At 36.3% G+C, this 63,950-nt stretch overlaps 3 protein-coding genes across 7 annotated transcripts in view; 2 read left to right on the forward strand and 1 right to left on the reverse strand.

Moving 5' to 3' along the window:
* Nucleotides 1-4,371, forward strand: part of LOC110108663 — a 68,316-nt gene extending 63,945 nt beyond the window's left edge. For both annotated transcript variants that reach the window (XM_020839402.2, XM_020839401.2), the window contains exon 15: nt 4,018-4,371. In XM_020839402.2, the coding sequence (XP_020695061.1) occupies nt 4,018-4,089 (72 nt within the window). In that variant the 3' untranslated portion in view covers nt 4,090-4,371. The remainder of the gene's footprint in view (nt 1-4,017) is intronic.
* Nucleotides 4,372-22,949: 18,578 nt separating this feature from the next.
* Nucleotides 22,950-47,879, forward strand: LOC110108681 (probable galacturonosyltransferase 7). 3 transcript variants are annotated; one of them, XM_020839435.2, is made up of 9 exons: nt 22,950-23,377; nt 23,658-23,686; nt 23,786-23,845; nt 25,444-25,660; nt 25,764-25,819; nt 26,215-26,510; nt 45,427-45,781; nt 45,869-46,414; nt 47,157-47,879. In XM_020839435.2, exons 1-9 carry the CDS (start codon nt 23,239-23,241, stop codon nt 47,439-47,441), a joined length of 1,983 nt encoding a protein of 660 aa, XP_020695094.1. In that variant the 5' UTR covers nt 22,950-23,238; the 3' UTR covers nt 47,442-47,879. The 3 variants fall into 3 exon arrangements, with proteins under 3 accessions (XP_020695094.1, XP_020695095.1, XP_020695096.1); XM_020839436.2 differs by having other exon boundaries at nt 47,160-47,879; XM_020839437.2 differs by having other exon boundaries at nt 23,792-23,845.
* A 6,406-nt stretch (nt 47,880-54,285) lies between these two features.
* Nucleotides 54,286-60,240, reverse strand: LOC110108666 (probable leucine-rich repeat receptor-like protein kinase At5g49770). 2 transcript variants are annotated; one of them, XM_020839412.2, is made up of 19 exons: nt 59,718-60,240; nt 59,505-59,628; nt 59,156-59,227; nt 58,793-58,867; nt 58,615-58,686; nt 58,366-58,527; nt 58,182-58,256; nt 58,024-58,095; nt 57,857-57,928; nt 57,722-57,790; nt 57,552-57,626; nt 57,363-57,434; nt 57,152-57,286; nt 56,575-57,056; nt 56,359-56,511; nt 56,114-56,253; nt 55,821-56,040; nt 55,499-55,734; nt 54,286-54,923 (listed from the first exon to the last, which is right to left on the reverse strand). In XM_020839412.2, exons 1-19 carry the CDS (start codon nt 59,812-59,814, stop codon nt 54,417-54,419), a joined length of 2,910 nt encoding a protein of 969 aa, XP_020695071.1. In that variant the 5' UTR covers nt 59,815-60,240; the 3' UTR covers nt 54,286-54,416. The 2 variants fall into 2 exon arrangements, with proteins under 2 accessions (XP_020695071.1, XP_020695072.1); XM_020839413.2 differs by having other exon boundaries at nt 59,749-60,239.
* Between the last annotated feature and the right edge of the window lie 3,710 nt (nt 60,241-63,950).

Consider the following 63,950-nt stretch of genomic DNA (forward strand, 5'->3'; position numbering starts at 1 on the left):
CCATCTAGACATCTTTGTTTGATACAATCAAGAAACTTTTGATTCCTCGCTTGAGAGCCTTTTACATACTTAAGACTCCCTCGGATTTTAATTATTGAAGCATCAACCTCCTTCAAACCATCTTGAACTATGAGATTAACAATATGTGCGGTACAACGAATATGAAAGAACTCACCATCACAAAGCAAAGCACCACGTAAACATAAATGATTTCTTAGATATTCAACTGAGGTATTGTTTGCTGACGCGTTATCTAAAGTAATGTTAAAAAGTTTGGTATCAATATTCCACTCTATAACAAGAGACTGTAACTTTTCAAATAATGCAATGCCATCATGAGGGGGCGGCATGAAACCAAAGATGGTGTTTTTTTTTTTTTGCAAATGTCAATCATTATCTATAAAATGCATTGTCAAACAAATAAACCCATTTGTATTAATAGAAGTCCAAATGTCTGATGTTAAGCACACCCTACTTGTCAATTTTGCTGACTGTGAATGTATATTACACTTCTCTTTACTAAATAATTTCTTACAATCACTTCATACGGTGTTTCTTGAAAACAACTGCAAGTCCCGACGAAGATACGTTAGAAGAGCTCGAACTCCAACCCACTCAACACACTAGAAGGGCAAGTCATGCATAATGATGCATGCAATAAACAGGTCACAAAATTCTGACTGATCAAACTTACTATTAGTCATAGAAATGGATGATTCAGAGTTTGTTTGTAAAATGAGTTATCCAATATCACGCATATTTTTTTTTATATAATTTTCCAAGTATCGTCTTATATTCGCAGTGTCATTTTTGCTATCACAGAAATATATCACGCCACAGTTCTTGCATTTACACATTTGCTTACCATCTTTTGGCTTAGGCAACATCTCAAAGTAACTCCAAACAACCGAAGTCATTCTTCTCCACTTCCTAGCAACTTCACCTCTCTCATTACATTCAATGTTACATGGCTCTACCACATTTTCAGATGGTGCAACTTCTTCATTTTCATCAAAACAAACATTATCAGGAATGGTATTAGAGTCCTCCATCTATCAAAAATATTAGAAGACATCACAATGCGAATATTTAAATATTTCTTGCATGTCAAATTAGGAAATTTCTGATATGAAGTTAACTAAAACTGTAAAACATATTTTCACATAACACTTGAACGTCTTAAAGGGCCAGCTGCAGTATAATGCCAAAATAAAAAAATTATGGCATTTTTTTGGTTAAACAACCTAGCCAACAAACCAATCACTAACCAATAAATCGGTCAATGACTAAAACAAAAATGGAAAATCAAAAATACATGATGCCCTAACTACCTCAATGCTTTTGGTATCTGTAAAAGTTCAAACTGGGCTAGCTAGAGAGTAGAGACAAATCAATATGTTGGTTAAACACCGTAGCCAACAATTTTTTTCACAAAAATAACCATTAATCATACAAATTATTAAAACCCTAGCCGAGATAAACACTAGCAGAGAAATAGAGATCACAGAACAACTTCAACTTCAAAAAATCTCAACACCCTAGCAGAGAAATAGAGAATAAATGAAGAACACAAAATCTCAACACCTTCATCTTCTAAAATGTCAAAAAATGGTAATAGAAACGAGATAGAAACAGTGAAACAGATCAGGGAACGTGTGAACTGAAAGTTTGAAAAACTGAAACGTAAGCGCAGACGCCGTCGTGCCGACGACTATGGACTCGATGAGAGCTCCAGCGCTGGAGAGGCGAAGAGAAAGAGAGAAAAGAAAGTAGAAACCCTAGACAGAAGCCAGTCAAGCCACGGAATAAATATCTTCAGCTCGCTCGACGCACGCATCACGGACCCGCAGCTAATTACTTATAAAAAAGTGCGGGTCATTTCAGGTAATTGTCGGGTTAACCCAGACCCGACCCGAAAAACTAAACTGGTAGAAATTCCAAACCCTAACCTGACCCGTTCTTTAAACAGGTTGACCCGAACCCAAAAATTTTGGGTCGATTTCGGATCTGGTTTTCGGGTCGGATCAAATGTTGACAGGTCTAATAGTTATGATATACCCACTATTGTTATCCACAATTATCATATCAATTATCACTGTTTACAGGGAATGTTCACTACAATCTCTTTGACGTACTTGTAGGAGAGTCGTTGTACTTGCATCATATCCACCTTCATCATTCACAGGTGGATGTTAATTGTGTACTTGTTTGCAGTGACGGGTCGTCTTTCGTCAATTATCAGTGTCGTCATTTCAATCTACAAACACTATTGCTTATGTTGGGGTTCTTAATAATCCGTGTAGGAGACATCTATGCATTATGTAGTAGGCTGATATTTCTTGAAACTACATTGCATTTTATCTCGTAGGGACTGCTGTAGTTTGTTGCATTCATTAGCATCAGTTGTTGTGTACCATACATTCAGGTGTCGATGATTGATATTCGTTTGTGATTGTTTAGATGCTCTGAATTGAGTATTGCTCCTTGTTTGTATGCATCAAGGTCTTGCTCATCATGAGTCCCCTGCTTATTTACTTGTATTTATTTGAATGCATTAAATTGTTATTTGCATTTTGATATTAATTGCACATTTTAAGATTTAGGGTTCAGTTTCCTGCTGTTCAATTCAAGTCCCCTGTTTCAGTTCAGGTTTAGTTCCCTGCACAGCTGATCAAGTTATGTGCATTTCTGTTCAAGTACAGGTCCTCTGCACATTTGTTTAGATTCGAGTCCTCTGTATTGTTGCTCAAGCGAAGTTTTCTTATTTTTCAAGTTTTATACATTTATGTTCAGGTACAGGCCCTTTGTGTTGCTGCTCAAGTAAAGTATTCTTGTTCTTCAAGTTCATTATACTTTAGTCTAAATTTCAACAATACCCCAGCATATCCCATGTTGGGTGAAGTGTATGGAGTAGGTCCTTCTCACCACGCTAAGAAAAACGTGTATGGTAGGTGTCCGTAGAAATTACGGTCGTAGTCTTCAATCCCAAGATGCTAAGAAAAGTGTGTATGGGTACCTGTTGTATGTTGTAGTCTTCAAATTTGATTTACATGAAGTTCTATTGCCTTGTGATCGAGTTGAACTCCTTGATGTGGTTTCTAACATTCTGAGATTGAAAATCTTCATCATCATACTTGGTGAATGCTATGTTCGTGCTAAGGGATGGACATATAATTCTTCCCATCTCTCCATTAGCTTTTGCGACTACTCATCAATGGTTTTATTCCTTTCAAAAGTTGATGTTACTTTATTAGCTAGAGGTAGTCTTCGATCTTCAACTTTCATAACCCGATGTTTTGATCATTTAACTTGTCGATCTTAATGCTCCTATCTTTGAACTTCATTGCTCCCACTTTCCCACAAGACCTCAAAAAGTTCGTATGTGATACCTTTCTTTGGGAAAAGTTTATGCTCAATAATTGCAATCAAATCAATGAAATAATAAGCCTACAAGAAAACACTCTAGAAAAAGTGACATGAGAATTATGTGGTTCAGTGTGATCCATTCATTACGCTCATGGTCGTATGAAGAGATGCCTGTCGGTCTCTGTTGCAGATCCAAGCGGCAGCTCAATTATAGCGATACCACATGCCATCTCAATCCCTACGTTTCACAAACCATCAACATTAAGGCTTAGTTTGAGATAGTTTTCTTCGTGCTTCTTAAAACAGTTTTTTAATACAAAATTTTTATACTAAAAAACTGCTTTAAGAATCAGTAAAAAAGCCGTCCCTAACAAAGCCTAACACGCCGGCCTCAAAGTCTCAAAAATGAAACGATTTGCCGCACCTAACACTTGTAGGTGAGCCTCACTTGAAAACTATGAGGCGGTGGAGGGTTGGATAACTTAGGAAAGAAATAATAAATCACGTGATTAAGTATATAGCGTTCCAATTTTGATCCCACATTATAAGAGGAAACAAATTATAGATAATCTGCTGGGAAATTATGATAACAATTGCTAGAAATAATCAAATTATCAAATATTAATTTACTTAACGTTGTTCTTTTTACAGTACTTGAAGTACAAAGTGGATGCTGTGCCCCCGGTTGATCCACCACCGGAGCCTGTTACTGAATCAATATGAAGATATTCTTCTACAACAGTGTAGATTTGAAAGTTGTTTCATATAATTATTGATGGCTTATTGTACACTAATTCATTCATATGTTTGTCACTCTCGATCGGGCTCATGTGTGCACCGGTCCTGTAGCTGCTCTGGTAATGTTATAATCTATACTGATTTACTTACCTTCGCGCAGTCATGTATATGAAAGAAATAATGATTTATTGTTGGGGGAAGGGGGGACTAATGTTCTTCCTTACCTTGGATTTTGTTTTGTTTCATGGAATCCCGCATTTTTAGTTATACTGTAGAACTTTTCTTTATTAGATTTAGATGAGAATCTGACTCTTAACATGAAGAAATTATTCTGTGCAGAGACCGGACGACGAGAACTGTCCGGATTTGCTGCGCTTTAGCTGTTCTTTAATTTTGCTTTTGCAAATACTCAACAAAATAGCAGCTAATATGCAATTATGAATACATATTTGTTGTCCTATTGTTGAGTATTTGCAAAAGCACAGTAAAAGGGTAGCTAAATCGCAATAAATATTTACTAATTAAATATTTGTTGCCTTTTGCTGAGCTTTTGCAAATACTTAGCAAAAGAGCAACAAATATACATTAATAATTGCATATTAGCTGACCTTTTGCCGAGTATTTGTAAAAGCGCATTGAAATGACAATAAATCCGGACGGTTTTCATCATTTGGTCTTCGCACAGAATAATTTCTCTATAACATGACATAATGGAGAAAAAGAAATTCATGTAGCGGACCCACCCCACAGTGGGATAAAGGCTTGTTGTTGTTATTGTTGTCGGTGTAGAACTTTGATATCGATTACATTTTCATTATGATTCAAATTTCAGTAGATTATTGGATATTTGTATGAGAATGAGAGCTTACTTAATTAAGCTCGTATAATAATTATTTCATTTTTTTTTAAGGATATCAATGTTGGTTCTACACATGAAATCCCAACTATAATATGATATGAAAAAGAATGTGTTCAGATCAACCTGTGTAAGATTTGGGTTAGATTTGAGCAATTAGCGACTCAAAAAAAAAAAAAAAAAGGGTGGTTTTGGTTAATTAAAAATAATAAATTAAATATTTATTTTTCTAAACTGAAAGATCATTAAATAAGGATATCCATATTGTGCTTGATATGAAAATGCAACTCTAAAATACCACGAAAAATTTGTTGTGATCGACTTTTGTAAGATTTGAGTCCGTGACTATTATTCTGTGCGGTTGTGGATACGAATGTAATTGGGAGGCGAATTAAAATGCGTCATATTATTTTTTTGTTACGTATTGAGTGATGTGACACATTCTGATTTGTGATAATCCGGCGTTTGCACAGAATAATTTCTTCAGGCCAAGACAGCCAAAAAAAATACAATAATGAAAATAGCAGTTGTTATTTAAAAAAATAAATTAAAAAAAAAATAAACACCCGTTATTGTGTTCTTCGTAATAATTTTGGTTCGTATATACCAAATTTCTTTAACGAATGTTATTAAATCATTTTAGCAAATTAAACAAATTAATTTTTGAGTTTAAACTTGCATTAAAATTAATTTATAAATTAAAGGAATAAAAATTATATTAAGTGATTGTCGAAATGATCTTTAAAATTTGAAAAATGTATGTTATATTTAAAATTGTTGCGGGCTAGAATATACACAGCGATAAAGTTAGAAAGTTTTCATCTCAATGTTATATGAATATCCAGCACATAAACAAAAGATGAAAGAATATCATAATTTTTACGTAGAAAACTTTGAAAATAGAAATAATTTCACTAGTGTTTGCTTGAGGTACAAGAAGCTGACTCATCCTTAAAATTTAGGACGATCAGATTACAATAATCTGCTATCGGATTGAAATTCAGTTACAAACAAGAATTTGAAATTCGACAATGTTGGATATTCAGGTTGAATCCCAAAGTCACTTGAAGATCAAACAGAATTCTGGCGTCACTTGAAAGTCAGGCGGAACTCCAATGGTGGTCGAGGAGGAGTTTCTTCCCTCTTTCCCTTCTTATCTTCTCTTCTCCTTCTTCTTCTTCTTCTTGTCTTCTTGCTTGAGTCCACTCTTAAGATAAATGAGGGGTTATTTATAATTTTTTGAGGACGACATTACCCGTAAATAGGAGGATCAAGGTTAAATTGGGAGTGATTTAAATGGACGACCGATATTGAATCCCTTGATCGTGGACTGTTCGTCAGATATTTGAAGGTCTTAATGATATTGGAATTCGACGATCTTGGGCTCGTTGGATTCGTCTTGTCGAGCCACTCATGTCATGTTTGAAAACCGTTTGGTAATTCAAATTTTGGTTTGAATCTTCCAACAACGCTTTGGGTCTTCGATTTAGATACATTTGGGCTCGGATTGAGTTGAATTTGGTGTCGTTGCGTTCGTATTTCTGAGACGCTCAATTCGATTGTAAGTTTGCTAAAATTAGAGCTTAGATTATCCTATATTTAATTTCTGAATTGATTTTGCCTCAAGATTCGTGCCCGATCAAGATGATTTTTTAATGATATATCAAAAATAATTTCATAACTTAAAGATTAGAACTATCATTTTAATTTTCAAATTAATTAGGAGTTATTAGATAGAAAATTTAAATGATACTTTGTTTTAAATTAGAAATTATATAAATTTAAAAATTAATAAACTAATGAATTTTGCAACCTCTAAATTTAAAATTATTTTGGGGTTCTCCCAAAAGGGTTTTCCAAAAGGGATAACCTTTATTTATTTATTTATTTTATGACCGGTGCTTGCACGCAACATCATTTTAAAAATTAAGGGAATTATGAATTAATTATGGATTAATCAAATATAACCTTATTTTTAAACCAATACAAATTATTAAGTATTTGCATAAATTACCTTGGCCACCGACTGGCTTCATGCCACGCCAGGTTTTTAATTTTTTTTAAACATGTTAATGCTTATAAAATTAAGTACTGCATCGATTTTTTAAATTTGTCATATATTCACATCTAAATTTGCGTGCATGAATCTCATGCTTTTAGAGATCTTTGAACTTTGTATTAAATTCAGAAACCTTTTTAAAATTAAATAGAAAGTACATTGATGAGGTTGGTGGAGCATTTTTTCGTGACTGATGAATTGAGAAGGGAAAAAGTACAGAGTTTTCTTAGGATGTAGAGGAAGAATTTTTATTGTGTCCGGTCTCCGGACTTTCGAAATGTTCGGACATCAATTTAGACATGTCACATCACCCAGATATATCCGGGACTCAGTATATCCGGATGATGTGGCGCATCTGGATTCATGTCCGGACGGTCCGATCACCAGACGTAATAATTACTCGTAAAGGAGAGGGCTTGCACAATTAAGGCTTCCTTTAGGATAATTTTGTTATTCCTTTTTAAAATATTTTTTTTAAAAAAAATATTAAATAGTAAAAAAATAATGATCAAAAGCTATTCGTAAAATCTAAGATGAGCGGACTACAAAATTTATATTGGGGATTATAATTATTAGCTCCGCTTTCTGAATGATTGTTTAAAATCACTAATTATGTATCCATACATCATTGGATTACTGGGGATTATTAAAATATTTTAAAACAAAATATGATTTTTATTTTGTCCCCCATTTCTTCTTTGTAAGGGCATCTCCAATGAAAAAACTTATTTTTCACTTCAAGATGCAATAATAGTCATATCAAATATATCAAACAGTAATTCATCTCTAACTGAATTTTATTTCTAACAAAAAAAAAAAAATATATTTCGTGTATATTATTTCTCATCTCTCTGTAGCGACAATAGTGAGAATGACATTCGGTTGTTGTTCGGGTGAATAATGTGACACCAATAATGACATCGAAATATTCACAGCCAATATAAAACGTAAAACTCCATTTTTCGCTTAAGTGGATTATCGCTGGAGCTGCAAATAGACAAATGACATTCAGTTGAAGATGCCCCAAGGTGCAAATACTCGGCCTTAACTATAATTTTAATGTTTTCCTACAATTGATATTATTTTGACAATTTGTATATGAAATTAATAATTTTTTTTGTCACATCTAAATTTTTAATATTAGAATTGTCTTATCAAAGAATTGTAATCATACTTTTTTGCCTTGTACATTGTCTTGCTTTAATCATTATTTATTAAATCAGCAATATTCTTTTTAAATATTATGCATATAATGAAAGAGCTCTTAGAGTCGTACTGTAAAAAAATATTTATTGATTGAAAGATGTTAAATATCAAAATTATGTGCCATTAAACATGTTTAGAAGCATTATTTATTGGGAACATATAGTATCATTAACTTAAAAAAATTATCCCAAATAAAGTCTAATTTAAAGACTAATAATGATGGCAATTATGTAAATGATCACACACTTCACTTACAAAAGAATGGGTGCTTTTTTGTTTATTGGGACTTTTTTTTGTGATGAGGAAGAACTATCCTTAGGTCAGTGAAAATCTCGGTCGACCTAGCATGCAACCCACACGAATTTACACGGGCCAACACTTAAGGCTTTCACTGCTTGCCAAGGGATTCGAATCAGGGACCTAGGTTTTGCCCAGCCAGCTCTTCACCACCCGAACAGGCAGCGGTTGGTTTTATTGGGACTTTAAGAATGAATGGCTTTATAAAGAGGAATTCTTCTTAAAAAAAGGATAAAAATAAAAGTTCAATATGCTTCTGCTTTGGCAAAGGAGTTTCCTTTGCGGAGCGGGGCCTGCTCTTTATGAAATGGTGCACTGAAAGAATGTAGAATATAAGCATATTTTTTTTTAGTCATTTTATTGCAATGACATGGAATTTACATCAAATGAAAAAAAAAAATCAAATACAGCTTGAGGCACGTACAAAAACCTAAGTTGAAATTAAAAAATAGTGAAAAATATGGAGCCATTCATCGATCATTGTCCAACAAAAACTCCCATAAAGATTGATCTTGGGAAAGATAGCAAAAGGCTAAAACTCCTAAGATGCAGTTTTGAGTTGGATGGCACTTGATATATCTCAAGCAAGAGAATTTTGGCATTTGAATATTTTTCCAAGTTATCTTTCATTTTTCTCTCTCCAAAGAAAGTAAATTGTGGAGCAAATAGAGAGGTAAGCAAAATTTTTCCTACTGGCATTCAACATTAGAATTGTTAATAAGCTCAAAAAGCTGCAATAAATTTGGCGTGAATGAAATATATGTAAGATGAAGGATTGTTCTTTGTAAAACACCAAAAGAGTAATCACATTCAAAAATAGGTGAAAACTATTCTCTAAATCATCAGGGCAAAGGGAGCAGTGAGGTTCAACAGAAATGTAATGAGAGATAAGAGCTGTCGGCATTTTAAGGCCCCCCACTAAAGCAAGCCATAAGTATGAGGAGTATCTGATAGCATATTTCTTATGCCAAACAAAATTCCACCACTTTACCCAGCTCTCAAAACCATCGTAAAATTCACCCATGAAATTTCTAAACTTGGGCTTACATTTACCCTTCCAAATAATAATGTCGGAAGCACAATCCTAAAGGAGATATCCTTAATCAGCTTATATACATCATTAGACAGCTGTAAAGAATTTGACCATCTAATGTTGCATATGAGGGCCGACAGAGCAACATCACCACCTCTACTAAAATTAAGATTCATTGTGTGATCAGATAATAAATTATTTAGACTTTTTGAAGCACATCAAGTACCCTAGAACAAAGAAACATTAATTCCATCAAAAATTTTGAACGAGATGAAAAGTTTGCCAATGTTGGCAAACCTTTTAACATTTTTCCATATAGTAGAATCCTGGGAAACCTCAGGTTGCCAATGGTTCCCATATTTATTTGCCCACCAACTTGCCAGCAAACCATCATTATGCCAAAAGCACCACATGAGAGAATAGTTAAAGGCAAATGATAGAGATTGCATAGAAGGTAAACCAAGACCCCCAAGATACTTCGGTTTGGAAGTATTAGCCCAAGAGACTAAGTGGAGTCTTATAGTATTTATGTCACCATAATAAAGAAAGTTGGAGTAATTTTAGAAAGAATTTGCAGCAGCTTTTGGGAATAATAACTTTATAGATCCAGTAAGCAATAGTGTTTGAGATGGTAAATTGAAGATATTGCAATCTGCCAGCAAAAGAAAGTGATTTAGCCTTCTAGCCCTCTGACAATTTGGGAGTTTTATTCATAAGAGGATTAAAATAAAAAATGAGGAGCTTTTTTATGGATGTTGAAATTCTCAAATAATAGGACTATTTAACATAGGAATATTAAGCAGATTTGTAAATCTCTAATGGGATGGGGTTTTGAAAATAAAATAGTGCTATTGAGGGGATTAAATTGAAGTCCATAGCAGTTTTTAAAGTCCATCGGGATGTTATGCAAAGATTGTAAGTTATGGGGATCATATAGCAGCAGGTCATCTACATATAAAAAATAAGATATGTGAATCTTTCCAATTTGAATGCTGGTGAAAGCATTGGAGCATGCAACAACTTCAAAAATATTTGATAATCCATCTATGACAATGCAAAATAAAAGAGGAGATCAGGGACAATGTTATCTAAGACCCGATGAGGAACTACAATAACTTTTTAGGTTTCCCCTAATGTAAATAGAGAAGATCGAATTTTCAATGCAAGCTTTAACCCAACCAATAAATATATTAGGGAAACCCTTTTTCCTTATTCTCATAAAGAGAAAATCTATATAAATAGTATCGAAGGCTTTGAAAATGTCCAACTTAGCACACAAAAATGTCTCTTTTTTATTGCTCTTGAATTCAGCCAAGATCTCTTTGGCTAAGAGAATATTATCCGTGGAGACCCTGCTATTAAGGAAACCAGAATCGCTAGGGTGGATGATGAAGGGAATTATATGTTTGATTCTATCAACTAAAATTTTGGAAAAGATTTTTTAGAAGGTGTTACATAAGGTTATAGGCCTAAAGTCATTGATGGATCAAGCATGGTTGGTTTTAGGGATAAGAGCAATAGTTATAGCGTTAACTTGTTTGGGAAGGTAAGATTTAAGGGAAAAAATGTTTGGAAGCTTTACAAACATGCTCTCCAATCTTATTTCCAACAAATTGCATAAAATCCAAAAGCTAACCCATCCGACCCAGGTGTGGAGTTTTTGGAAAAAGAGCAAACCACCTCTTTGATCTCTGAGTCAAAAATAAGAGAGGTCAGGTTAGAGATAAGGAAATAGGGAATGGTATTTTCCTTGGAGAGGAGAGAAGGTTGATATATTGGGGAGGGGGTTTGGGTGAATTAAAGAGATTTTTCTAATGGGATATGACGGCCTTAGCAATCTCCTGATGATCATGGAGAGGTAGGGATTTATCTAATGCACTTATAGTTTCTCTGACCTCTAATCTTCGCATAAAGAAATTTCAAGTCATCATCACCATTTTCTAACCATCAGACTTTTCCCCTTTGAGAAATCCAGGAAGCCATAGCCTTGAAAGAAGAGAAAAGTTTGTTATTTATAGGCTTGAATTTAGTGTTAAGAGAAAGATCAAGATGATTTATATTCAAATCATTGAAGCAATTAGTTTGCTATTTTTCTGGCAGTGTGATGGCAACATAAAGTGAGTAGAACAAGGCTAAACAAAGGCTTTTATGTCAGTTTTTAGTTTAGAGAGTTTGGCATACAATGAAGTTTTATAGTCCCTAGCATTTCTCATAGAGAAGGATTGACAAAGAAGAGACCAAAATTAAGGAATTTCCAGCCAAATAATTCTTCAACAAGAATATGTGCTTATTTTTTGTATAGTGAAAGGTGATAAAAATCAAGGGAAAGTGGTCCGAGCATTTAGGGATTTCAACTTGTAGAAGGATATATGATAAAGGTTCATCCATTCATCAATAATAAGGATCCTATCAAGTTTGATGTGAACAGGGTTGTCTATCTAGCTAGTTGTTGAACCAAGTGTGCTTAAGACTAGTGGAAGCAAGGTCCCTCAAGCTAGCATTAAATGTCACATGATTTAGTTCCTAGAGTTACTAACAAGAATATGGTTGCCACCTATTTTCTCATCAGAGCTACATCAGTAATTGAAATCACCTAAGACCACCCATGGAAGGGAGGTATTCGCTCCAACGAACTTAAGAAAGTCCTTGAGAGAGGTTCTATTGATAGGAGCATTAGCATCATATACAATAGATAGCAAGAATTTTCTCCTAGCATGGTTGGAGATCTCACTCTGAATTATTTGGTTTGTGGTATGGATCAGAGAGGAGGAAACCTTATTCATGTCCCATTTTAACCAGATCTTGCTAGGTTTGGAGTGAGAGAAGTTATGGTGATTGCCTTCATTATCAAAATGCATGTGAGATATATTAAACCAATGATTAGATGTTTTGTTACAGGACATTTTTGCTTCTAAAATATTAAAAAAGTCAAAATTGTTGGTGTAAAGGCCATTTTTCTCCCAGGATCGTCCGGGACGATCGGTACAGGTTGTGCGGGAAATGTTTATGGCTGCATGGTTCGTCTGGACGAAATTTGGATCGTCTGTACGAAAATCTTACAGAGCCTGATCGTTCAGGGACGATATTTAATTTCGTCTGGACGAAAATCGTCCCGAGGACAAGTCGTTAGGGACGTTAATTAATTTCGTATGGACGAAATTCTTCCAGAGCCAAATCGTCCCGGGACGAAGTTGCGATCGTCCGGGACGATCCGTCTGGATATATATATAGAAATGAGATATTTTGAAGAGAGAGAAAAGCCCAGGAGAGAGAAAATCAAAGGAAAAAGAAAGGAAAAGTGATTTTTGGGCGACTCCGGTCCTTTTTCGTCCGTTGCTGTTGTTAAAGAAGTTGACCGACTCGAGGTAAGGCACATTCCGCCTTTCTCAATTTTCAGAAACGAGGATTTTGACGAGTTTTCTGTTTTGAATTTTGTTTTCGTTAGCGAATTTTGGGTATTATTTTTTTTTTATAAAGGTTTTACCGCGTAACTTTTGGTATGTCTTTGAGATGATTATTATGCACGTTTTTAGTATTTTCTGGAAGATTTTTACAGGATATTTTGGATTCTGCGGTGTTTTAAGCGAACTGCAAATTATCATGATGTTGAAAAATGTTTTGTCAGTACAATGAAAGTCTTACAATGTTATTGTGAATGTTCTGTGGTAATTTGGTAACTTTCTGAATATGTGAGTTTTGTGTAAATTCCGTATACTGCCGTTATGCCGCTGAATTTTCATACGATTTTTGAAATTTCTGAAATAAGATGATTTGAATATTTAAAGTGTTTGTGTGCTATCAAAAGGGGCTATAAGGGGCCAGAATTCGTTGAGATTCTATAAGTGTCAGGGAAATGGGCTATAAGGGGCCAGAATCTGTTGAGATTCTGTAAGTGTCAGGGAATGGAGACATAAGGGGCCAGAATCCGTCGAGATTCTGTAAGGATCTGGGAATCCAAAATCTGATATGTGATATGTTATTCAAAATATGATGTTTGAAATCTGTTATGTGACTTATCTGATATGTTTTATGAATCATCCGATATATGTATGATTCTGGTTATTCCGTATGATTATGTCTGCTCTGTGACTTGAAAACTTTATGATATCTGTTCTATGATTTTCATACGGCTATTTCTGATGGGTGTTTCTGACGATTTTGATTGGTGATTGATGCCTTGCTGAGCTGTTAGCTCATCCTTGTTTTCTACGTTGTTTTCAGGTTCTGGGAAAGGGAAGAAAGTTGTTGATTAGCGGTCCAGAGTCTGATCTGTGATTAGGTATTTTGTACTTTTGATTTTTGTACATTCATGGCTTATATGTTCTGTTCTGTTCTGTTCTTTCTATCTGGAAGTCATGCACTGTATCTGTATATGATTATTTTGAGAAAAGAAAAGATAGATGAACTGCGTTGTATTTGGATGTTTATAGTAGCTCTGTGTTTTTATGTCTGTGTTATATTTGGAAGAAAGTTCTGAAGTAAATTCCAAAACCAGATCCTGGATTTTCAAAGGCTGTGTCGCGACCCGATGCGAGCGGGATCCGTCCCGGTCGGGTTGGGTCGTGACAGTTGGATTGAATGATGTTCCTACAATATTAAACATAATCCAATATGTTAAAGGATCTTACAATCCTAGAGGCAAAAGCAGGGTTTGACATTTATTTTTGGAGGAAGAGAATGCCCCAAACTTGGCCTTAGGTTAATTTTTTGGCTTAGTAGATCCAAGTGGGGCTTTGTCTGTCTCATATTTGACATTCTTTGGATGTGTTTCATATTTTGCATTAAGGTCCAATATCCTTATGGGAACATCAAGCAAGTCAACATCTGAGGAGGAAAGAGCCTCAAATTTATTTTTCAATAGGCTTGGTGAGGTAGTATTGGGGTTGTTGACCTGGGTTACTATTTTAGTGGTTTGTGGCAGTATTTGATTATAGATGAGGCATCATCAACAAAGGTAGTTGTATGAGTGCGCGGTGGTATAAGAGATTGTTAGAGTCGAGGTTGGTTTCCCTTTTAGTCACTTGAGTTTGGGGGTTTCCAGTCACACGGGGGATGGTTGCTTTTGCTTAGGTATATTAGATGAATTTGATTGTTAATCCGTTTGAGAATGATGGGAGAAAAAAAATATTTTGATAGAGTTATTTTAAAATATAGGAGTATGCAATATATCGCTCTCATTAGAATTCCGTAATAAAGATAAAATTTCAATAAAAAATAGCCTAAAAAACAATCATTTTGTTTTTTTTTAATATTGGTAAATATTGTGTCGCAAATTCTTCACATGCACTTGAGGGGTATAAGATTTTGTTTGAGATAGCTTTCTAACTGTTTTTTAAAGCAAATTTTTTTTTTGTAAAAAAGCAACAAAAAAATAAGTAATCAAAAGCTGTCCCAAATGAAGCCTAAATGAAACCTAAGTGTTCTCACAGTTGCTTCATATATATCTCGACAGTCGTGTTAAGAGGTGTTCTGATGAGGATGATCGGCAGTGGTTTACATATGACAGACTGAGGGTGTTTTGACAGTCGTGATCCAATGGCGGCGGTCAGTCAGTGGTTCAATGACAATATGACTATGGTTCAGTGATGGTGCTCAAGTGGATCCCCAAGATTCTTAGACTCAAGCCCCAGTTTAAGCTTTAGCTCAAAGCTCTTCATCCCCAGCTCATGTAGTGAGTGAGAGTTTATTTATAGATTTTTTAGATGAGCTCGTGTAAACATGAAGCAAATTTGACTACCTAACTGGTTCCTTTAAGAACAATGTTTTCATTCAACATTTTAGTAACTTAATATTATTTGAATTAAATGATCTTGAGCTCGTTGGATTAGTCTTATCAAGATACTCAATTTGACTAATAAGCACACAAGAATTAAAAATTATTTGATCATTTAATTAATGTGCTAAAGTTTATAATTATACTTCAAATATTTGGTCTCATTCGAACTCAAATTGAATCACTTTTGATATCATTGAATTCATCACGTGAAAATATTCAAATTAAATATAATTTTATTAAAATAAAAAAAGGCATTCCATAATTTAATTTGAAAAATTCTTCCTTTAAATATATATCTAAAATAGTACGTGAATTAGACACTTTTAATGAAAAAATTATTGTATGCTGATGCCGAATACATTCAGACGTCAATCAGCAACCACCACGTCACGTAATGCATAATGCATTACGTGATATGGTGGCTCCTAATTAGCCTCCGAACATGTTCAAAATCTGCACATAATAATTTTTCTATATAATAAATCATGAATATGCGCATAAAATTATAAATTCTCCAGCGATTTAGGTAAAATTAAGTGCACCTGTCCTAACGTGACATACCGTCTAATGCTGAAAAAGATAAAATCTTTGGCTGGATAAATCACATTAAAAAATAAATAAAATAAAATAAAAATAAAATCTTTGGTTGGATGACTCAAAATAGATTGGCCATTCTACTACGGATTAGTTCAATTCAGTTCAAACACTCCATTCGCTGAGATAATTAATAATTTGGCAGCCACATGGAGTCATTAAATGCCTCTCTGGACAGATTTTGCTAGAGCTTTTTAATGATCCAATTATATCAAACTATTCATAATTATAAAAAATTGATTAATTAATTTGATATTAATAATTTTTTTTGCTTAGATTTATGTGCAATTATTAGAATTGGGACAAAATGCTTAATTAGCCAACTAATAGAAGTAATTAATAATAATCAACATTAATTTAAACTAATAAATGGATTAACTTAACCTAAGATTAACATAAGTAATAAATAGGTCTATCAAAATGAGTTATTGGGCTGGGTTCGAATCTGACCAGAGATTAACCTACTTTTAACCCATCTAGGGCTGCAAGCGAACCAAACGTTCAACGAGCTACTTGTTGTTCGGTTCGATTAAAGCTCGTTTGTGATCGTTTAATTAACTAAACATACAAACTTGAACAATATTTTAAATACTCGATTCTTAAATAAACAAACTTGAACACTAATGCGTTCGGCACATTTATGTTCGTGAACAACATCATTTGAAGTTGTGAACAAGCTCGACATTAAGCTTGATAAGAAGCTCGATTCATGTTTGATTTTGAATTTGTGAATAAGCTCGACAAAAATAATTAATATTTGACTATATAATTAATAAATATAAGTAATCATTGCCTTTGTTACATAGACAATTGCTTTTATTTTAAATGTATTTGTTCATAGATATATTCATGAATGTGTTTGTTTGATAGTTAGAAAAAATTTGTTAAATATGTTCGCGAACAAGCTCGATAAGCACTAAACGAACGAACATGAACCGAACATGAGCACTCATTAATTTAAATGAACCAAACATGAACACAAACAATAAAGCTCGAACAAACATGAACCAAACTTGAACAATCTGATATTAAATGAACACAAACATGAACACTCACATACTCGGCTCGGCTCGGTTCGTTTGCAGCCCTAGCCTAAACCCATCCGACCAAAGTAAATAGGTCAAAATCCTGAATCCGAATATGACTCGCCTTTAATCTGATTGACCCAACCCGATCTAACAAACCATTTTGATAAATAAAAAAAAAAAAAGTTAAAGTAAGATAACATAACCAATGAGCAAAATAATTTAAGCAAGGCGGAATTATAATTATAGCCTTCAAATCTACTTATTGAACTTTTTCTCATTGTATTACAATTAATATTTAATTATTCTAAATTTTAGTTATTATGTACCATTCCTATATTCTCCAGTAGGGTAACCTTATAAGAAAATGTGGCATCATTTCAAAATTATTGTGTAATTACATCCTATTTATACATTGTTTGGCTTTGCCATAATGATGATTATCATTGCATTTTTTCAGCTTCGTCTGTGACAATTTTTTTATTGTTTTTTAAAACAATTTTTCAATAAATTTTTTTTTGAATTAGAAATATTTGTATAAAAAATTGCTTTAGAAAGCAGTAAGTAAGCTGTCCCAAACGAAACCTTCATGATTGATCAGTTGTGAAGCCTGCTGTTACATTCCACTGGGTTCCAATAAATCAAAAATAGATTTATCATACAGCTGCATTTTTTTTTAATCATCAAAAATAAAATTCACAAATATATGTTTAGTAGATCAGTTACTTTGAATGATGCTCTCCTGATGGATTACATTGTTTAAATTATGCAATTTTAAGTGTGACTACCTTAACTTAGGTTTCTTTTGGGATGACTTTCTTACTGCTTCTTAAAAAATCTTTTTAGTCTAAAAATTCTATTTTTTTACACTACAAAACTGTTTTAATAAGCAGTTAGAAAGTCGTCATAAACGAAGTCTTAGGCTTCATTTATGACAGCTTTCTTACTGCTTTCTAAAATAAATTTTTAGTACAAAAATTATTAAACTAGAAATTTTTATATTAAAAAAATGCTTTAAAAAATAGTAAAAAGATTATCCTAAATGAAACCTTTATCTTTAGCTATTCATTGTTGCCTATGAGTTTGTGAATTTGAGATTACAACGTTGATTGTGTTAATGAGGAAATATCATACTATCATATATATATCATACTATCATATATATCATACTATCATATATATATATAGCAATTTAAAATTTACATGACTTAGGTTATGTTTGGGACGGCTTTCTTACTGTTTCTTAAAGCGGCTTTTTAGTATAAAAATTTTATTTTTTGTACTAGAAAGCAGCTTTATGAAGCAGGAAGAAAGCCGTCCCAAACGAAACCTTAGTTTATGTTTGACTGAGAAAGTAAGAACAAAGTTGCAACATGATTATAATTTTCATAAGAGAAAGAATTATCAAGTGATAGTAAAGGAAAATAAACTTATAAAATTTACAGTTACATTTGATAGATAAAAAATAAACGATCAAAAAAGAGCAAAAAATGGGCAATGAAAAACTCTAAAACCTAATAAATCATCAGTTATCTAATAGTTTCCATTTGAGGTGATACCAAATAACGATCCAAAATATTGGCATAACGACCCTCATGCAATGTATACGAGCAGATAAATCTAATAGAAGCATAAAACTGGCAATCCTATAAGAAAGCTTTAAGTGGAACAACAAAGAAATAACCTGGACAAAATAAAATCTCAAAATATAGGATATAATGCCTCAAGGTAGCACAACTTCACATAATGTATTCCGAATGTATTCAGATGCCGCGACTCCACAAATAATAGACATGCAATAAGCCATCCAACAAACCATCCCAGAAGTGAAAGAAACAGTATGAGTTACATTAAGTGAAGTATAACTATGTTATACTATTAGGGAAAGTAGCCTCAATTTTTCATCTTTTGCTTTTATGTATAAGGATAAATAGTATTTTTTTTTTTTCATTAAAGAGTGACCATTAGGCACTTTACTACTAACAATTTGATTATTTCATTCTTTCCAAATAAAATCACATTGATTGGGCACGAATCTGGAAGCATATTTGAATTAAAAACTTTTAAAATTAAATTCAGGATCATCCAAACTTTGATTTTAGAAAACTTATAGTCAAATGTACTTTATCAACGAGACGAACCTAACGAGATAAAAAATGTTCCAATTATAGCATATAAGAGCATAAATCAGGGTTTGAAGCATAATTGAAACTTACGAATATTATTTAGATGATCAAATGATCTTCAAATTTGGCATGCTTTTAGTATAATTCAGTAGCTCAATGACACAAATACAATGAGCCTGGGATCACTGGCTTCTGAGATCATTAAGAGAACTAAATGTTGGATAAAAACTTCATAATCAAGGGAATCAATACAGGTCATTTTGATGGAGTGCTAAAAAGTTGATTCAACTTTTTCCTATATTTACGGGGCATGCCACTTCCAAAATCTTTAATTGGGCCCCCACTATTTAGATGAGGGGGGAGGGGAGGGGTGTTTTTGAGTCTTTAGTTAGAGATTCAAGAGATCTTAGAATCCTGAAGCTCATCCACCTGACTACCTGAGCATCACCACTAACAAACCCTCACTAGCTAATTACAACTAGGCTTTTGTTGCTTGGCCACTTCCTCTGGCTGACCACCTATGTCAAACTTTTTACCACAAATGTTGGACCTCCTCCATTTGATTGTTGATATCAGACATCCAGTACTCGATTGCCTTTGTCGAACCTCTACTTGTTGACCATTGTTGTTGGACTTTGATTGTTTGATAACCACCATTGGACCTTTGCCTGTTGATCATTGTCATTAGACTTTTTAGGTCTGATAGCCATCCCCTACTTTCATTGCCCAACCACCACCATCAAACCTCTCATCGTCCAACTAGCATCATTGGACCACTGTAGCATATATATGACCCTTCAACCACCATTACTCGATTAGATCCTCAGACCATCAGAATTGAAAAACATATCGGCTATGGCTCTCGAACCACCATTATTCAACTACAATCTTCCGACCACCATCACTCAATTCTAGTCCTCAAACCACTGACATCCTACTAGAGTATGACCCTTGTTGCCCACCAACTATGGTCCTCCAACCTCCATCGCCTGCATATTATGGTTCTCGGACCACCATCACCCATCGCTCGATTACGTTTCATAACCAAACCCAATATAACTTATGGACATGATAGGTCATGTCATATTGGATGGTGATATGCCAAGCCCAAGAGCTAAGTTTTGGAAAACTTTTCATTTTTTTTAGTTATTAACAAATAAAAAGCTACTAAATAACTTCCAATGATTAGAAATTAAATTTATTCACAATTTCATCTTCTTTCTTCATTTATCTCCAAAATGTATATACAATAAACATATATACAATACAATACATGACTACAGAAAAAAAATAAAATAAAGCAGAAAATAATCATGAATGTATAAAATCTATATAGAAGAAATACCTATGCATACTCAAACAGATTAGAACTTGCAACATTAGCCACTCAACTGGCTCTTTCCCCTTGCCTTGGCTTGAAACAAAAGGCAAAATAAGTGTGAGCAACACAGCATAGTAGGTCACATCCACTAATATAAAATTTTAATACTTAATCCATGATTCATTTTACTAAATTATAAGTAGTTATTACTAAATTATTGTACTGAACAGAGTAATACTAGCAGGTAACTGAAATTAAATAAACTTTGCATAAAAATAAATAAATAAGTACTTCATATATTAAAGCAGAAAATAATAGTATTACTTTGTTTGTATATAATGTGCTTGTATATAATGTGCTAAGCATTTGAGAGTCATAAGAGTTTATTTTCAAATATTCATAACACTATTTAGAAGCTTTAAATATACTACAACATTATTTTTTAAATTTGCTAAATATAGCACATTTTCTAATTTATGTGATACAAATTTCAAAAGAAAATACTAAAATATTCAAAATACTCGTATTTATAACATACATAAAGTTATATGGTGAATTTAAGTTTTGGATGGAATTTATTATTTTGATAAAATATTGATCTAACACCGCGATGCCCATATACTCAACGCTCTCAACAGAGGGCACAACATCACAACGCCCAAACCTAATGCCATAGCACTCCCAAAATATTTCTTAAAAGACAGAGCTTAATGCCATAATGTTGCCAACCCAATGCCGCAACACTCTTAAGGGAAAATTTTTAAATCTCATGATTCATGCACATAGACTCTCAAGAAACATTTTAAAAATAGATTTCAAACATTCACATACCCATAGAACACTTTATAGACACGTGCAGAATGCAAAAATGCAAAAAATTTCATCGCATCAATCTTAATAGATCAGTAAGAAAGGGTGCAACACTATTATTACAGTGTTACACTACAATCCTCCAAGAATCATTACCTGACAATGATCTTTCTGACTTCAGTTTCCCATCGACTACGATGCTTAAACTACCATCACCCGACTATGGTCCTCACCCCACCAACTTTAATGCTCCTCGAATCACCATTACCCAGCTACAATCCTTGGACCATGATCGCTTGATTCTTCAACCATTATCGCTTGACTACGGTCCTCTGACACCTATCACTCATTTTCTATGATCCGATCTCTATCACCTTCCACTATAGTTCTTAAATCATCGTCACCCGACTATAGTCCTCTAATGTATGTTGCCTGCCTACTATAGTCCTTTGGCCTCTGTCACTTGTTGACTATTATCCTCAGACCATCTTCTCATTATTGTGGTCCTTCAACCACTGTCGTCTTACTACTATCATTTTGACCTCCGTCACTCGCCAACTACGATTCGTTGACCTACGACCTCTTGACCAGTGTTGCCTTGCTGCTCCAACGCCTACTACCTTCATCACCTACTTTTGTCAATAATGCCAATACACGCCATCACTAATTATAAGATTGATGCATCCTATCAAATATAACATTGACTCCCGACTTCAACACTTTAATTTATGTTGTATTCATGTCAAAAGGCTCTCCCGATTTAAACAATGTAATACATACTATATCCATGCTTTCCTTCAAGGAAGAACTTCACTTTTAAATAAATAGTAATACTAGTGGAATATTTTTAACTAGGGTAAGCCTCATGATTTTTTCTTTTTCACTTTTTCCTACATAAAAAATCAAACGTGACTTATAATTTGTCTTCTTATCTATGTTTGTGTTAATATTCAAACAAAGCTAAGACGCTAAACCCTCAATCTCTCTCTTCCATTGAGAATATTGTAGCACGCTGTAATATTAATTTGAAATTATGTTTTGGCTCCATTGTTTGTTTGCTACAAGCTTTTTTTTTCTAAAATTTTTAATTAATTAATTTATTTTTCTATTTAAGATGGAGATTTTAGTTCTTTTTAATTTGACCTAATTCCATTTGGCACTTAAATTTACTTAATTGTTTTTTTTTTATTAATGGCAAAGACTATTCTAAATACTATTTTTTAATTAAGAAAAATATATATTTTTGTCATGAATGTTTCCACTTCTTCATAATAACACATATACTCATATATGATTCTCATCTAATAAATGGGTCGGGTTCAAGAATAAAATTTCACGGGTTGAGTTCGAGTTGATTAGCGAGCATGATGTTGACCCAAAAGTGATTGTTTTTTTTTTTAAAATATTTTTGTTTACTAGTATGTTATATTTATTTTTGATCAATTAATATAAATTTTATAATTAACATATTATAATTTTTTTAATTAAAATGAGTTATTGCATTGAGTTCAAATCATCCGGGTTGTAAGTGGGTCATCTTTTTAACCCTTTTATCAAAGGAATCGAATTCAGATGAGTTCAATTTTGAGTTAGATTATAACCCATTGAAGAAAAGCAGAGAGCTCTATAAAATAAACAAGTTAATAGGACAGAATCTTTCTCAATTTGTTTGGCGAGAATAGCTTTTCTTTATTAAAGCAATCAAATAAACAAAAATAACCTGTTTAAAAGACTGGTGGCGTCGAACTGACTCTTCGCCATGCTTCTTTCTCGCCAGTCTACTCTCTCTCCTCTCCGTCTCTTCCTCTCGCAATCTCTCCTTCCTTTGTTTCTCCGTTTCTTTTGCGTGGGACAAAAAAAGCGAAAATAAAGAGAATTAAAAAGAGAGGGAGAGGGAGGAAGAGGACGGAATCGAAGAGAGCGCGTCTGCATTTGGCGCCTTAGCGTAAGAAAGCTGCCGAGTGGCACAAGAGAGAAAGATTCTAGTTTGTGTAAAGAAAAAGAGGAGATTGGTACGCGGCGCAGGAATTGATGAAGGGTTACTCGGCGGCGGTGCCGCCGTGCAAGCGGAGGTGGCGGGGGCCGACAGTGGTGATTGGTGCCCTCGTCTTCTTCTCGTTGCTCGTACCTCTTTCGTTTCTCCTCGGTTTTCATAACCGCTTCCCATCGGGTAGGTATTCCTGTCTCTTTCTTCTCTATCTTTCTCTCCCAGAACAACGAGATCCCTTAGATCGGCACCGGCATTGGGTTGTTTATCTCGCTTAGTTATGTTGGAGGCGTTGTCTTGGGTGAATGCTTGAGGTGCTTAAATTTCCCCGGTATTGGGGTGCGATTATTGGGATCGATTTCCCAATCACGCTCGCTTTCGTTGCTGCAGGGATTTGATTTTTCCATTTTCTTAAGTCCATTTAGGGGGCGATGGGATCGTTGGTAATGTGTTTATTTTTCAGGATTTTTGGCTGACGATCGTCTTCCATTGGTGAGGATCTATGGTTATTCAAGTGCCTGAGTATTGCAGTGAGTTAGCATTTCCTTTTGTTTAGTTCTATTTTTTACTTATTCAATTACCTTCATTGAGGCCCAGGAGACGAGCTTTGGCAGCAATGGACGAGTGGAGAGCGTTCAAGAATACTTCGAGGTGATTTTCTTTATCTTCTCTTGGTGACTTCTTCGTTGTTTTCTCTTTCGAAGTTGAGTTCAATTTGTGTTACAAGTTGCATTTTTATTTATTATGGTTTTACCTGAGTTCTGTTTCTGTTTGCGGGATGCCCATCCCAGAATCGTTAAAATTATTGACAAGTTTGAAGTTTCTCCGATCAAGGTTCTATCTTGCCTTTTGATAACACCGAGCCCCGATTGACATTGCATTGATCTTTTATATTGCGACTGTCTTCATTCAAATTTATGCGTTAGTTCAGGCAGAAATAGTTTATCAAGCCAAAAAGCTAGAGCACATATATATTCATAATGCACTTTTAGGGGCTGTTTGGTAGAATCTAGGATTTCATTTAAGTAGGATTTTGTAAATCTTCCAAATCCGGATTTATCAAATCCCTAGGGGTTTAAATCCTGAAAACTGTTTGGTAACCTTCATGATAAATCCTATGTCAATGTTTGGCTTTTCCATTCAGGATTTAAGGAGGTTAAAAGATTTGGGTGGAGTTTCTTCCCTCCCGCGCCAATAGAGCCAGAGGATTTTGGAAATCCGCCGAACAAGAGGATTTCGGGAATCCAGGATTTACGACGAAAAGGCTGAATTTTCCATCTACGGCTGCTTTCATTTTCCGTGAGATTTGGTTTTGCATTTTAGGCCGTTTGGTTGGATTTCGCCTCAAATCCGGCCTAAATCCGCATACCAAACAATCCCTTAAGGACTTGGATTTGGTCCAAAGAGCAACTGTTCCCAAATTTATAAAGGATGTTGATTAGAAGCGAATCATGTTAGGTACTTATGTAATCTGTTTAGGGGAGAGATTATATGAAATAGATGAATGGCACCAAGGAGCTTGGGCATGGAATTGGAATAAACCATAAAATAATATCTAAAATTCATGGAATCTGCATACTGAATAGTTATGGAATTGACATACTGAATTTTATAGGGACTAAAATTGTACTTCATAGATGAATTGAGTTATTTAACGACGAAGAAGGAGATTCGGGCTTTCACAAGAAAGCAAAGACTTCTTCGTTTTTCACACAAGCATGTCAAGTCTCATTGCTTTGAAGAATTTTACCAGGACAGAAGCATTTATAATAAGTGCAAAGCATTTAAAAGGCTAAAAAAATGGAAGATAGTAGTTTTTCTTTGAATCTTCATATAAGAAATAGTAATTTGAAATTAAGACTTGATGTTTATGATGCTGGAATATTTTCATTGCTACTTTTTGGTTAGGAAAGTGCCAAATGCTTAGTATGTATTTACGATGAGAATTGACTACTAATTTCGATGGAGAGGAATCTATTTGTGGAAGGCATCCCGTTTGTATATTTTCTTTGTTCAATGCTAACTTTTTCACATATTTGTTATCATCCAAAGCAATGGAGATATGATGATTTTATATTTTCTTTTAACAATTTACAATGAACATAAGAATAGTTTCCAATCCAAACCATTACTTCATGATAGGATGAACTGAGGTAGGAGGAACTCAGAAATAAGAACCCTTTTTCACTTCTTTTCTAAAGGAATGTGCAGGCATATCATCTAAAGCATCTGAATTTATCATTTGTCAGGAGATTACAGAGGAAGAAGCCATGAGACCAGCTGATTCGACTGTTTACACCAAAAATGATGCTGTCTCTTTGGGCAAACCTGCGCCTAGCTCAAATAAAAAAGATAGCACTTATCAGTTTCATCCAGAAAAAGCTGTCTCTCCTATACATTCTCAGATTCATCTAAACAACCCAATCTCTCCTATTAAAAAAAAGGACTATAACTCCCATGGTAAAGGTGTGTAATGAACATGTTATTTGGAGTTTCAAGTATTTCTTCACTATTTTCAGTATTTCTATCCCAATAATTGAGTAATATCATTCTATGTTACTGTTTGCAGTGATGCCTACTCCCCAAATTGCTAAAGCAGAATTTACTCCATCTATCAATACAAAAGTAAGGTTATATTTGTCATCTAACTATGGCTATTTTCTTCATTCTGAAAGCTTGTATAAAATACTTGAGGTTGAACTAAGAAGATGCTATCTTTTGATATGGTTTCAACTTTGAAAATGTGTAGTATGGGATGAACTTATTGCCAATATATGATTTTCCTTGTCCTCTCTTCCTCCATTGAGTTGGCGTCACTTATATGTCAAAAATTAATATGTCCGATCTAAGGATTTAATCATTTTTGGGTCATGTACATGCCTTTATCAATACATGGAACAAAGCCTTCCTTGATACAGTCATCATAGACACAGATTTTTTCTTTAATCCCATTTGTTTGTTGCCTTCCCTGTAAATTAGTATGTTAGCTTTTATGATGGAATGATTTTCAAATCTTTCAGGAAAATTTTGGAGGGATCGGGAAGGGTAACTTGGAAGTTATAGCTGTTGATGGTATTAAAAAATCGTGCCAGCTTGAATTTGGAAGCTACTGCCTTTGGTCAACAGAACATAAAGAAACAATGAAGGATTCTATGGTGAAGAGACTCAAAGATCAGCTTTTTGTAGCTAGAGCGTATTATCCAAGCATTGCCAAACTTAAAGCACAGGAGAGCTTGACACGTGAACTTAAGCAAAATATCCAAGATCATGAGAAAATTCTGAGTGATGCTATTTCAGATGCTGATCTACCACCATTGTAAGTGACATTAATTTATAACTCACCACATATTTGCTGTTTTCACTTTGCACTTTTCTTCTGTCTCATCACATAAAAGTCTCTATTTAATTAAAATTTGTTAAATTCAGAGAATTGGAGAGGGAAATGCTTAAATTATTATTACACAAAACTATCTTTATTTATAGATCTATACAAGATATTTTAATAAAGAAACGAATAACTACAGAATCATACATAATTTCCCAAATACAATCCTTCATAAATCAGCCGTCTTAATATGGAAGGATATTAGCATCATCCAATTGAGCCTCCCACATATTCCCTTCCCGTCTTAGCCGTGGGATCAAAATGTCAAGGGACGACTAGGATTTAATGGGTGAGTCTTCAACGAATTCCCAACCTAGCCTTGGGATCGAAAGGCAAAGGGACGGCTGGGATTTAACACTCCCCCTCAAGCTGGGGAATATAGATCCGTCATTCCCAGCTTGGTAATCAGTCTTAGGAAGGTGGAGTTATCGAGTCCCTTGGTAAGAACATCTGCAAGCTTGTCTTTTGATGAGACATGATTAATACATATAAGACCACTCTCTAATGTCTCATTTATGAAATATATGTCCACTTCTATGTGCTTGGTCTCGTTATGTTGAACCGGATTGTGAGCTATGTTGATTGTTGATTTGTTGTCATAGTGTAGCTTTATGGGTCATTCCCACTTGATCCTTAAGTCTTCTAGAATTATCTTGATCCATAGCAGCTTATATATTCTTAAGGTCATAGCTCTGTATTCTGCTTTTGCACTAGATCTTGCCATCATGGTCTGTTTCTTGCTTCTTCATGTAATAAGTTTTTCTCCAAGGAATGTGCAGTATCCTGAGGTAGATCGTCTATATGCTGATGATCCTGCATAATCTGCATCAGTATATGCTTCTGGGGTTATTCCTGTCACGACCCAATCCGACCGGGACGGATCCCGCTCGCATCGGGCCGCGACAGAGCCAACAAATCCAGGATCTGGCTTTGAAATTTTTCCTGGTTTAAGTGACTTTCCTAAGATAGCTTCTATCTATTTAGGAAATCATTCATTGGGATTTAATTCACATTTGAATTTCAAACCTTGTTTTTCTTTTTCCCTCTATTAATCCTCCTAAACCTGAAACGTTCCTTAATTACAATCAATCTGAATTTCAGCAAATCAGATTGTTTTAATTGAGTTAATCCCTTGGGCCCCATCCATCTAAATTCCGAGCCCCTCTCTCTCCTTTATGGCCGGCTATATTACCCCTATTGCTTCTTTTCCTATTTGCCACATCACCACCTCATAAAAGCCTCCCAAATACCTTCCCCTCATTAACGTGATTACAGTTTTTTTTCTCAGATATTATTCCATATTTCAAATCTAAAATTGGAAATTACTTTCTTCCCTCTCCTCTAATTAAAATCTGAAATAAGATTTTTCCCTCCCACTAAATAACATCCCTTTTTCTTCTCCCTCCACCACCACAAGATCGGCCACCCCCTTCTCCCTCTCGGGTACTCCTTCAACCCTAGGCAAGAATGTATGGCGGAACCCGAATGGAACTTTGGGTTTGTGCTCGACGATCGAGAGCAAGTTGACATCCTCCTATCACCGTTATTTGACGTGGGCTTTGATTTCGACGACACTATTGAAGATTACATCGACCGTATCCAGTACACATTAGTTAATGTGATCGACGAGCAAAGATCAAAGGGACGTTGGATCATCCTTGGACGACCGCATCCTCCACCACTCTGGCCACCTATCCAAGAACGACGATCTTAGGATCCTTCTTCCTCTGAGTGACCTTGGTTCTAATGTGGAGACTCTTCTTCCGTTAAAGCCTAGACTAGTTGAGCGTATGGGCTCCAAAGGTGAAAGTTATTATTATTAAATTGTGGATTCTTGTTTATCGTCGTAGTTTTACAATTTATCTTTGCATTTTCTTAAATTGTTTGGTTACCGAATTTTGCTCTTCTTTGCCTAAGCAAGTTAAAACCAAGAATTCGAAGGATCAAACATTGTTATAAGTAATAAATTTAGTATGGGATTACTTTATTCAATCTACTCTCTTTAATTTCCCTAAGTAACTCCATCGCATGTTTTGTTTCACATCAGCTTTTGCACTAGATCTTGCCATCATGGTATGTTTCTTGCTTCTTCATGTAATAAGTTTTTCTCCAAGGAATGTGCAGTATCCTGAGGTAGATCGTCTATCTACTGGTGATCCTGCATAATCTGCATCAGTATATGCTTCTGGGGTTATTCGATAGTCTCTTTTGAAGAGAATCCTTTACCTAGGTTCCCCTTAAGATAGTGCAGTATTTTGTCATGTGAGCCTTCTTTGGATTTTGCATGAACTGGCTGACCATGCTTACAACAAATGCTATATCTTGTATGATGTTGGAAAGGTAGATCAATTTCTCCACAAGTCTCTGGTAACCTCCTTTATCTACATTTGGATCTTCTTTAGCTTCCCCTAATTTGAGATATGGTTCTACTGTTATTGGTGCCGGTTTACAAGCTAGTTTATATGTTTCTTTAAGAAGATCATTAATGTATTTTTGTTGTGAAATGAAGATTCCTTTGATGGAGTGGGCCACTTTAATTCCAAGAAAATATTTTAATCTACAAAGATCTTTGATTTCAAGTTCCTTTGCAAGACATTTCTTTATAATTACTTTTTCTTTTTCATCATTCTCAATCAAGATGATATCATCCATAAAAACTAATAAAATTTTGACTTCCTCTGAATCTGAGTGCTTGAAGAATAATGTATGGTCTCCTTAGCTTTGCCAATAACCATTAAGTAGCATGAATTTTTAGAATATTCCAGACCAAGTTCTAGGTGACTATTTTAACCCATATAGAGCCGTTTTCAACCTACATACTTTGTTGCCCCCAGATTGTTCCTTGAATCTTGGTGGAATCCCCATAAATATTTCTTCTTCCAAGTCCCCGTGTAGGAATCATTTTTGACATCTAACTGTTCAAGATGTCAGTTATAATTAGTTACTAGTGAGAGCATGATCCTCACGGTGTTCATCTTGGCCACAGGTGCAAAAATTTCCTGGTTGTCAATCCCATACGTCTGAGTGTACCATTTCACCACTAGTCCTGCCTTATACCTTTCCAGTGTCCATCATCTTTGTATTTCACAGAGAATACCCATTTGTAGCCGACTGATTTTTTTTCCTACTGGTAGGTCATGGATCTCCCATATATTTTTCTTTTCCAAGGCCTACATTTTATCTTTCATGGCACCTTTTCAAATTTCATCAGATAAGGCTTCATAAATATTATTAGGAATATGAATATCATTTAATGTAACCATAAAATTTTGCATATTTTGGAGATCTCCTTTTCCTTAGTGCACCATAGTGTCTTCCATTTGGTCAATGCCATGGGAGGAATTTGCTCCAGACATTACGACGACAAAGGGCAACAATGAAGGCTATATCAAGCAAAGTAGCAATGAAGTTTGTGTTGGTTATAAATAGAATAACAACAAGGGAAGACCGACAATGAAGGCACGATAGTATAAAAAATTTAGAATTCTGGCAACAACAATGAAGGCCGCTTGCTCCCCTTGCTTTCTTCGATTTATATATCCCAACGATTCTGGCAATGAAGGCTGATGGAAGAACCAGTGCTCTTCAGAATTTTGGCAATGAAGGCCGATGGTGGGATCCTTAGAATTCCAAAAATGAAGGCCGGTGGTGGGAACCTGTATTCCTCGGAATTCCGATAATGAAGGCTGGTGGTGAGAACCTGTATTCCTCAGAATTTTGGCAATGAAGGCTTGTGGTGGGAACTTATATTCCTCAAAATTCTAGCAATGAATGCTGGTGGAAGGACCATTATTCGTCAGAATTTCGACAATGAAGATAGGTGTAAGGCCGAATATTCTTCAAATTCCGACAATGAAAGCCGGTGGTGTGAACCTATATTTCTCTTAATTCTTACAATAAAGGTCGATGGTGGGAGCCTTTATTCCTCATATTTACGGCAATGAAGGAACAACCGGTTGTTCCTCTCCGCTTCCTTCGATCAAGGCTCTAATACCATATTAAATTCAGAGAATTGGAGAGGGAAAGGCTTAAATTATTATTACACCAAACTATCCTTATTTATAGATCTATACAGGATGTCTTAATAAAGAAACATATAACTACAGAATCATGCATAATTGCACTAATACGAATATACAATCTTTCCTAAATCAATCATCTAAATATGGAAGGAGATCAACATGATCCAGGTGAGCCTCCCACAGATTCCCATCTTAGTCATGGGATTAAAATGTCAAGGATTGCCTAGAATTAATAGGTGAGCCTTCCACGGATTTCTATCCTAGTCTTGAGATCAAAATGCCAAGGGACGGCTGAGATTTAAAAAAATAAATAAATAAACATGTATAGGCTATGACCATGTGTGGCATAGAGCAACTTTCTAGTGGTTACTTGAGCAAGTGATAGATAGTTGGGCCAGGAGAAACTACAATGCTGACTGCTTTTAGCATAGAAAAGCATTATAAAGCATCTTTGTTGCTTAAGTTGCATCCTAACTTTAGCCACGTGGAATAATAAGCTTCCATGTTGGAGGAGATGGGGCTTGTTTAAGACTGGCCCTCGATGTGCCTACAATAGCAATGTGGGGGTAAGAGGGTCACCCGCAACACGCTAACCATAATTTAACATGCAAAAGGGATAATTTGTGATGGTGGTTTTTTCGCACGTAGTTGAGCAAGAAGATCAATTGATAAAGAAAGAGAGGTTCACATATTAAAGGCATAAAAACACCATTGCAGGGTCAAATCATTATGAAGCCACTCGATGAAGGATGAATTAGGTAGCATGGATTGAGAAGCTAATGATGTTGCTATAGTTTGTAATAACTAGGAGGGCAACATTGAACTACCTATAAGAAGCCAATCTGTACAAATTGTAACAAAGAGATTGTGGGGCTAAAGAGCTAAGCTCAAGCAAATTTCTTTGAGTGGTTATAGGGCTGTTTTACACAGAAGGGAATTCCTTTTTTTGTTTCATAGAAACAAAAAAGACAAAGGGTGTGTGTGTGTATGGGGGGGAGGGGGGTTGCAAGTTAATTAGCAATGATTCCATGGAAGATAATTTCAAGCATTACCCAATGACTTGAATGAAATAATCTCTGATATAGCCTCCACTTTTGCAAATTGTCCTTATCACACAACTCCCTTGCCACCACCACCATAAAAAAAAAATCCTGATCCTCTCTTTTGTTATTGAAGGGAATGATTATATTTCCATCTATGATTTATGCTCACTGTTTGGACTAATGGTTTAAAGTAGTCTTGCAGATTACCCTTTTTTGTGTTAAGAACCTTGGCAGGGGAAAATCATATGGCTTCTTTTTATAAAATATCTAGAGAGAAAAAGATGATTGAAAATAAATATAATTTACCATATTTCAAAACCTATGAATAATATGAGGTAACATTTCCATTTCATTAAATTTATTGTTGAAACTTAGTATTACATGCAGATGATGGCGGGGATGCTCTTCATCAAATCTAATTGGATGCCTTAAATTAAATGTATTATAGTTTTGTCAAAACCTTATTCTATATGAATAAGGGCTCAACCTAACTTGGTTAAGAAATTTGGACATCAATATACAAGAAAATAATGCCATCACTGATTAATGCATGTATAAATGCCAAGGTTTTAATAATGTGAAGTTCAAAGTAGAATAATAAGGGCTCAATGTAACTTTGTTAAGAAATTTTACAAGAAAATAAATCCATTAATGATTAATACAAGAAATTTCCTTATTCTGTATGAAAAAGGGCTTAACCTAACTTTGTTAAGAAATTTTGACAGCAAGATACAAGAAAATAAAGCCATCAATGATCAATGCATGAAATGCCAAGGTTTTAATAATGTGAAGTTCAAAGTAGGATGAAATTGTTATGTGCATTTCAATTTACTATATCACAAACCTAATAAATACCATGCATTTTATAATTGAACAATTCATAATATAATGCAAAGTGTAATAATTAGCTGTCAGCTTGCATAAAGAAAGATTCATGCTTCAAAGTTATAAAATGGTATAGGTATTTGATATTCAAAAAGAATTGATAGGACGCCCCTTGAGAAATATATTTACTTCCTTAAATATTTTTAAAAAATGAGCTCATTTACAGGCAAACAAAAATATACTTCCAACATTTTTGTGAATGTTTCACATGCAATATTAAAATCAAGTACAATTTTCATTAAGAAATGACATAATTTAGTTTTTATATTGTAGCATTCATGTATTAAGATAATAAATTTAGAACTTAATATATAAGTAGTTCACTTTCCAATAAATTGTAAAAAAAGAAAAATACTTAAGCAGATTTAGATAAGAAGAGCTTAGCCGTGATAAGAAAATGATATATGAACAAGTTGTAGCACTACATCAAAAATTGGAGGTGGTTGTAGCCCATAAAAAAAAAAACTGAGAAAAGAGAAGGCCGAGTAAAGATATTTTGGTCTTAGTGCTCGTGCTTTGCAAAGCCAATGGTAAAATTTTGCATGCATGTTGCTAGCATTTGGTAGAGGGTCATGAGTCTTGTCTCGCAGGAATTGTTGTGATGTTTGTCTAACTTCTATGGGTGCATGCTAGTCATGTAATCTCGACGCCCTCTTCTCTCAGCATGTGCCCAAAAAAACAACTTTAAATGCATTGCCCATGCATACTCTAATTGACAATCCAGATTATAATGTTGGATTTTGAAGAAAAAGGCATCAAAAGTTGAAGCTTACCTAAATATTAAGCACATTGAATTAGGTGCAAATAGGGTTGAAAAAGAGAACCGACAAATAGTTTTTCAAAATTTCAATAATATGGCTAATTATCATACTCGAGTCATTCAACAACATCAAAATGAACATAAATAGAAGACTGAGAGAAACAGTGGAAACGTGGAATAAAAGCATATTAAATATATACCCCCCTAAGCAATACAAGGGGGCCAAAGAAAGAGCCCAATTAAAAATGGTATCTTCTCAGACTTTCATAGTGCTTCAAGAATTCTCGTAGTCCCGAGGTATGGTGAGCCTAACTAGTTCCATTTATAGTGGGTTTTAAACAAAGTGCACTTTGGATGCTTATTACAAATCTTGATATGGTGCCTAGATTGATGTGCATTGTTGAGCTTTGGTATGCTACTATCCACCTCTTCACTTGGATGTGTTGCACGAAAGCTTTTTGCATAGGATTGCTACACTTAGAAGTATATGCCATGCAATGCATTTGAAAACATTATAAGGAGCTGTCTTCCATAGCAATGGGTGGGAGAGTTATGGGAATCATTTTGTAGATCTTTATCCCTCAAGTCCTTTGTGAAATTAGGCTAAAAAATGTTGGCCTAAAAAAAATCTCGACATTTACTAAGATTGGGACTCAATGTGTCCCTTAACCTAAATCAAGGGACATATTCGTTGGTTTCAGTAGTCTCAATTAACTCAATGTTTCTAGCCGCTAGGATGTTTTAATGTTGCATTGATTAGCTTGAAATGGTTTGGGGATGTTGCTGTCAACTGTAATAAATATTGGTCTGTAGAACTTAGCGTAATTCAGTTTTGGGCATAGTTATACAAAGTCCATTCAATCCCAAGCAAGGAAAATTTAGCTCAAGGTTGGATTTGTTTTGGCCCATCCATCTAGATGTAGCCTAAAGCTAATTAACTTATATCAAGCATGGTTAGAATCAATCCACTGCAGTTTAACTTGGTTAATTTATTTTGAACTAGCTTGAGTTCGTTCAAACTTATTTCAAGTCATTGGAGATTGCCTTAACCCCACTTGCGTTAGGTGTTAGCCCATTAAAATAATAATGATTATAATTATAATTATGATAATACTAGTAGTGATTATTGTTATTATTATTATCATAATAATTATTATGATTGTAATTATAATTATAATAATTGTTATTCTCAACACTTATAAGTAATAATAATAATAATAATAATAATTATTATTATTATGCTAAGTTTTGTTTGCTCCTATGATTGAAATCGACCGCTTAATCCTACACCCAATAATGTCTCAAATTTTTAGATCAAATTGGTTGATTGAGTTGACTTGAGCCAAAAGTGAAGATTCAATTGAACTGAAGGCTTAAAATATGTAGAAACCAGCTAAAAGAATGGGAAGCATATGTACAATATACCATCCCTTGGCTCCTTTGAATCTAGTGGACTAAACAACTCTTAATTTGCTCCCACGCCTAACGTCCCCTATTGGAACCACCCTGTGCATATTATGGTCTGCCTAGGCCTATTCCCAACCGCTCTATTCACTCTAATTGCCAGTTCCCTATTGATTGCATTAATAGCTATCAAATAAGTTCTCTACAAAAAAAGTGCCGGCACTCCTCTCTAGCTTTTTACTCGCACTAATTCCTTGACTTCTTATGGTATCCCTTCAATTCTCTTCTCTAATCCTCATTGGCAAGTCATAACACTTCACAAAGGTATATGTACCAATTTTGTTATCATGTATATGATCTTTATTTTTACTTGCAAGTATTATAGTACCTTTAAACATCTTTGTTGGTGTGATAGGATGCCCCCTTAAGAACCTCTAGGTTTGTTGAGATTTATTAACATGCACATTTAAATAACCCCTAAGCACATTCATTGGTGTGGTAGGATGCCCGTAAACATTGTCATTAATATGGTGGTATGACTTCCATAAGTTGTAGAGTCTTGTGTTCTACACCCAAAACATCCTTTTTGGAGTGGAGAGGTGGACTACTTCCACTACCTACCTTCCTAGAAGCCTTCACTAGCATTTTAGGATGGCATACTTCAGCTACCTCCCTTATGAGAATATGATGTGGAAGCATTGCCAAAATTTCTAGCTAAACTTTTATACCAAACTTGTGATGTACTAATGCGTGAATACGAGCATACAATAATATTTGAGATTCATGAATAGAAAATAAACCAACATAAAATGAATATTAAAGACATTTAAAGAAACATATAATGACATAAACACAATCGATAAAACATCTAAAAGTCAATTACGCAAACTTAAAAATACTACTCATAAACAAGGAACAAGATTTGGATCTTGGTTGAGATACAAGTGTTGTTGAGCAGAGCTCTCCTTTTCTCATTCTAAATTAAAACAGATTTTGTTATATGCTAGAAAATTTGCAGCAACATAGTGTATATTTTATGTCTTAGCTTTTGACAAAAATCTGACATGTACAAAAAAAGTTGTAGAAGTTGAAATTTATGTACATGGAAAACTCAAAAATGGAAAAAATCATGAGGCTTGGCTCATTTGAATAATTCACTATATATCATAAAGTACAAAGATCCACATTTTTTCATAGTTGAAGGGGATGGGATTATTTGAGAACAAGTGTTTGATTTTTCTTATAGGAATTACAAAAATTGGATGTCCACAGACGGACAGTTAAAATTTAACAATAGAGTTAAATCTTGATAGGAGTTTGGAGACGGTTGCGATGATTGCTCGTGGTGGTCGTCGACGGTGATACCTGGAAAATGAAAGAGAGCTCTTTAGTTGTGTCAACTCTTGAACCTCTTCCCCTTTGTAGATAATGGAGCCCAATATATAGGCTTTTTGAGATTACAGTTATTAAATTTGTCCAGAATCACAAGTCCTAAAAGTCCACTTAAGGCTCACCAAAAGAGGGGGTGAATTGGTCTTTTAAAATCTTTTGCTTAAAACAAATGAGACATGCAAAAGTGTTTAAGAGAATAAAATATCCAAACAAAAAACAAAAGCCAATAAGATTTTTTTGTTTGTTCTTAGACCTTTTAGAAAACAAATATTTTATTTTGTTTTTCTTTTTAATTTCAAAACAAAACTAAACCAGATAATTTATCGCCCAAAATCTTTCACAAGGATAACTAAAAGTAACCTAACGGATTCTTTCACAATGACAACCAAAAGTAAACTAAAAAAAATCTTCCACAAATATAACCAAAAGCAAACCAGAGTACGAGAAATAAATTTCAAAAAGTAAAGAGTATACAAACCAGATTTATAGTAGTTCGGTCGAAATCGACATATGTCCAATTCCCAAATATTTTACTTTTTGGGTATTTCTCTAAAAGTGACTCTCCTTTAACACACAGCTAGGCAGAGAAGCCATTCTTCCTTGACCAGGCTAAAAATGACCTTTACAGACTCCGAAGAATCTCCCTCCTTACTCCTTCTGACCCAACGGAGATGTCATCCATTTTTTAGCTCCTTGCTCCGACGGAGATGTTGATCCCTTCTCTACTAGCGAGTATTTTTCACCAAAGACTCATTCTTAGAGCTCCTCTCCAAGGGTTCCATCAAAACATAACTAGTGGACTTGGGGGCATGCTAGCTGGAGCAACCGTGTGAATCACCTCACACCCCTTGAATCCCTCAAGGCAAAATCCCTCTTTCAATCTCGTCTCCTCTCTCTCCCTTTTCAAGCTCTCTCCCAAGAAGAAAATGTCTCTGACTGCTCAAGCACTTTTTCCCTTAATAAATAACAAGAGTTTATAAAGTGGGCTCTAAAAAGCCCTAATTTTCAATATTAAGATTTCTTAGCGTACAATACAATACATAGTTCATACAGTTTGATTAGTTCAATTTTGTCGAAAATCCTAGTAGGATTAGTTATATTAATCATAGATCGTCTAGGATGAATCAAGTTCATCCAGTTGAGCTCTCTATTGATCGTCCAGTACGATTAAGATCGTGCAATACAATCATTAATAATTGATTAGATCTTGATTCGATTTCTTAATTTATGGGATTAAATTTGACAATTTTAATTAATGTTCATACAGTAAGATCATTTCAAACTTTAAAATTCAAATTTGCCTATTTTAAGTAACATAGATTCGACGGCGTGTATTATCATAATAGATGATTCTACAATATGATTTAAGGTCGTATAGTACGATTAATTATATCTCAATATTAATTAATCTTATTTAATTAAACATTTGAATTAATTTCTATTTAAACAGATCATGTGATACGATTTGGATCGTACAATATGATTTTAAAAAAATATATAAATATTCATTTTACTCTCATGTGTGTGTGTGCACGATTACTTAGCCAACATACAACTAATACAAAAAATGACTTAAAAAAACTAAAAGGTTCAGACTTTATCAAACACATATTCACTTTGATACAAATTCAATGCTACTCAGTGAATGTTGTACATGAATTGTTTAGTGACACATAAGAAAAATATCTAATTTATAAAGAAGAAATAAGAAATATTCATCCAATAATATGTTAGACCGGTCCATTGGACTGGTCCAGCTGGTCCACGCGGGACCGGCCCAGACGCGGACATAGGTGCAATTCTCCGCCTCTAGCGCATGTCGCGAAGGCCGGCCTTGCGGGAGCCAAATTAGAAAGATTTTAATTTTTTGGGGGGGGGGGATTAAGAGGGAAATTTGAATGTAGGAACTATTTAGGGATTTCCTTTTTGATTTATATGCATTAAATACTTTATTTTCCTAGGGTTAGGACATCTGGAATTTAGCTGAAATTTGAGATATCTTAGATTTATGTTCTCTTTGGGCTCTAGTGGCATCTAGAGATTTGGGAGAGATCGATCCTCCTCTCGAATTGAGGATCAATTGCATCTTTTTTGTTTTTCTTCCTTTAGTTGATTTCTTGCAATAAAATCTACTGTTTTTCCTTGGATTTTGGAAGAATTTCTCGTTGTTTTACGAAGATTGATAGGATATACTTGAGATCTATAAGTGTTCCTTATCAAATTGGTATCAGAGTAAGTCTTGGGACCATTCGGGAGCTGATTTGGGCGAATTCTGGCGGCTAATTTTTGGCCGGGAGAGGAGAAAGTTGTTGCTTTTTTTGTTTTCCAAATCTAGAATTTCTGGATTTATAAAAATTTGGATAGAGATGGCGGCCAAGAAAGTTGATTCGCTTGGAGAAAATCTTGAATGAGAGATGAATCAAATCAAGACGACTGTGGAGGGGATTTCCCCATGCAAGAACAAGTAGCCGATCTCCGGGACATGATGAGAAAATGTTGGAAATCCACAACCAAACGACGGTTTCCATGGCAAAAGGGGTGGAAGGGAAAACACGAATTCTGAAATTCGTAGAGAGAAAGATGAGGTGAAAATCGAGGGAGAAAGAAGAAAACCCTATATGGAGCCTTTCTAGAGGGAGGATAGAGGAGGTAGGTATGGGGATAGGGATGTGTATGGAGGGGCGGAGCAAAGGGGTGCTGATTGGGAATGCCGGGAGGGACATTATGGTCACCGAGGTGCTGATTTTGAATGAAGGAGAGGGGAATTCGAAGGGGGTTTGGGCTATGGTAGGGAAAGGGAAGACCGGGAGACGTGGGGTGGGCCGAGCACTTGGGAGAGAGAGGATGCTTTGGAAGAATAAGGGGGAATGGTGGAGATTAGAATGTGAGGAAGCTGAAAATGCCCATATTTGAAGGGGGGGATGCGTACTGGTGGATTTATAAGGTGGATAGGTACTTTGCCATCAATGGGCTGACGGAGGAGGAGAAGCTGACAGCGGCAGGCTTGTGCTTGGAAGGGAAGACGCTGTCATGGTAATAATGGAGAGGCTAGATGAGACCTATCAGGAGCTGGAGAGAATTCAATGACTGCATAATAGAACGTTTTCAAACGGATCGGGGAGGAGATTTTTATGAGCAGCTCTTTGCTCTGGTGCAGGAGGGATCAGTAACAGACTACCGGGAGCGGTTCGAGCACCTGGCTAGTAGGGTGAAGCGATTATCAGATACTGTATTGGAGGGGAACTTCATGAAGGGGTTGAAGGCAGAGATCTGAGCGGCAGTGAAAGTTCTGATGCCTAGTGACTTGGGGGAGGCCATAAAGTTGCACAGTTGGTGAAAATCAGAAGGGGGTCAGGAGCAGTAGCTCAGGAGGCTCTTACAAGACGACGACCACTCTTCTAGCACTCAAGGGGCCTGCATCAGGCAACATTAATGAGACCACTAGGGAGAAGCTGGTAGGAGGGAGTGGGGAAATTTCAAAAGGCTGACAGAGAAGGAGATGCAGGAGAAGAGGGCAAAGGGGTTTTGTTTCAGGTGCGAGGAGAAATATATGCCAGGACATCGGTGCAAGGATCGAACTCTTCAGGTTCTCACTGTCTGTGATGATGAGGAAACTAATGAGGGGGGTGAGGGGGAGTTAGAGGAAGAGATGGAGGAGAAATTGCATTTGGATCTGGCCGAGGTTTCCATGAACTCAGTGGTAGGATTCACTATGAATCATACCATGAAGGTGAAGGGGGAGATAGAGGGCAGGGAGGTGGTGGTGCTAATTGATAGTCGGGCTACCCATAATTTCATTTCAACTCAGGTCGTCGACCAACTGGGAGTGAAAGGTGGACACTGGTTGTTTTGAGGTGATGATGGCTACATGGAAGGTGGAGAAAGGACAGGGGGATCTGTAGAGAAGTGGTGTTGACTATCTAGGGGATTTAGGTAAGGGAGGACTTTCTCCCACTAGAGTTAGGAAGTGCCGATGTCATCCTGGGGATGAAGTGGTTGCAAACCTTGGGGGAAACCAAGAACAATTGGGAAGCACTCACGATTGAATTAATGGTGGATGAGAGAAATGTGGTTATAATGGGAGATGTTGGGCTATCCAAAGCCATGTATCACTTAAGACCATGGTTAGGGGCCTACAAGATATGGGGGAAGAGTATTTGGTGGAGCTACATACACAGGCTGGAGGTGATCAGATTGGTGGAGGGAGGGGATGTTTATCTTTCAGTGCAACCCCTGATTCTGCAATTCGGTAAGGTTTTTCAGCCACCTCAAGGATGGCCACCTCCATGGGAACATGAGCATATTTACACCTTGAGGACAAAGTGGATGTTTGGGAGGAGATTATTGTTAGACCGGTCCAGCCGATGCATGCGGGACCGGCCCATGCGTGGACAGAGGCGTGATTCTCGGCCTTTAGCGCATGTCGCGGAGGCCGCAAGCCTTGCGGGAGCCAAATTGGAAAGATTTTTTGGGTGGGGGATTAAGAGGGAATTTTGAATGTAGGGACTATTTAGGGATTTCCTTTTTGATTTTTATGCATTAAATACTTTGTTTTCCTAGGGTTAGGGCATCTGGAATTTAGCTGAAATTTGAGATCTCTTAGATTTAGGTTTTCTTTGGGCTCTAACGGTGTCTAGAAATTTGGGAGAGATCGACCCTCCTCTCGAATTGAGAATTTCTCGCTATTTTACAAAGATTGATAGGAAATACTTGAGTACTTGACATCTACAAGTGTTTCCTATCATAATATTTGTAATCATCAAAATACAAGATCGGGCTCCCAAATTGCAATAAACACTCCATCTTACAGTCCATATTTATCCATTTGATATAGATTATTTATTAAATATTTGACTACTTTAATGATTGTAGAATCGAATGATATTGGGTTAGATTCATCTCATCAAGCTGTTTGATATGATTATAAGCATGTTGTAATTGAAGATCATTTGGACCATCATTAATGTTCAAAAATTTCAAAAGATAATTCATGCTCTTGATTTGAGATCTTTTGGAGTCAGATTGGATCATTTGTAGCATCAATAGGTTTGTCTTGTTAACATTTTTGGTTCTACTATAAGTTTGCATAAACGGAGTTCGAATGATCTTGAATTTAACTTCGAAAGTTTTTAATTCAAATATTGCGTTGAGATTCATGCCAATCATATGAATTTTCTGGAGTCATATCTAACCTAAATATTCAATTGTAAAATATTCATAGAAGATGCAGTAAAATTAAAAAGTACTATCATATTAGGTAGGGATATCAAAATGGGTCGATGGGTCGGGTTCGGGTCGAACCCGAGTTGACCCCTGGTCTAAATGGGTCAACCAAAATCCGACCCAATTTTGCAAACGGGTCAGGTATTTCAACCTGAACCCGACCCGTGTGGGTTACCAGGTTGACCCGACATGGTCCGCAGACCTGTTTAGTTGAAAAAATAGTTAAACGGGTGAGTGTGACGTCAGGCTAGGCGGTGCCGATGCAGCATGTGGCCTGCAGGTATGTGGTCGATGTCAACTTGCTGCCTGTTAGGTCGCGCGAGAGTTGTCAGATGAGCCATGAGGCAAGGCGGGCAGGGCTAGCCAACGACAGCGATGGTCGATGGACTAGACACGGTCTCGTGACCAAATGGCGAACGGACTGACGGTCTCATGACGGACGTATGCAACTGGGTCGACGCACAACAAACAGAGTGATAGACACGACGGGCTAACAGGAAGATACAACAGACGTGGAAAATGGTTGGCATCTTCGGATTTCTTGGGTCAAATCGGGTTGATTTTGGGTTTCTGGGTCAACCCGAACCCGGCCCAATTTGCAAGCGGGTCGAAAACTCAAACCTGAACCCAACCCGTATGGTAAACGGGTTGACCCGAACGCGGAATTTTTTGGGTCTGGTTCAAATTGTGTTTCGAGTTCTGTTAGATTTTTACATCCCTAATATTATGAGATATCCTTCATAGTTCATTGAATCGTATAAAATATCTACCTACCTCGGTGGACCCTATACCTCATATCAATTGCCTTGATGGTACAAATTCAGACTCTCTTATAAGTCACCTTGTGAAAATTGAACACGTTGTGATATGAATCTTTGATTCCTCAAGTGCATATCGAGGTTAAGCATGATCAATATAACCTAAAGAATTATCTCTTTGAACTATCTTGGCCTCTTAAGCCAATTTTCAAAGATAACATTGCTTGTAATCAAGCTAACCATTAGGCATTCCCAAGTAGCAGCAAGATGACTCCTAACCTTGACCCTAGGGGAGTTGCCAAAGCCTATATAATGGTGGATAGGACACACTAACTCATATAACATGTTTAGGGATCTGGTGTTATGGATTCACCAAGATATTTGGTTTAGTATTTGTGTAAGGCTCTTCTGATCATTTACATATTATAATACAGACCACCTACCATCTGTTCGTAGAGTGGATTCAAAACTCTAGAGATTCCCCTGGATACCTTTGTGGGGTTCTTCTATCTGAAGGGAACATGGATCTATTATTTGTAGGCTACATTATAATCCATAAGTGTCATCTACATCCTCAGACTAGGCCACAAAGGTTTCCCATAACATACAAACCCATGTGTTTGAAGGTTTCCCACAAAGGTTACATTCTCCTCTGGTGAGCCTAAACTCATCTTGGATAGATTAATTGTCTATGCCAATGCCACTAAGCAAGAGACAGTAACATATTAACAACTCTAATTGCACTCAACGATGTGCAGTGCCTCTTAGTTAGCTTCTGTATGAATCGATTGAGTCCAATGCACTGAGCATTTGATGGCCATATCTTTGAAATTATTACATGGTCAGCCATGCTGGTCCCCTTAGACCTTTTTTATCCTAGATAAATGATGCAAAACAATCCATGCGAAAATGATTTACTTAAGAAAAATTTGCACGCTTAGATTTAGAGGTGATAATAAGCAAGATCTTATGCGGAATTGAACGATAAGATAAATATTAAATGGTACTTAGCTTATGTTAAATCACATGAATAAAAGTTAAGTTCAAAAGATAGCCAACTTAATCCGACATTGCATACATGGATCGTTCAAACAATAAATTCCAATACTAACAATAAGATTAGTCTATGAAGGATCCCTCACACAACTCTTCCTATTACTAGGTTCTAGCGGCGAATAATTGACATGATCTTCATGAATCCGTTAATAACCATAAACGAAGAGTAAACTAGGAAGATAAGAGCGTTAGGAGAAGAGTTTCACCCAAGGAATGAAGTTATACAGCGTTCCGGTGGTGCTTTGTTGGTTGGATCGGAAGTAGGTGGCCTGGAGCAGATTCCGGACAGCAATTTTGGTTCTCCAGGATGCTGGATAGCAGTTTTCTGGGCTCCAAAATTCTGGACAGCAACTGGACAGCAGCAAGGAGGTATTCTTGGGCAGTTTTCTTGTTGATTTGGGCACTCCTGGACATCAAACGGGAGCTCCCAAATTGTTGGACAGCAAAGGAAAATTGCTGGAAATCTCTGGGCTGCAATGGGGACTATTCAATCAGCAGATCAGCGGGATGAAATTGCTGATTTCTCAGTTCTGAAGGAACAGGTGGCTGGCGGGATATTCCTGGACTGCGAAACAGGAATCTCTGGACTGTGGGCCAGCTGCTGGGTGAAGGCAGAAAATTCCTCAGTAGATCACGGACTAGGGAAGAGTGATATTAGGGAGAAACCTTCCAAACGGAAACCTGAATTTATTTCAAATTAATTTGAATAGGTATTTGCATCTTAAGATCCAAATAAAGAGGAGGATTAATGCTCATTCAATGGAGAGAGCCAAGAGGGGGGCCGGCGGCATTTATGAGGGGGTAGGGCTTGGGAAAACTGAAAGGAATTTCAGTTTTTAAGTGAGAATGGAGGGAATTATTTTGAAATTAAGGTTTGAATTTCAAAATAGGGAGGGGGATTAATTGGGCAATTAATGGGAAGCTCAATGAAGGGGCCGGCGGCATTAATGGGCAAGAGGGAATGTGGGGATGAGGTGTCATGCTTGCCTAACTGTAAATTTAGGATTAGGAAAGTAATTAAACAAATCCATTTGAATTTGAAATTCAAAAGAATTGATTTAAGAACTTTCCAAAATTGGAATGACAAATTAGGAAAGATTTCAAATTCAAATTCGTTGGATTTGATTTTCGAAAATCTGTCCAAAGATTAAATTACCCAAATTAGGTAAGGATTTCAATGGGGAGAAGGAGGTGGATGGTGGCCGGCGGCTAGAGCTTGGGCCGGCGGTATGAGGGGTCGGGTGGAGTGTCGGCCGTGGGTTGAGGAGGTGGAGCTAGGGGAAATACTTAGGTGGATGAAGAGGGGAGAAAGGAGATGAACAAGAATATACGAGAAAGATAGAGATAACTAACAAACTCACACAGAGATCGTAAGAACCGTGAACCTCAGACTCTTCCAAAGATTGACGGGTATTGCGAATTACCCTCTTCGGGCTTCTCCTCTCATGAACTCACTAAGAGATCACGTGAACTCACTAAGAGATCAACAAGAACATAAAACTTTTCATTATCAATCATCATCCCTTTTCCAAGAGGAAGGGGAAGGCTTAAATAGCCAAATACATGAAGGAAAATAAAAAGACACAAATGCCCCTAGGGCCATATAAGACAAAACCCTCAAGTGAGGGTATAAATGAAAAAGTATAAATAACAAATAAAATACATCAAAATAAGTAGACATGATCGTAGCCATTGATCTTCGATGTCCTCATCAATAAAATTTGAAGTTTTCTTTTAATAGGTTCAACCTTTTACATTCTACCACGCCTATCTACTTGGATTATCTTTGATCTAAGGCAACCCATGGGTGTCAATTAAATTTCTTATACAATGCAGCCATTTTGGCTCCCTTATTGGTTAGATTGGATTTGCCATGTTGACCTTGGATGATGGAACCATAGAATTTTGATCGAGTAGGTCATCCATTCCCAACATTTCATATATAAACCCAACCTCTGATCATGTATTCAGAGCATAATGATACCCTTAATCGAGAGTGTTTTTGGCATTGAGCTCAAGATGTAACTAACTATGGGAGCTTGCCCTATGGTAATCCTTGATCTTACTAAAACTTTGGTTTGCCTCGTCAGTTAGCCAAGAAAAATCTATTGGATCTTAATTTAGTCTGCCTTTGAAACTTCATATTGTTCAATTATTTTTTCCTCGGGCTCCAAAAGTGCAAGAAGAAAATGAATCATACTAGTTACTGAGCACCTTTCAAAGCCCACCAAAAATTTCTTTTTGAGTTTCGTTTTTTTTTTGCAAATTGTTATTGGGGAATCTTTGACACATTGTTTTGAACAGTGTCGCAAAGAAGATACGGAAAATGGACGAAACAATTGCCAAAGCCAAACAATGTTCTATCGATTGCAGTAATGTTGACAGGAAGCTAAGGCAGATTCTTGATCTGGCTGAGAATGAAGTTCATTTCCATATGAAGCAGAGTGCATTCCTGTATAACCTTGGTGTGCAGACTATGCCCAAAAGTCTGCATTGCTTGTTTATGAGATTGACTGTGGAGTGGTTCAGTTCTTCATCAGAAGACAGAGGATTACATGCTCAGAAAATTGGAGACCCAAGCTTTAGACATTATGTGGTTTTCTCTAGAAATGTTCTTGCAGCATCAGTTACTATCAATTCAACAGTGATGAATTCAGAGGTATCTTATTTTGATCCCTTTTTTTTTCAATGTCAGATCTAAATCATGTCCATTTTGATGTTGATGGCCTCTCACCGTGTTTTGCAGGCAACAGAAAATATGGTTTTTCATTTGATAACCGATAAGCAGAACTACTATGCTATGAAATATTGGTTCAAAACGTCTTCTTTCAAGGAAGCATTCATTCATGTTATAAATATTGATAAATTCAAAATGGTTCGCCCGCATAGTTTAGCTCTTCCACCACTCTCTTTCTCTGAGGAGTTCCGGATTACAATGCACAACATGAATAAATCCTCAACTGTGCCGATGAAAACTGAATACATGTCAGTTTTTGGCCACTCACACTTTCTTCTTGCTGAAATATTCAAGAATCTGAAGAGAGTGGTGGTTTTGGATGATGATATGGTGGTTCAGCAAGACCTGTCACCCTTGTGGAACCTGGACATGGAAGGGAAAGTAGTTGGAGCAGTAGAATCCTGTGGTATGACATTGGATCATCTAAAAGCTTACATGCCGAGGAACAAATATGATCCTGATTCCTGCGTATGGATGTCTGGACTGAATGTGGTAGATTTGGCAAAGTGGAGAGAGAAAAATGTTACTGGCATCTACAATAAGTTCATATGGAAGGTAAAATATTAAAAGTTTTATCACATCTATTCTATCTGAATTGTGCTTTGTTTATACTTCAAATAATAATTCACCTAATATTTCACCACAACAACAAAAACAACATCAAGCCTTTATCTCACTACGTGGGGTCTGCTACATGAATCCTTTTTCTCCATTGTGTCCTATTAAAAGTCACATTTTCATTTAAATCTAATAGAGAAAGATCATTTCTAATATTTTCTAACCAAGTCTTTTTAGATTTGTCTCTACCTTCTTAACATGAGTCAAATCTAATACCTCTACTTTTCTAACCGGGTCATTGGAAGGCCGTAATTTATGTGACCAAACCATCTAAGACGACTCTCTCTAATCTTATCTTCTACCGGAGCTACTCCAACCTTTTCATTTGCAGACTTAAATGGGTCACCCGCATAGTTTATCTTCTCTAATATTTCACCAATCTTAACAATTTATTTGAGTCTGCAAATCACGAAGTTTAAAGTAAGATTGTTTCTTTTGCACTTGATCTGAATGATGTTATATTTGTTGACCAAGTTTGCAACACAAACCATTAAATGATTGATGTCTAATTAATTATGTTGTGGTTGATTGTTTCATGGACTATTATTATACAAATACAAGTTATCCCTTCAATTAATTCTTAAATATGTATCCCTGGAATCTTCTTCTAAAGATAACAAACTTGTGCAAAATCTTCAGTAAGGTATAATCCATGCGTTTTCAATGGCTTCCTTTTTAGCAGATGAAAATTACGAGTGAAGCATCATGGAGAGCTTCAATGCTTCCTGCAAGCTTAATGGCATTCCAAAATCTGGTTTACCCATTAGACAGTTCATGGACTCTATCTGGGCTTGGTTATGACTATCGGATCAGTGCTGCTGCTGTGAAAGATGCAGCTACGCTACACTACAATGGAAATATGAAGCCTTGGCTTGAACTGGGCATACCAATTTATAAAAGGCACTGGAAGAAATTTCTCATGAAGGGGGACCGGTTCATGAATGGCTGTAATGTAAACCTATAGTATATGAATGCAAAATTTCAGGTTCGATAACTTGATTTTTTAGAGCTGCCAATTTTGAGTGCATGAAGGATTTATATCACAGATCAGAGGCAGATAACTTCCATAATAAAGGGAGGAAGAGCCTTGTTTAACTGGTTTCTTCAATTTGAACTACTATTACTTTCTGATTACTGGGAAGGGATAACACTGGTGCAACCATAACGCTGGGAGTTGCACAAGAGTTTCTATTCAGAGGTCACTGTTCTGTAAATGTTTTTCAAGTTTTTTCTGATATTAGTCAATTGATTCATTCATTTCTGAGTAAACAACCCAATTGTTATTTGGTGGTCCGCCTTAACTGATTTTGGCTGTATGTTACTAATGCCCTCTTTTCCCCCATCTCGTAAGCATTTTCCCACCCACTGCCAGAAAAATAATAATAATAAAATTCATTTTTTTTATCAATTGTTCTTAGCGATAGATTCTGATTAAAGTTAGATGCAATTTTTGTTAGTCTGTGTGAAATATGATTGTGTCGATCAATCGGATTTTACTATTACCTCATACCTCAGTTTAATTTGTCATGCTCACTGAGGGTGCGGGGGTCCATCCCCCTGTTTGGGTTTGGGTGCTTTGCACCAGAAATTTGTTTTTTTGTTTTCTATAACGCTCTGATGCTATGTACTAAAGTGCCCCAGTGTTGCAGAGTTTGCTAGAAAAAATGACAAAGAGCATAGCGTCGTAATGCTCTAGATTCGGTGCCATAGTGTTGTGTAGTGCTGCAACGCTGCGGTTTTGATCATCACAATATCATTACACAGATTATAATCAGAGATTTGAGCGTTGCAGTGCTCCAAACTGACGACCTGACAGTTTTTCTTTCTAGTTTTTCACAAGGTTGGCATCCCTTGCTGTTATTTGACTTTCTCTTTTGTTTAGAGGGTGATAATGGTGTAAGAGAGAAGAGAAGTAATGAGAGAGCGAGATAGGAGAGATCTATACCAATTTCTCCTCATTTTTATAGTGGATTTTTTGGTGTGGTGTGGTATCGTATTTTTTTCCCGATTTTGATTTTTCCATGTTAAATCCTACTATCCTATTACTTTCTAGTGCCTTTATTTTATTATTTGTTTCGTCACGTGATTTACTTCCTTCCCCAAAAGTTTTTTTTTTCATATGAAAAGAAGTTCATGCTTTGTCAATAGTGTTTCCATGTAAGTTCTAGAAATCTATTACTTCTTTTTGGAATCTTATTATAAGCTCTGGTGGTCTTGTATTCCTTTGAATCCTCTATTTTGCACAGTAGAAGAATTTTTTTGATATGATCATTCTGTAAGTTATGGATTAGTTTTTTACCTTTCAGCTGAAACGTTATGTTGTTCGTGACTTATTTGCTTCTACAATGCTTGCATATTTGAAACCTTCTGTCTGCCAATGGAGGAATGTTTCTTTTATGGTTATGGGAACTCTTCATAAACCCCTATAATACTCATAATAAACTAATTGTAATCAGGAAGTAACGTATAGTTTTATAGTTATGTGTGAGTAATTTAGATTTTGTTTGGGACAGATTTTTTATTGCTTTTCAAAGCAGTTTTTCAGTACATAATTTCTTTTAGTAGAAAATTTTATGCTAAAAAATTACTTTATAAAGTATTATGAAAATTGTTCTAAACGAAGCTTTAAACTCGATAATATATGCGACACTCATTAGTCTAACTATATGCTCAATATTTATTTGGTCAATCTTGTAACTATAGGATGCAATTGTGTTAAATGAAAAGACAAAGATGTGGATAATGAAATGACTATAAAGTTAATTACATAAATTTATAAAGTTATTTCTTATAAAATAGCAAAATATATGCCTACAAATAATGATATAATAGTACATTGAATAAATTTATGTAATATGTGAGATGATATATCTTTTATGTACAAATAATTTTTTTTCATACTTTATATAAGATAATGAATGTATGTTGCATTTGTTAAAAGAATATGAGAGCGTAAAAGACAAGATGAATAAAAATTTGAGGAAGCTTAAATAAAAGAAGATGAGAGCAACCCCGGTCCCTCGTGGCCTCACACGCCCCCTTCAGCCCGAACGATTATTAGGTCCGGACATCAGACGTAGCTCTGCATCCGGAGGCTAATAACATGTCGCCATGTGCTCTTACTCTTTTTCCCCGGCTCGACGACCTGACCTGGACCGGAACCGGTATTGCTATGTTCGGGTATTTCTAAATATTGCTAGGTACTGCTTGAAAATAACAAGAAATACCGCTATGTCAATATTAATACCTAGCAAAACCAGGGTATTGCTCGGTATTGTTAGGTAATGGTCTTGATAGAATAGTATTTTTCGTTATTGCCGAACAATATCGAGCAATACCTAGCAATATCCCGGTCGGCACAAATCAGTCAATACATAGTAATCCCGGGTCCGGTCCGGGTAGGATCGTCAGACTGCGCGGTAAAAAGTAAGAACAAGTTGCATCATTTTACTGACGTCCGAACATAGAGCTATGTCAGGACACCGGACCTAATAAAAATTCCCTTCAGCCCTCTGCTTTCCCCTTCTTCTTCTCCGGTTAGACCGCATTCTCTTCCTCTCTCTGTCGCACGAGATCCAGCTCGCCGCGGCGCCGCCTTCCTCGCAGCCGCTCAACCTCCGATCTCACTCTCACCTGCACGCACCTCCAACTAGATACCTGCCTCCTGCTTCCTCAACAGCCAGCTCCATACCAGGCCGCCGCTCCCTCCAGACGCCGGCAATCGCACCGACTCGACGCCTCAAACCTGCCGACCGAGCCAACTCCAGCACCGGCCGAGCCCCACCGCACATCCCTTCTCTTCCCCCATCTCTCTCACACTCGCTGCAGCTCCTCGCCGACATCTTCATCCCAAACTAGCCGCTCTTCTGCCTTTCTCTCTATCTCCTCCTCACTTGCTCTATCTACATTCTCTTCCCTTCCATCCTCTTTCTAAACAAAGAGAAAAGTCTCTCTCTCTCTCTCATTTATTTTAGAAGGAAGCAAATTAAGTCCAAGAATTGATAAGAAGAGTACTTTTAATAAAAAATTTGAGGAGTAAATTCATTAAATAAAATAGCAGGTTTAGAATGCACCAAAAGAAGTGCTGTATTCTGAATGTTGTATTTTGATTAATGAGGCATTCAACTAAGAGAGAAAGAGAGAATGGCTGGAGGAGAGATTACTAGGTGAGGAGTGTGGATGGGGAGAACCGTTCGCATAAGTATTTGGTACCTAATGATACCCGCACTCGGTACCGTTGGATATCACTAGGTACTCAATACTTGTGCGAACGGTGCGCACTCCGCACCTAATAATTTTTCTAGCTCGAGAGGGGGCGGGGGAGAGAAATGAAGGGAAATAGAGAGTGGAGGGCGGGAGTGGGAAAGGGTGGGAGAGAGAAAAAAAATTTAATTTTTTCTTTGAATTTAAAATTTATTTTAAATCCTACAGAAAAACTTAAATAAATTTAATTTTGATATTTATTATGTATTTATAACTATTTTTTTATTTAAATGTTTTCCTTAGAATTATTAAATAAAAGCAAAAAAATCATTTTTCCCACCCTCTGGCTTCTTCCCTCTTTCTCTTTCCCCTTGTTTTGCCTCTTCCACCACGGTTTCTCTCTCCCCTTTTCTATATGAATTGAATATGTCAGTCAAAATAGCGCATTCATAATGTAAAAATGTAAAACTTTTTTCCTCCAAATTCTTACAAAATCTAATTGCATACTTATCCTGTTGAGTGTTTAGGATTTGTAAAGTTAATTTTTGCAATGAAAACTTATTTCAATAAAATAAATATTAAAATGTAAAACTTTAATATTTTGAGTTGAAAAAGTTAAACTCGATGTATTTCATTACAATGTAATTAAGATTAAAAAAAATCAAACAAAATTATTATTATTATAAAAAATCATCTCCCTCCTCAATCTGCATGATCTTAATTTACTCCTCTTGTACACGAAATTGGTTGCTCTACAATAGAAAATAATATAAATAGGAAATTATATTTTATAAAAATTTCAAGAAGAATATTTACCTTCTTAAAATACCTCTTTTTTAACTCCATCTGTTAACTTTATTTTCAAATTTCCTCACTTTTTACTACGAAGAAAGTAAATGGCTCACCATTATCTCAGGGAGAAAGTGAAATGGTTGTAGTAGCTATTCCAGTTTTTATGCAATGGAGTTGATATGTGTGGTTTGTTGTTTGTCTGAGTTCTATATAGCTTCAGTTTGGTAAGACAGGAATGAAAAAAAAAATTGATAAGAATGTTGAAGATATTAATAGAAAAGTACCACTCAAATTTAAGAAAAAATTCTATAAGATGATTGTTAGACCTATAATATTTTGTGGCGTAAAATATTGACTTTTAAAAGAGAAGCATAATATTAAGTTAAACGTGTTAACCTGTAATCAAATAAAAAAAGAAGAGGTTAATTAACATATATGTCCGGCCACATCGCTCAAGCCCCACGCCCACGACTTGCGCACCATCCAGCGCTGCTCTTCGCACGACGATGTCGCATCTCGTCATACCTTTGCACGTCGCTGCTCGTCGTTAAATGATGAGGAAACGAGGCATTCGGGACGTCTCCGCTCTCTCTTGATTTCTCCCGCTCTCGCGCCTACTCTCCCTCTCTCGTATCCGTGCGGCTCAACTTCGCTCTTACGACGCCTTCGTGGCTGGACGACCTCGCGCCTTTGACGACTCTTCCTTCCAGCGGGATCGGAAGTCGCGACACTTTGGTCGAAAGCCACAGCGTGAGCTCGCTTGCTGTGAAGGATAGGAGATCACGACAGTTTGATCGGGAGTAAGAACGGGGTCCCGCTGCTTCTTCAATTCCTTTGTGGCTCGACGACTTTCTCTTCCGGCCGGATCGGAAGTTCCGACATTTTGATCGGACGAAAGAATGGGAGCACGCTCGCTGTGAAGTAACTTTCTCTATTTCACGCTCTTCTCCGGCGCACCCTGATGATGGCCACATTGATTGAAGATCTCAACCGGAGGGATTAATTTCATGCATTTTCAAATGCCACCTCAAGTGTCCATTAAAATCCAAAAATCCAATGTCATCCCAATTTCAAGATGTTTAAAATTAAAAATCAAACCATTTAATACTTAAAGCAAAACCCATCCATCCTCCGCAATAGCTTGCCGAGGTGGACAAATTAAAATCTACTTCAGCTCATAAAGAGCTAATGTCAAGTCGAAAATATCATTAGGATCCATTCTCAAACAATCTCCTGCCAATAAGGACGTGGTAAGTGTCCTCTAACCGGCGGTTTTGCTGCCAAATGGCTCCGCAGGATAAACTGTTATGACCCGGGCCCTCTGAACAGAGTGGTTTTGCCGCCAAATGGCACCACGAAATACCGGTTATGGCCAGAGCCAATACGCTCCTTAATGGAATCAAATCCTTGAGATTTGAATCAATAATATATGATGGACAGAGCACAAAGCCCTTTGATACTTAAAGCAAAACCCATCCATCCTCCGCAATAGCTTGCCGAGGTGGACAAATTAAAATCTACTTCAGCTCATAAAGAGCTAATGTCAAGTCGAAAATATCATTAGGATCCATTCTCAAACAATCTCCTGCCAATAAGGACGTGGTAAGTGTCCTCTAACCGGCGGTTTTGCTGCCAAATGGCTCCGCAGGATAAACTGTTATGACCCGGGCCCTCTGAACAGAGTGGTTTTGCCGCCAAATGGCACCACGAAATACCGGTTATGGCCAGAGCCAATACGCTTCTTAATGGAATCAAATCCTTGAGATTTGAATCAATAATATATGATGGACAGAGCACAAAGCCCTTTGTTAGCTAAGGTGGATTCAAATTTGTCCCCTCAGACAAACATTCAACTCAGGTCTACAAGGTACCCTTGGACGAAGCAACCTATGGCTGCCGACAAGAATCCTTCTATCAGGTTGGGTCGACTACCTCCTCTAACTAAGTAGACCAGGGACCACGATGGCCCGGGACGACGGAACCATGGGATCTTGATCGGGTCTATCATCCATTCCCCCACCATCTACTTAAGTGCAAGATAGTGAAATTTCTAATTTTAAATATTAACCCCTCAGTTTCTAAATTTCAAACACATGTTGCTACTATATGCCAGATAACACGTATTATCTACGTATATGATTGACGACTAGCCTTAATCGAAAGTTCTCTCTCATTATCGGGAGGGGTAATTAACTATACGAGATTGTGCCTATAGGAAACCAGAACTCATATCATAAAGTCCTTGCAAAATGAGGGTGAAATCTCTGGGTAGTGTCTTATCTACAAACTCATTTGCCTTCCAAAATTTACCCTGAAACTTAAATCCGTTAAAACTCCCCTCGCCAAAAAAAAAAAAGAAGCAAACAATCAGCGGGTGAAGACCGGGGCCGAATTTTCGGAGCCCACAAAGTGTTGCAGAGATGAGGATGCTCAGGTGGATGAGTGGCTTCACTCTTAGAGACAGGGTACAAAATGAGCATATAAGTGAAAATGTTGGAGTAGCTCCATTGGCAGATAAGATTAGAGAGAGAGTCGTCTTAGATGAATTGGTCACATAAAACGGTTGCTTTCTGATGACCCGGTTAGAAGAGTATAAATATTATATTTAATCTATGTTAAGAAAGATAGAGGTAAACATAAAAAGACTTGGCTATAAAATATTAGAAATGACCTTTCTTTATAAGATCTAAATAAGAATTTGACTCTTAATCGGACGATGAAGAAAAATAATTCATATAGTCGATCCACGTAGTGGGATAAAGGCTTGTTGTTGTTTTTGTTGTTGTTGAGGATATTGGATTACTATAAAACGATTTGATGTTGTATATACTGGTGCAAAATTATTTACTTCTAGTTGCTGCATTGATCTTTAAGGACATTGTCAGCAAATAACAAATAAATATGTACTTAGAACTAAGGAAACAACTGATTAAGAGTTCTACTATTACTTCGGTTCAGGCTTGGCTGACAATGCAAGCCCACCACTGTAATCAAAAGCACTGCCCTTCAACTCCTTTCTAGGGAATGAGTCGTTATATAGATGACGAAAAGTGCCCTTTGGGTTTCCAAAGTCTGTTGCAGATGAAGATGCTGAAGTTGAATTTGTATTGAGTCCATCATTTTGTAAAATTGCCTCAATTTCCTTTACCACTTCACCCATTGTAGGACGATCTGCAGCTGATTCTTCAACACATCTCATAGCTAACTCTATGAACCTTCCAAAACCTGTTAGATTCACTGTACTGAGGATCAGAGGATCAAGTATCTTCTTCAGGCCATAGAATTCTTCATCATTTTTTTTCATGGACATCTTCACTTCACGAACTATATATGTGCCTTTCTCAATTGGCTGTCTTGCAGTTATCAGCTCCAGCATCACCACCCCAAAGCTATAAACGTCGCTCTTCTCAGTAAGCTGTTGGGACATGTAATACTCAGGATCTAGATAACCCTGTAATACACACATTAAACAGAAGGCATTAGGAAATCAATCTCTTAGGGGGTGTTTGGTATAGGATTGAATTCAATTTTAGTAGGATTTACTAAATCCTGTAAATCCGGATTTAGTAAATCCTATGTTCATAAATCCTTAAAAGTGATTGGTATGACAAATTGTAAATTCTGTTAAATCCAAAGAAGTTTGGCAACAGATTATAGGACGGGCGCCGCGGGAAGAAGTTCTGCAATTGTAAGTCGCATTAAATCCGAATAGAAATGAGATTAGGATTTAGATGGATTTACTGGATTTATACCGTAAATCCGTAAATCCTGGATTTATGGATTTGCCAGATTTACCACAGCGTGGATTGTGTTTGACTGGATTGATGCCAAATACTACTAAAAACGACGGACAAATTCTATACCAAACACCCCCTTAGTGTTGTGTTGTTTCAAATCTTACCTAATGAATCTGATTAAATTTCTTATTAAATGGCTCACAAGTAGGCATTTATAATGGTGGTTTTGGATCAACTGACAAACGGAAGGTGTTGAAATAGGAAGAGGAAAACTGGAAGAGATTCTCACCAATGTTCCCTTTACTTGAGTAGAAACATGTCCTTTCTCTCCGTCTGATACCAACCTTGACAGGCCAAAATCTGCAACCTTTGCAGTCAAATTATCATCCAAAAGGATATTGGATGACTTGACGTCTCTATGGATTATTGGTGGATTAGCAAGTTCATGGAGGTAAGAAAGACCTCTAGCTGAACCTAGAGCAATCCGAAGCCTTCTCTTCCAGTCCAGTTGTATTCCACTCTTTCCTATATTGCATGATTAAGCTTTGATTAGTTTTTGTTGCGCATAGAAATCTGGTTCTTAGATATCTGTCTTTGATTGAAAAACTTACCAGTCAAGCTGTCCCTTAGTGTACCGTTAGAAATGAACTCATATACAAGCATCTGCTCTCCTTGATCAAAGCAGAAACCTACTAGTCCTACAAGGTTTTTGTGATGGACCCTTGATAACAGTTCTATCTCAGTTTTGAACTCAAGACCTCCTTGCATGGATCCATGTTGTGCTCTTTTTATGGCAACTAACTGTCCAGTCGAAAGCATTCCTCTGTACACCTGAAGGTTCAGAAGTGGTAAAAATGGTGGCCATGCTATCAAAATCTTTATTTCAGGTTACTGGGAGCTTTACCTTTCCATAGCCCCCAGACCCAACTTCATTGACTTGTGAAAACTCATTAGTGCTTTTTTTGAGCTCGTCATAGGAAAACCACCTCGCTCCTTTTAGTTGAGGTGCACCTTCACTGTCTTTATTACTGTTTGCCCAGGAAGCTGAAAGAACATAGTCAATAAATCTATATATGATCCATTTTTTGAAATTTTGGTGCTTGGAACAGTTACTGAATTGAACATACAGAATGTTTAATAGAAACATACAGAATGGACGACTTATTTCCATGGCCTTCCTTGCTCTTTTCTTCTGTAAAAGTGCATAGATGCCTGCTCCTACAAGTCCCACGAACAGAAGAGCACAACCAGCTGCTATGGCAATGATCACGCCTGTACTCATTGAAGACTTGCCACCCTGATCTGGATAGTACTTTGTGTTAGTTTTTCTTGTTAGTTCTGCTAAATGAACAATGGAAATGTTACCTGGGAAAGGATATGGGGTCGCAATGAAGTAGTAGGGGCCAAACAAGGATGGAGGCTTATATGTTTGGTTGCTCAGATCAAACCCAATTCTTAGAACCTCTGATCTACTAAAGTACATTCCATCTGATGGGAAAAGCTTAACCTGCAACTCCATATAACTATCACTATTGAACATGGGGTTCTGAAGGAATACTGAACCAGGTGTTAGGCCAAGTTTCATCCAAAAACTACTCTCAAGTGATTGGAACAATGTAGCATTTGTAACATCTCGAAATAGAGGTGCTCGGAAAACCATCAAACCCTGGTAAGGGTAGGCACAATTACAGCTCTGAGGACTCAAACTCTGCCCCATTTGACATGATATTTTCCCACAATGGGTAATGCTTGTTGAATAAGGTACTGATAGTTTCTGTTGCTGTTGCTGTGGGCGGCAATATACTGTGTTTGATAACTGAGTATCACACACAGGGTTATCAATGAGTCTGCAGGAAACAAGGAACAAAAATCCATATGAACACAATGAGGTTTCATCACAGTTACCATGCGCAAAGAAAGGATTTTGGAAACAAGTTCTTACATTAGGCTTTTGTTATATTTAGAGGTCACTGTGAAAGAGCTGAGAAGATTGTCTCTGAAATTCACAATCTGCAATTGTTCACTTATCGTGTCACCCATGGTGAGAGTGCCATTAAATTGATTGATGTCAAGTATCCTGCCAAAAGTTTACAAGAGGTTAGATTGGTTTGTTTCACAACTTGTCCTACACCAAGTAGACAGATTTCACTCACACTTGTTCTAGTTGAGGAAAACTGAACAGCTTTTCTGGAACCTTTCCATGAATTCCTCCAGATTCAATGACTCTGATTATGAACTAGTTTTGTTAGAAAGTGGCTTATGAATCAAAAGCATCAAATTGAAGTGGAAAAGTTGATATAATCACTTATTAATAAACAAAAAGTTGATTTCAGTGAACTTACAGAACTGTGAGGGATGATAATTCTGAGAACCAGGCTGGAGTTTCTGAAGGATCAAAGGAGTTGTTGCTCAAGTCTCTGCGGAGCATATTAAATGGCCTTAGTTACACCATTTTTTTTTTAATTTTGAGCGTAATTGAAGTGCATTGGAAGGTGCTCAAGTGAGTTCATACACATAATTAAGGGCTGTCATTCCACTCAAATCTGGTAAAGGACCACCTAATTTGTTGTTTGCCAAGTTACTGCAAGAGCGGAAAGATAATGAGAATGGGAACAATGGAAGCTTATTGAACTTGTAAGAAGCTTACAATTCAGTGAGCTGTGTGAGGTTGTTAATGTTTTCAGGCACTGATCCACTTAGATAGTTCTTGTCAAGTCGCCTATAGAAGAGTAAATATAGCATTTGTAAGAAGAATTTAGACTACAAATTTAATATTCCTTGCAACTAAAGAGAGTTATATTGCATAAAACTCACATAACCGCAAGCGTTTGTACTAGTCCTAGAGAAACTGGAATCTCTCCTGTAAATTGGTTGCCATCGAAAAGTCTGAGAAGAGTACAAACTAATCAAATTCTGATTAACAAGTATAGTGTTCTTTGATGGAACTAAAGATAGAGAATGGAGCATCTTACAAGTGTATCAGTGACATGCTGGGGCTGAAGAGCTTGTCTGGTATATTTCCTGATAACTTGTTCTTGTTAAAGTGGCTGTTTAGATTCCAGAAAAGAACCAAAACATTTATATAAAGAAGGAATCAAGTGTGACCGCTTCATATAAATCAATAAATAGTTATTTCATTTCCAGAAGGAAGCTTACAAGTGCTTTGTGTGGAGAAGCTGGTCTAGTCCAGGAGCCTTATGTGTGGAGATTGGTAGAGGTCCACTTAGCTGATTATCGGCAAGGTCCAGCCAGTACAGATTGGAGAGGCTACCAAGTGAAGCGGGTATCTTACCGCTAAACTTATTTGAATTCAGAGCTCTGTGGAATATAAAATGGAAAGAATTGAATAAACTGTTTGGAATCATTGAATAAGAGTACTTCAAAATCAACCATGGGGATCCATACAAGAAAGATAGCTGTTGCAGATTGCCTAATTCACTTGGGATTTCGCCGCTGAAGTCGCAACCAGCTAGGATCCTTTCAAAAGAAACAAGCAAAGGAAGTTAGCTTTGATGATAAGATAAAAAATTCTCTTAAGAGATTGATGATTTCTTATTTACAAAATCAAACTTTACAGACTTACAATGTTGAGAGCTGCTTCAGGTTCCCAATATTTGGACTGAGAGGACCACCTAGTTCATTGTTGAAGGACAAATCTCTGCAGGTAGACCTTACATCATAAATATTTTCTGCTTAATTGTTTCAACTTCTACAACACTATGCTTCTTTTCTTACTCAGGCTTGGTTTGGAACCGCTTTTTATTGCTTCTTAAAACAATTTTTTAATTTAAAAATTAAAATTTTTATACTAAAAAGTTGCTTTAAGAAACAATAAGAAAGTCATCCCAAACAAAGCCTCAGTCTCATATTTTGTTTAGTTTTTTGTGTCAATCTGCTGAATGAATTTATCAAAACATCATAGTGAGCTTTGAGAAGAAAGACATACAGCGATCGGAGTTCTGTGAGTTGACCTATGTCACCACTTAGAGTACCTCTTATGCCCATAGTAGATAGTCTCCTATAGAGAATGAGCAGAAAATTATAGAAGATGGTTCAAGATAAAAAAAAAAAAAAACTTGTTTAAGGATATTCTGATCAGAATTTGGACAGTAAGAGTTTTTAAATTTTTTAATTTACTTTGAGATGAATTTAATATAAAAGTTGATTGATTACTTGTATATTGCACTTATCTCAAACAAATCCAAAAATTTTGAAACTCCTCTTGCCCCAATTTTTATTCATTCAAGTCAAGCAGAATAATAGAATGGTTTCTCCAAAATTCTGAATTCACTTACACAAAAGTGACTCTAGAATCGTTGCAAAACACTCCATCCCAGTTCGTGTCGCAAGGATCATCAGATTTGCTCCAGCTTGGAGGTGTATTCGTCCATTGACTCCTTAGAGATAAGAGAGCGGCAGCTGCAACATTACATAAGCATTTTGTGAGGTTCACAAAGCTTTCATTTATCCAAATTCATCTAAGAAGGAGAGTATGAAGCTAAACCAACCATCCTGGGGGTCTGTGGTGCCATGGCTGACCTGAAATCCTTTGAGGCACAGCAGCAGCAGAAGCCCCTTCACCGCCACATCGAAGCAAAAAGCCATGGATTGCTAGCAGGTAATTGGAACCAGGCTGGTATTAGAAGAAGTCGCTTGCCTCGATTAGTTAGGCTCCATTATTGCTCCCTTCCAACCTCTAATCATGATGGGTGATTCTGTAATCAATAGCATGAGCAGTGGAGCTGGAAAAAAGATATAAAAGCTCTCTCCTTTCTCTGCCTTCACTTAAAAGCCAATCAACCCCAGGCTGAAAAGGTCCTGAAAGCAATCATTTGGGATCAAATTTGGTAGTAAATGACATTCTAACAGCAAGGAGGTGGAGGGAGATGAAACGAAGGGAGTAGCAAGCAAAGCAGCTTTGATGGTTACTACAATTTTTTTATTTTTTTTTCAAGAGTTTGGAGTTGGCAATGGTTGGAGGCTCTTTTGTGGAGGTGGGACTTTTTTATTCTTGAATTTTACTCTTGGGATCCATTTTTTGCTAGTAGGAAGCTAAGTTGGCCGTGGAGGAGCAGTGCGAATTTTTGCTCCAGTTTTACTTTGAAGTGGTTTTTCTTTTCTTTTTTTTTATAGTTTTATCTTATAGATTGTCATCACACTTTTATTCAAATATATAATTTAATATTATTTATTTAAATTTTATATGATGAATAATTTTTTATATTCAAATCTGAAGGAATAACTGAGTCAAGCTGACTGGTGAGTTTGCTCGAGTTCGAATCAATAAATGGCCAGTTAGTGAAATTTGATGAGCTAGTGAGATAAATTTGACCGAGCTCTAATAACACGTTAGTTTTTGAGCCAGCTCGTTTGAGAAATATTAATGTTAAATATACTTTAAATTAAATTAAAAATTAATAGATTTGGTATGAAGTAATTAAAAATATTTGAAAATCATCTTTCACTTTTTTATTTCAAGTATTTTCTTATTATTTATCATTTAGTTTTTTTTATTTATTTTTATCATATTATTATAATAATTAATTGAATATGAATGTGCTTTTTTCATTCGTGTGTTGAATCGAATTTTTAAAATTAATAATTTGAGCTCGGTTCAACTCATTTATGAAATTAGCTTATTATCAAACTCATTTATAGCTTTTTAAGTGCTTTCTAAAACAAATTTTTTTTGCAAAATTTATTAATTTAAATAATTTTTATAATAAAAAATTAATTTAAAAAACAATAAGAAAATTATCCCAAATGAACAGCTTTCTTCTTACTTTTTAGTTTTTAAAACAAATATTTCTTGAACTCAAAATTTTTTACTAAAAAACTATTTTAGAAAGCATTAAAAAAATTATTCCAAACTAATCTAAGACTTCGTTTGGGACAGCTTTTTTAATGTTTTATAAAGGAATTTTTTACTACAAAATTTTTAGTTCAATTTTTTTTTGTGTTTTAAAAATTTTTATACTAATTAAATGATTTATAAAGTAAAAAAAAAAAATTGCTGCTTCAATTACTCGGTTCCCCTACGTCTCACGCGAATTTTTATTAGGTCCGAACACCTGTCGTAGCTCTACATCCGGACGCCAAGAAAATGACGCCACGTGCTCTTCTTACTTTTTACCGCGCGGCCCGACTACCCGACCCAGAACGGAAAACCGGTATTGCTATGTTCGTGTATTGCTAGGTATTGCTCGGTATTGCTAGGTACTGCTTGGCAATAACGAGAAATACCGCTCTGTCAAGACTAATACCTAGCAATACCGAGCAATACCTAGCAAAACCGGGGTATTGCTCGGTATTGATTTTGACATAATGGTATTTTTAGTTACCGAGCAATACCTTGATCTGTACAAATCAGCTAATACATAGCAATATTGGGTTCCGGTCAGGGTCGGGACGTCGGGCCGCGTGGTAAAGAGTAAAGCACGTTGCGATATTTTATTGGTGTCCGGATGTAGACCTACGTCAAATGTCCGGACCTAATAAAACTTCGTCTCACGCAGCCTTGCGTCATTAGTATAATCACGTATATGAAGTGGAATTGGATCGATAACTACGTAATCCTTATCATTCTGGGGCTACAGGATCGAGATTAAATTAATAAAAAAATTAGTAATCCTAAACTGCATAATCTTGAAGTGTTTAATACAATTAATTTAACCATTGGTTTGCTTTTTGTTCGTGATGAGAGATAACTCTTAATCTTAGTATTAACAAAATAAAATTAAAAGAAATTATTGCTTCTATCCTGCGGAGAATAAACCTTGTATTGTTCGAGGAAATGTGTGGTAGAGCAGAGTTTTTTATTTTTATTATTTTTTGAATTGAATACATACAGATAAAAGCTCATGAGTGAGAGGTGGAATAATTTTTACGTGGAAAAATCAGGAGTAGAAAAATTATGTGGCCTAATCGATTTAAATAACTCAATGTGCATGTGAATTGCAAATGAGCATCTGTTAGAGAACGATGAATCAAATACAAAGAAATAATAAATCGCAATGTGCAAAGAAAATACGAACTCAAGATATTTACGTGAAAAACTCAAATCTATGAAAAATCATAGGGGAGAAGGGGGAACAATTTACTATTGAGAAGATGAAGAATACAAAACGGCTTACAAATCATAAGTCCTCTACAAACCCTGCCACGGGGCACTGCCTCCTTGGACCCCTGTAATATATGCGAAGCATAAGATGGTGAAGAACATGAACAAACAAGGGTCGAGCTAAATTCTAGGCAACTGCAGTACCGTCAATGTCAATAATGGTGCATCAATATTGGCCATCGACGTCAGTTGACAACAAAATATAGTAGTCAGATACTCGAGTCATCATGAACATCAATAGGTTGGTGAAAGGTGGCGATGATCTTATATATGAAGGTACTAGGGCAATAGCGATTTGATAACGATGATCAATAGATATTTGTTTGGAAATGTCTGTTGGATAATGATGGTAGGTCAACGACGATATCACACAATGGCAATCGCGTGACGATAATTAGTCGCAATTATCATTAATGTTGATTGATGAACAAAGTTTTAGGATTCTTCAGATGTATGAGCTCTATCATATTCGACGGCATGAAGGTATATGTTTTTATATAACTTTCAAAACTAAATATTTTTGTTAATGATAATCAAATGATCATTAGAGCTGGTAGATGAGTGGCAAATTAATCAAATAACTTTAACTTTCAAATTAAGATTTCGTTTGGAATAATTATTTTTTACTTCTTTTTAAAATATCTTTTTAATACAAAAATTAAATTTTTTGTACTAAAAAACTGACTTATTAATTTTTGTACTAAAAAACTGATTTAATAAATAATAAAAAAATCGTCCCAAACGAACTGGACAAGCAAATAAAGGGAACTTCCGAGTAGAACTAGACAGTTGAACTTCTAATCTTAGCCTTCAAATGGAGTACTATTAAGTATTAGCCCCTGCTTAACCTAAAAATATCAACTGCTGGGACCGAAGGAATAATTCCATCTGCATCATTCTTCTATACAATGGGGTGGAACTGTTAATATGACCAGTTGCTCCAAGTGGGTGTATCTATGAGCCACAAAAATGAAAAATCTTTTCCTGGTCTTCTCACATAAATACTGTTGCGTCAGTTTATCGTCTTAGTATTGTACGAAAATCCAGCACGCAATCAGATAAGAGAGAGGGTCTAGCATTCACATGAGACACCAATATTTTTACGTGGAAAATCTCTGAAAAGGGGGAAAAAACCACGGGGCCTAGCCCAGTTTGAATTAATCCACAAGTATTGTAGTTGATTACAAATGAGGTCCTTCCTTGGTGGAAGGTCTTAGCTTGATGTACATCTTATGGAGTACATTACATGATGTTAATACAAAGAGTCATTGTTGACATGTTCGTTTTGTCGGAAGGACCGTAGTCGGAGGGCGACAGAGGTCGGGAGACTTGTAGTCGGTGGGCGACAGAGGTCGGGAGACTTGTAGTCGGTGGGCGACGTAGGTCGGGAGACTTGTAGTCGGTGGGCGACAGAGGTCGGGAGACTTGTAGTCGGTGGGCGACAGAGGTCGGGAGACTTGTAGTCGGTGGGCGACGTATGTCAGGAGGACCATAGTCGGTTGGCGACGGAGGTCGGAAGGATTGTATAGTCGGCGGGTGATGTAAGTAAGGAGAACCGTAGTCGGCGGGCGACGGAGGTTGGAAGAACTGTATTCGGCGGGCGACATAAGTCAGGAGGACC

The sequence above is a fragment of the Dendrobium catenatum genome, unplaced genomic scaffold, assembly GCF_001605985.2.
Source record: "Dendrobium catenatum unplaced genomic scaffold, ASM160598v2 fragScaff_scaffold_54, whole genome shotgun sequence".
Taxonomy (NCBI): Eukaryota; Viridiplantae; Streptophyta; class Magnoliopsida; order Asparagales; family Orchidaceae; genus Dendrobium; species Dendrobium catenatum.

Bases quoted from the DNA above. Each gene is read 5' to 3' on its own strand.
- LOC110108681 (XM_020839435.2), top strand. From the start codon at position 23,239: ATGAAGGGTTACTCGGCGGCGGTGCCGCCGTGCAAGCGGAGGTGGCGG. The intron at 23,687-23,785 runs GTGAGGATCTAT...ACCTTCATTGAG, and splicing joins CTGACGATCGTCTTCCATTG to GCCCAGGAGACGAGCTTTGG. The intron at 25,820-26,214 runs GTAAGGTTATAT...CAAATCTTTCAG, and splicing joins CTCCATCTATCAATACAAAA to GAAAATTTTGGAGGGATCGG.
- LOC110108666 (XM_020839412.2), bottom strand. From the start codon at position 59,814: ATGGCTTTTTGCTTCGATGTGGCGGTGAAGGGGCTTCTGCTGCTGCTG. The intron at 59,629-59,717 runs GTTGGTTTAGCT...GTAATGTTGCAG, and splicing joins CACCACAGACCCCCAGGATG to CTGCCGCTCTCTTATCTCTA. The intron at 57,057-57,151 runs GTAAGAACTTGT...TGTTTCCTGCAG, and splicing joins AAATATAACAAAAGCCTAAT to ACTCATTGATAACCCTGTGT.